At 37.2% G+C, this 62549-nt stretch overlaps 1 protein-coding gene across 2 annotated transcripts; it reads left to right on the top strand.

Annotated features, from left to right (window-relative positions):
- The first annotated feature begins 7014 nt into the window (after positions 1-7014).
- On the top strand, positions 7015-52071 carry abcg1 (ATP-binding cassette, sub-family G (WHITE), member 1). 2 transcript variants are annotated; one of them, XR_013817119.1, is made up of 16 exons: positions 7032-7363; positions 9516-9759; positions 28207-28324; positions 28739-28871; positions 31510-31560; positions 32596-32741; positions 40330-40453; positions 40561-40675; positions 42398-42546; positions 42686-42787; positions 43591-43759; positions 43888-43988; positions 45923-46081; positions 46254-46372; positions 48429-50163; positions 51078-52071. XR_013817119.1 is itself a non-coding variant. In XM_079824446.1 (15 exons), exons 1-15 carry the CDS (start codon positions 7301-7303, stop codon positions 48655-48657), a joined length of 2022 nt encoding a protein of 673 aa, XP_079680572.1. In that variant the 5' UTR covers positions 7015-7300; the 3' UTR covers positions 48658-52067. The 2 variants fall into 2 exon arrangements, 1 of the variants encoding a protein (XP_079680572.1); XM_079824446.1 differs by having other exon boundaries at positions 7015-7363; positions 48429-52067.
- Positions 52072-62549: the final 10478 nt, after the last annotated feature.

Genomic DNA, 62549 nt, shown 5'->3' with positions numbered 1-62549 from the left:
AATATGTTATACCTACTTCAATTAAAATATTACATAACAAGGTGCACTGTTGTAAAATGTATGTTTTTAAGAATTTATGCAATATATGATTATGTTTAAATGTTTTTTTTTAGGTATTGATGGCTCTGTATAATTTGGTAGAATGCTTTTAAGTATTAAGTATTAAAATAAGTATTATTTTTATTGTATGTTTATTGATGTTTTACTTCGCAATTCAAAATCAATGTTCTTTCTTTCTATTCTACTTTTAATACATTTTGCATTATAGTTATGGGTAATTTCCCCTTTACTGTACACTAAGGGGGCATTTACACCAAAGATATGTATACATAGAAGCCACATTCGACCACTCAGACATGTTGGCGCGCCCGCCATCTTGGAACAGTCAGCATGTCGTCATTTAAATTCACAAAGAAATGGGATAACCTTTCACAGGTGAGAATGTGTTGGTTTGTATTTGTGTATGTATTAACTCAACAAACGTTTTTCGTCATGTCATGTCAGCTGACGCCTTCATCTTGTTGTATTGTGTTAGTTTAGCAAAATCATCTGCTGAAGTCTATTTAGATATTCATGCATAACTAACGGTTGCAGACACTCAGTCAACTTGCTCTCGAGTGAACACGGACCGCTTTGACCATTCCAAAATGGCGGACGGCTTATGTATAGCAGCCCATTGAAACGGGCGCTAATGAGGCATCTATGTATGTTTCTATGGTTTACATGACACCGATGTCAACTCATGGTATGTTTACATGACAGCGATGTACGTAAAGCAGTATCAAGTTTTTAATCTGCAGTCTGCACTTTTCGCATACAGGCGACAATGTTGTCGAAACAATCCCCGTTCACACGGATCAGCGAAAAACAACTAAAAGCGTCATATTATCGTCATATGTCACTTTGTGAAGAAACACCACATGCATGAAGTAATTTACATGGAGACGATAGCGGTATCGTTTTCAAAAACTTGCAAGTTCGTTTTTTCAAGCCCTCAAAAGGCCAGAGCGCATATAAAGTTTTCCTTTTTTTAGGGCTTGTTTATGCAGCGGTTTTCAACTAAAAACATTGTTTCTTTAAAAAGTGACATCGCCAACTACTGGCCTGGAATGCACAATACAGCACTTTTAGTCTTTTTCTAAGATCCATGTTTTTAGTACATCGTTGTCATGTAAATCTTCCCTAAGACCTGATCAGAATCACTGCTGATAGAAATATCATTGTTAATCTAAAAAAAAAAAGACCACTTCCTGCTGCATGTTTATGTTCAATGACCTCATTTATATGTGTGTGTTTCTGCAGTGGAAACTCATTGATAAACAAGTAGTTGGAAAAACAGGTAGTTGTGCTGCAACTGTGAACGGCCAGGGACGTTGTCAGCAAAAATCAACTATTCAGGACCCACATCAGCGGCAATAGCAGTTCACATGCAAGACCTTGTGACCAGGACCCTTTCTCTCTCTACACACACACACACACACACACACACACACACACACACACACACACACACACACACACACACACACACACACACACACACACACACACACACAACCCATTCACACTCGCTCGCACACTGGTTTCAAAACTGTTGGGTAAAGAACCCCACCTAACTAAATAGCTTTTGTGTGTGTGTGTGTGTGTGTGTGTGTGTGTGTGTGTGTGTGTGTGTGTGTGTGTGTGTGTGTGTGTGTGTGTGTGTGTGTGTGTGTGTGTGTGTGTGTGTGTGTGTGTGTGTGTGTGTGTGTGTGTGTGTGTGTGTGTGTGTGTGTGTGTGTGTGTGTGTGTGTGTGTGTGTGTGTGATTCAAAATACACTTACATTCTGCACTGAAATGGGCATAAAATGATGATGATGTCTGTGTTCTATTCACTCCTAATAAAAAAGTAATTTTTAGTGAGAAGCCACCAGAGGGTGTGCATGTGCCTTAAACCTGTTCCATTCTGCATCAGTAGAATTGTAAGTTGAACAATTCATAGGCTATATTGCATGGGCTTGAATTGATACACTCATTTATTTATATAGTATTAGCTCTATACACCGATCAGGCATAACATTATGACCTCTGAAAGGTGAAGTGAATAACACTGATTATCTCTTCATCACGGCACCTGTTAGTGTGTGGGATATATTAGGCAGCAAATGAACATTTTGTCCTCAAAATTGATGTGTTAGAAGCCGGAAAAATGGGCAAGCGTAAGGATTTGAGCGAGTTTGACAAGGACCAAATTGTGATGGCTAGACGACTGGGTCAGAGCATCTCCAAAACTGCAGCTCTTGTGGGCTGTTCCCGGTCTGCAGAGTTCAGTCTCTGAGTCATTCCACGAAACCGGTACGATTTGGACTTACACATTTTGAAATTTTTTACCAAAATGTATTACTTTTCTGAACACCCCACAATATAATGACATGTTTAACTTGCAGAAAAATATATTTTCCCATCTCAGGCATCAAATCCCTATTATTATTGGTTACTTTTTCAAGATATGGGCGCTATTAATCCTCAACCCCGTTATGGACACTATGGGAGCTCTCTGAATGCAATTATAAAATGTATTTGTAATGAAATCAACATTTTCCTATTAATCAAATGTCCCTCACACTAATTCAGTAATTGAAAATATAAAAGTTGCATAAAATGTCATACTTTTGCTATACTAAAGCCTGAAATGGGCCCTTTTTGTGACAGGAACCTCATCATTTTTTATCAAAATGCATCTTAACTTCAGAATTTTAACTAAAATCAGTATTTTTATGATTACTCTGAACATTTCCGATTGAGTTCAACAAAAATGTATTTACTTTTTTATACACTTAAAGAAAAAAAGAAAGAAAATGTAGGTGTGACGGGGTTGAGACTGGGGTAACGGGGTTGAATATGGTAACGGAGTTGAAGAGACAAATATAGTTTGACATATAAATAGTTACTCAGTTACTCAAATTCAATTAGATATTTTCTTCAAACACTATTTCATTATGTAACCAAGAAAGATAACACAACAGATATAAACTGCAATTAAACTGAGTTTTATTAACCCAACTGCAGGAAAACAATAAATGTACACAATAACATAGAATAAAATCACAATGAATGATTTTTTTAACTATTTATTTGTATGATACAGCTGCAAATAAGTATTTGAACACCTGAGAAAATCAATGTTAATATTTGGTACAGTAACCTTTGTTTGCGATTCCAGAGGTCAAATGTCTCCTGTAGTTGTTCAGCAGGTTTGCACTGCAGGAGGGATTTTAGCCCACTCCTCCACACAGATCTTCTCTAGATCAGTCAGGTTTCTGGCCTGTCACTGAGAAACACAGAGTTTGAGCTCCTCCAAAGATTCTCTATTGGGTTTAGGTCTGGAGACTGGCTAGGCCATGCCAGAACCTTGATATGCTTCTTACAGAGCCACTCCTTGGTTCTCCTGGCTGTGTGCTACGGGTCATTGACCCAGTCTCGACCCATCTTCAATGCTCTAACTGAGGGAAGGAGGTTGTTCCCCAAAATCTGGCAATACATGGCCCCGGTCATCCTCTCCTTAATACAGTGCAGTCGCCCTGTCCCATGTGCAGAAAAACACCCCCAAAGCATGATGCTGCCACCCCCATGCTTCACAGTAGGGATGGTGTTCTTGGGATGGTACTCATCATTCTTCTTACTCCAAACACGTTTAGTGGAATTATGACCAAAAAGTTCTATTTTGGTCTCCTCTGACCACATGACTTTCTCCCATGAATCCTCTGGATCATCCAAATGGTCATTGGCAAACTTAAGACGGGCCTGGACATGTGCTGGTTTAAGCAGGGGAACCTTCCGTGCCATGCATGATTTCAAACCATGACGTCTTAGTGTATTACCAACAGTAACCTTGGAAACGGTAGTCCCAGCTCTTTTCAGGTCATTGACCAGCTCCTCCCGTGTAGTTCTGGGCTGATTTCTCACCTTTCTTAGGATCATTGAGACCCCACGAGGTGAGATCTTGCATGGAGCCCCAGTCTGAGGGAGATTGACAGTCATGTTTAGCTTCTTCCATTTTCTAATGATTGCTCCAACAGTGGACCTTTTTTCACCAAGCTGCTTGGCAATTTCCCCGGAGCCCTTTCCAGCCTTGTGGAGGTGTACAATTTTGTCTCTAGTGTCTTTGGACAGCTCTTTGGTCTTGGCCATGTTAGTAGTTGGATTCTTACTGATTGTATGGGGTGGACAGGTGTCTTTATGCAGCTAATGACCTCAAACAGGTGCATCTAATTTAGGATAATAAATGGAGTGGAGGTGGACATTTTAAAGGCAGACTAACAGGTCTTTGAGGGGCAGAATTCTAGTTGATAGACAGGTGTTCAAATACTTATTTGCGGCTGTATCATACAAATAAATAGTTAAAAAATCATATTGTGATTTCTGGATTTTTTTTTTTAGATTATGTCTCTCACAGTGGACATGCACCTACGATGACAATTTCAGACCCCTCCATGATTTCTAAGTGGGAGAACTTGCAAAATAGCAGGGCGTTCAAATACTTATTTTCCTCACTGTATGCATGTGGTAAAATACTTTTGATCAAATATAATAATTAATATAAATTACTGGATAACTTCAGAACCAAAGTGTTAAACACAACCCCATCACAATCTCACAACCTCGTTATTATCGAAGAAGTAACGGGGTTGAGTGTAACAGGGTTGTGATTTTTTGCTCAAAATTGCCACTGCTCTACATGTAGTGAATATCAGGAGAGCACATGGCATGCATGATATTAAGAAATCATGTATATTGTTAAAATAACAAAGTTCATTTTCACAAGTAATAGTTTTCCATCTTTATTTGATGTAACGGGGTTGAGTCGTTAAGCTTGACAACCACAATATCACAATATAAATAAGTTATAATTATAAGAGAAGGTGGTAATTTACCTGTGTCTGCACACAGTGTTGTTCAGAAGACTTCTATGATGTCACTTCCAGTTGTTGATGTCACGTAAGGATCAATTCATTATTTTTATGGGGGGAGAATGATGTGTGTAACGGGGTTGAGGGGTTACTGAGGTACGGAACTAAAAAATGTAATTTTAATGAATAATCATATATTTGCTTAGAAAAAAAACCTTACCAGCTAAAAAGCTAAGATAGATATTTATGGCACTGGCAAAATGTATGGACTTTTTTCTAATTTTATTATTCATATCCCAAGTACACTTTCATAGAAGGCCATGAGGGACGTGACAAAATAGGTGGTGTCAACTGAAAAAACAAGATAATTTCTTATATAAAGATAAAATTTATGTCATGTTTTTTAAACTTTATTAAAGGAGAAATTTCAATTTATACAAAAAGCTTTTAAAAATAGATTTTGGTGACCCAATAGATAAAATACACTTAAAAAGGTCAGAGGGACTCAAATTCTACTGGTTTCGTGGAATGACTCCTCTATCAAAAGTGCTCCAAGGAAGGAACAGCGGAGAACCGGCGATCAAACAGACGAGCTACTGTAGCTCAAATTTCTCAAGAAGTTAATGCTGGTTCTGATAGAAAGGTGTCAGAAAACACAGAGCATCCCAGTTTGTTGTGTATGTGGTGGCATAGCCGCAGACCAGTCAGGGTGCCCATGTGCAGGAGGTGGCTAGCCTGAACACTAACCCCTACATTTCAACTTCAAATGTCTGAAAATCTGTGTGTAACTTTAAGGAATGCAAATAAACACACTTTTTTTTGGTTGTTATTCCATAGAATTTAGTTTGTATGTGTGTACAACGGTTCAGAACTGTGCTAGCTAACCATGTACATGCTAGCTGATTAGCATCTTTGAGCCAGGCTCAAAAGTATCTAAACATTTTCACTACCAAAACAGTCACGACCGAAACGTGGTGAAATTTCGGCTGTGATATCATTGTTTTGGTATTGACCATAGATTGGTATTGACAAAAGGGAACACATGATCCTTTATTTGGGGGAAATAAACAACATTTTAGTACAGTTATGCAAAACTTATTATTTTTAGTATGTTTTAGTAGTGTTTTATTATGTGTGTTAAAATTCTGTAATGTGATGTGGTCGATATCAAAACATCACTACCAAAAATGTGCAGTCACGACCGAAACATGGGATGTTTGTCAAAAATAAAGTATATTAAATGATCAACTGATGCTATGATATTTAAACTAATGAATCCTTAACTTTGAAATCAGTTTGATTAATATGCCTTTTACAAAGAAAGATTGGATTCAAAATACAACAAATCTCACAAATGACGGTTGAAATATTGTTAAAAATTGTATTTGTTATTGATTTACCTGTGAAAGCTTTTTAATAAGATAGCAAAAAAATATATATTTACAACAAGGTAGATGTAAACAAAATCTAAAAAATGTCAATAAACCCCTTCATTACACTCATTTTAAGGTGTCATTGTTACAGTGTAATATATTTAAGTACTGCAGTAATATGAAATAATAATATAGGCTACTTGGTTAGGATTCGTCCCCTTGGAATCATAAGGTTCTGTCAGACATTTTTGACAAAATTGAGTTATTCACATATTCTTATTCTGTGACAACTTCTTTACATTATGTGATGTTGTTGTTTAAGTTTTTTTCTTTAATAAAAAGATTCTTTCTACACAGTCAAATGGAATGCACAAAACTTTAATATCTCCAAACCAGTCAGAATGCAGATAGAACTCCAAGGTGGCGGTTTGGCTGAGGGTAGTTGCATGTAATTGTGCATAATTTACTGTTATTACTATGGTAAGTAGGCTACATGCAACGTGTAACAAGGACACTGTAAAATAAAGTGTTACCAACCCTTCTTATTAAGTTATATATTATTGTGCCATTTCATACAATATGAGAATTAACTGCACAATTACTAGAAATGTGTAGGCTATTATACCTATGCATATGCTAGGCTACATAAAAATTGTGGAAAAATATATATTTTTTAATGTTTCCAACTCTGACTTTGAACCAATGATGCATTTTTTTTATATATATTTAGCGTGCGTCGCGTATCGCGCAACAAGCGTCGACGTCTTATGAAAACAGTTCAGCTTTTCAAAACGCACACCGAGACCTCTCTGGTCTGTTCCGTTTCACCGCGAAAACGCGTCCCGTGTACGTCCCGGTCATCAGCCGCTGCCTGCCCTGCACGGTGACAGTGACGTCACCCTCCAAACACCGAGCGCAGGTAAACAATAACACCGCGAGGAGAGCCTGGACGAGCCGGAGGAGCGCTGAGGAGGACCAAACGAATGCTACTCACTGCACTGGCCAACATAGGATTTAGTCGCAGCACATTTTAAAGGAATGGCATGTCTTATGGCAGCCTTTTCAGTCAACAATACCACAGTGACCAACTCCATCATAATGGTAAGATTGTTTTATCTCATTGATATAGATAGATAGATAGATAGATAGATAGATAGATAGATAGATAGATAGATAGATAGATAGATAGATAGATAGATAGATAGATAGATAGATAGATAGATAGATAGATAGATAGATAGATAGATAGATAGATAGATAGATAGAGCAATGCATTTAACCATTTAATATTTACCACATTCAGCTGCATAAAATAAGCTGTATGTTTAAAACACGCTTGAAGGATGTGTGTATTCCGAATGAACCAGAGTAACCCTGCACAGATCTGTGTGTGTGTAGGCTACTTCACCTGACTGTCCTGTTGCCATAGACTGCACAACTTTACTGTTGCAAAGATATTCCTAATTCATGATCAATTGCAAAAAAAAAAATTCTCTTTAAAATGTAGTGTCAGCTCAGCACTAATGGAATAAATTATTAAAATGTTATATGTGATGGCGATGTTTTAATAGCTCTCTGTAGGCTATTACATCATCATACAATTTACAACACATTACTGCATTAAACTGACATTTGGCCATTACTGTTTTCCCTGAGCTTAGAATAAGCTTTGTCCGATAGTAACCTCATGTGCCTTGTGTGGTTAGAGGGAGAGAGAGATTAGGTTGTCTCTATATTTAGCATGCATTTCACAGATGAACTTGTATTATGCTATATATATATACAGCTCGTGAAAAAATTAAGAGACCACTTAACATTGATTCCTTAATGTTAAGTGGTTTCTTAATTTTTTCCAGAGCTGTATATATGTATACTGTACATGTATGTATATATATATATATATATATATATATATATATATATATATATATATATATATATATATATATATATATATATATATATACAGTATATATATAGTTATATGATTGTTTATTCTTGTTAATACAATAAAAAATAAAAAATACTGTCAGTAGTACAGTGATGTACAGAGAGCAATAACATGGTCCTTTGATATACCATGGAGCTCTTTCTGATGTACTTACTTTGAAATATATATGAAATATCGCTGTATACAAGAGACATTGCTACTTACATTGCTACTTTTTTTGTTGGTATTTTGCTGTAGAGCAAGCAACAAATCTAGGATGCGTGTGTGTGTGTGTGTGTGTGTGTGTTTTTGTGATTTTCGAGGACACAAATTTGTATAATGACATGGGTATTACACTGGTATTAAGAAGTAAACATGAAATATGAGGACATTTCATGTCGTCATATTTAAAATAACTTTAAAAACATACTAAACAATGTTTTATTAAAAAATTAAAAATGCACAATGTTTCCTGTGATGGGGAGGTTTAGGGGTAGTGTAGGGGGATAGAATGTACAGTTTGTACAAGTATGAAAACCATTACGCCTATGGAATGTCCTCCTTTAGATAGCAAAACAAACCTGTGTGTGTGTGTGTGTGTGTGTGTGTGTGTGTGTGTGTGTGTGTGTGTGTGTGTGTGTGTGTGTGTGTGTGTGTGTGTGTGTGTGTGTGTGTGTGTGTGTGTTCATGTTTTTCTATCCCGGTGGGGCTTCAACCTGAATGTGCACTGACTCATGAGGACTTGTGTCAGGAAACAAGCTTATAAATCAAACAGAATGAGGCTTTATGAAAATGTGACAAAAGTGATGGGTAGGTGTAGGGGTCGGGTTAGGGTAAGGGGAGAGAAAACCATTACTATGGAGAGTCCCCATAAAGATAGTGAACCAAACGTTTACCTGAACAATATCCAAAATCCTTGTCCTTGTGGGGACATTTTGATCGCCATGAGGAATACAGCTTATCAATCATCATAAATTATGTTTTTTTTTTTTTAAATGTAAAAATTAAAATAAAATAAAAATTTGTGTGATGGGTAGGGTTAGTGTAGGGGGATATAATATACAATTTGTACAGTATAAAAAAAATCATTATGTCTATGGAATAAAACTCTCTCTCTCTCTCTCTCTCTCTCTCTCTCTCTGTGTGTGTGTGTGTGTGTGTGTGTTAATAGAGTCTTCATACACGTGTTCATTATATCCTTGATGATTTCTGAGCATTGAAAATGTGTCAGCAGAGATGTTGTTGTCCTCAGGGCAAAACCCTCTGGTCTTTTCCCTCCAGGCTGCAGTGTATTACATAAGCGTTCTCTCTTTCCATCCTCAGAATACAAATGGACCCCCAGATCTCATGTTAGACCCTAGAACCGTGTGCGTGTCCATTGATGAAATGATGTTCAACCCTGTCGGCAGTCAGCAAACCCCACTGTTACACGCACACCTGAAGAAAGTTGAGAACAATCTGACCGAGGCCCAGCGGTTTTCATATCTCCCCCGCAGACCCGCAGTCAACATCCAGTTCAAAGACCTCTCGTACTCAGTTCCTGAAGGGCCGTGGTGGAGGAAAAAAGGTAATGTTTGACCTTCAAGCCTCCAAACACTTTAAATGTCATTTAAAGGTAAATGGCATACATTATAACTAGTTTTGACACAGAATACAGAATCCATTTCAGGGATACATTTGTGAAAAAGAAGTGCACTTAATTTTTCTGAACTTGCACTGGTTGTGTACTTCAAATTATATATATATATATATATATATATATATATATATATATATATATATATATATATATATATATATATATATATATATATATTATACACAGTACACACACACACACACACACACACATATATTATGGCAGCACAAACTTTTATTTTGGATTGGATTCAATTTGAACAATCGTTTGGCAGTCCTACTTGAAATCTTAGTTATATTTCTTAAAAACTGTACTGTACTTAAAGATATATATAATTAATTAAAAAGCCACATAAACATTTGAAACACATCTTTAAAAGAGTACACTTTCATAACTGTTTTTAACACATTTAAGTACAGAAATTTCAAATTAAGTTTAACTTTAAAGTACATTTAAATTTTGTGTTGTTGTTGTGATTTAACGCACACTTTATTGTAAATAATTTTTGTGTTTATTTCTTTTATTTAATTTTTATTGATTTATTTTATTAAATAAATAAGTAAATGTATCACACTTGATTATAATTTTAACTGTAGTGTGTTATTCTAAATTACATTTCATGTAATACATTTTAGTAAGTATAAATTAGCAACTTCATCATTACAAATGTGACACATGGCATACAAGTCTCAAAATAAATATATCTTCATTTACCATAAATGCTTGTCAGTATATTAGGCAGTGCACTTTTAATCATATTTAAGAGACAATACAAGTAATTATGGAATGACACATAAAGATATACTTAAGTGGGCCAAAAGCACTATAATGTTCAGCAAATTGCATTTAATATCAATTTAAATAATACATTTTTATTCAGTTACAATTACCATGCAAAGTGTCTGAAAACATCACATTCAGTTCACACTTAAGTATATTCTTTTAAACTTATATCATTTCTGTAATACGTGCTCAAGTATGCTAAAGTGTACTTCTTTTTCACAAACATGTCTTTGTGCACTCCATTAAATCTTTAATAGTACAAAAACATATTGAAATCCATCTTTTGTAGGATAAGTTAATACTTATTTAATGTGTTTTTAACTGATATATACCCACAGCATTTGTATGTCTATAAAAATGTGTTTTAAAAGCAAACTACAAACTAATTTGAATGAAAAAGTCCATGTCTGGACTAATCAGCTAATCTTGCTGTATGTTTTAACCCTCTATGGTACGCAATACGATTTCAATGAGAAGAAAAAATGTGTGGTGTTTTTCCTGCTTAAAATAGGACACTATAACAATAGCAATACAATTTTTCATAATTTTTTTATTTATTTATATTTTAAAAGTTTGTTGCCTCAAGGCAACATTGTACCACAATGGACAAATTTAAACATTTGACATTTTCATGTAGAAAAAATATATTTATTGAAAACATCGATTTCTTTAACCAGACACCTGAACAAACACATTTATCAAGTTTATAATGTATTACAAATTTCATATTTAATAAAAAGTAACATTTCAAATTCAGCTGTTGCTCTCAGGCAACATTGTACCATCGTGGAACACAAGTATTACCAAACCATCACATCAAGTTATCATGTCAAGTTATCATATCAATATATCGTGTCAAGTTATCATATCAAGTTATCATATCCATCTTCATCCTCATCTCCATCTTCTATGACCTCATCTTCCTCATCACATGACACCTCATCATCTTCCTCATCGGTTGTGTTTTATACCTTTTTTAAGTGCTATAGAAAACGTGCAGATCATAATATATGCAGTTATAGTATGTGAATTGCTAATCTTATACGTGCATTACAAAATCATGCAAAAATGCAAATACATTTTGAGAATTGTAACTCTTTTCCTTACAAATATACTATATTTGTATCCAAACTAGTGTGTCTGGTACAGCCTTATTTGATTCCATTATGGTACAATGTTGCCTTGAGGCAACACACAGTTTTTTGTTATTAACTCTAAAACATTTGATGATATATAATGTAAAGTTCTTGAAAATACTTCTTTACTCACCAGTGAGGGTGACTCTATTTTTTTGTGGGTGATTAACTGGACGGAAATTTGTGAAAAATGCGCTTTTCAGTGGAGAAAATATGGAGCCACGTGACCTGTGCACATGTGCTGAAACAGGACACAAAATGGACCCCTGTGGGTCATGTGACCAATTTTTTGCACTTTCATTGATTAGTATTTGAGTTCTTCTTCCCTAAAATAGGTTTGACCAATAAATCGGTGTTTCATTGTATTAAAAATAAACTAAAATAGACTATGTTGCCTGGAGGCAACACCGTACCATAGAGGGTTTTAATTGAATTTCCTGCAAAGGGATTTGTTGCTTTCTATTGTAAATATTCTGGGAATTGGATTGATTTCAAGGGGAATGGTTAGTTTTGGCAGTGCGAATGAATTGTCTCGTGATATGGAGAGTATGGCATGAGGAATGGATTAGCCAAGAGTGCTTTTAGGCTTTGGTTCCAAAAATGTCCATTTTCAGTGGATGTTGTCCTGAGAATGTCTGAGGATGTTATCCTCAGAAGTGAATTCATTAATTAAGCAGTACGGATGACATAACAGCCCAGCTGTCTGCTTTGCCTTGGCTTTGCTCTTCTTTTTTTTAAACGTTTACCTTAATGGATCTGGGTTTTACTGATAGGCAGTGATGTCTTCATTAGGCTCACCATCTGGACTGTGTTCAGCAGCAGCAGTTTTGTCACTGGCAGTCAATCCTGAACGTGATTCACCAACATGTTCCTGGATAAACACCTTTATTGATCCTGGAACAACATTCCAATCAACCAATCAGATTTGAGGGAGCAGTTTACAGTTTATTATTGTGTACTTTATGGCGGCGGTTAAGGGTCAATGCTGAATCATGCCTAGATGTCTTGGCTACAATTAGCTACAATAAGGCCGCATTTACATTACAAGGTTCAAGTGTCCCAATTCCATGTGGCACAGTCTGGATATAAGCAGGAAAAAAGCACATGGATTCAGATATTCTCAGATCGGTTTCAGGCCTTATTCATATGTGGATCATTCACAAACTTGTGAATGACACTTGGTGCAAATAACCGCTGCCATAAATAATAATTTAGCAAATTCTATATAAATCTCATGATGTTTTTTTTTAACACTTTAGTCACCCTCTGAAGGGTCCTTAGGCCCCAGTTTGAAAACCACTGAAAATTGTATTAATATTTCATTTATTTACATACATTTCAAGTCAACTGACAACAACTGACCTGCCGCTTAATAGGGCTTTTGTTAATTCAAAAAATATTCATCCAAAAATTAAAATTCTGCTATTTTGCCATTATATAGACTTCTTTCATATGGCACGTTTATGGTGGCTACTATACATTATGGGACATGGTGAAGGGAAAAAAAGAGATGGGAGGAAAAATTATTTGGCAATTTTTTTGCGTTCTAAAGGAAATGTTTTGGGGGAGCGCAAACATTTGAAAGCGAATGCAACGTTTCTTGTGGGAACTCAAACATTTGCAAGAGAACGCTCTTTTTTTTCTCTCCCATCTCATTTTTTTTTCTCCACCATGTCCTGTCAGGGGCTCCATAATAAATGACCTTTTTCTGGGCGGAAAAATTATTACACAACAGTATAGGCTACAGTTTATGTATGATATGAGGGTAATAATGACAGAAATTTAATTTCTTTAATAATGAAATCAGTTTGAACTAGTTTATTCAAATTGTAATTTATTATGAATAATTTGAAATGTGGAAACTTTTACCTGAAATTGAAGCAAGTTTCCACGAAACTTCAATGTCACACTCCAGTGTCTCTTCTTCCATCAGCCTTGCCATAAAATATACACAAGTCCTAGACCCATAGCCAACTGGCTCATCGCACTGGTGACTTCACTCAGTGTCTTTGGTTCGATCCTCTTAGATTGCCTCAGCTTTTTGAAATGGTCAGGAATAGCACCATGATGTCACAGAGTGGAAGTATGGACCAGATGTGGACAGGGCCAATTTGATCCTGGTTTGTGCATTTGCAGATCAAAGCTTTCAGAGCCTCAGGATGAACAGATTTAGCATCCTCTGGCATCTGCAGCTGATGTGTTATTGTCAATAAGAGGTGGCATTTGATGTAGCTCATTTATTGAATAATTTGTGCAATAAAATATAATTATGCATATAAAACATAAGCTCTTATATGTGATGATGATTCCAACTGCTATAAGGGCATCCCTGCAAATTGTAATATTCATGAAGGCTAATTTTAAGTAGCGTTTCTTTTTTAAAATATTCAAAAACCATGGCCAGAACATTATTTTATCTTTTGAGAATCGTTCGAGTTGGAAGTAATAAGTTGTTTGAGGTTAGGAGTTGAAAAATAAACAATAAATGTGCTTAATTGAATTGAATGTGCACTTCAAAAAAATTTAAATAAATAAAATAAAAAGCCACTTAAATGTGCTTAAAGAAAGTACACTTTCATGACTATGTTACTGAACACACTTAAGTGCACTTAAAAAAAATTGCACTTTGAAATGTCAAATTAAACGTTTTGGTTGCTCTTTTTTTAAATAATAATAATAACTACATGTACTTATTATAGGGTTAGGATTAGGGTTTGGATAACATGTAATTATATATAATTTATAATTATTACTACAGTGATAACAAGGATGTGTATCAAGGACACTGTAAAATAAAGTGTTACCAAACATTTTATTTTAAATTTGCTGTGAAGTACACATATTTTGATGTGTTGACTAACGTCCTAAAGCACTTTATTGTAATATATTTAAAGTTAATGTATTTATGTTATACATACATGTAAAGTTAATATATTTTAAATGCAACTTTATCTTTACATATGTGTAACCAGAAATATATTTAAATACATGACATACAAATTTCAATAGAAATGAAAAAGTATATTTTAGTTTATCATAAATGCTTGTCAGTACATTCGGCAGTGCACTTACCGTATATGAAAGACAATAGAAGTTATTATGAAATTACAGAGATGTCCTTAAGTACTACTTAAGTTGTTCAAAAAAGCAAGTTCAACTAATTGCATTAATTATAAATTACTACGTTTTTCATTTAAAAATTAATAACATGCAATTAAGAGCCCGAAAACATTACATTCAATTTATACTTAAGTATATTATTTCCGTAATGAGTACTCCTTTTAAAATGATGCTTAAGTGTAGGGTAGTGATGTCATCCAAAGAGGACAGTTGGTTCCGAGGTGGAAGTTATTACATTTTGGCAAAATATAATGAGACAGATATACATTTGGAATTGAGTAGTAGCACTATTGAACAATATACTGTGCACTAAATACCATAAAATAAAAAAATAAACATTTCATAGTTGTCACATGACCGTATTACTTTTGTCACATGACTTTATGTGCACATTATCATCTTGGAAATCAAAACTAATATGTTTTCACAAATTTTTCATTAAAGTCTGTGAAGTTTAACCAGACTCGCTTGTTGTCAGAATAAGCTAAATGGAAATATTCAAGGGACTTTCTAACATTTACAGATAAGGATGTGACCATAAGTTATGACCTGGGGAAAACATGTGTCAGAGGCATTAAACAGCACACTCATCTGTCAAAGCACGAGGTAAAAGATTAAATGCTTTTGTCTGAAGTGCTTATAAATATAAAGCATTCTCATGTTTCGGACAACCTGGATCATGTTCCTTTCCCGCAACAGCTCACCTCCGCTATCTTCCATATGCGTTTTGTCCATAGAAATATAGTTATTCACTACTGTAAAGTTACAAAACTGGCTGATGGTTTCTGAGTCAAATTTGTTGTCGATTATTTTAATTATAGGTAATAATCAATTTTATTGATTAGTTGTTGCAGCCCTAGTGCACTTTGCTTTGCACTGCACATTAGGGCAAATTTAGTTGCTCATTCAGGTAGGCTATTTAATGCATACAGTATATGCTGCGTACAGCAGAAATAGTTGTATTAGTAATAGACTGTTTTTCGAACATAGTACTTTTTTGTTGCTGTGGAATAATTGTGCACCAATGAATCATTCACACCTTAAACAAGTCCATAGGGACGATTTTGATTTCATGTCGACTTTAAGCAAGTCCATCTGACATGTTAACAGCTTTCAGCTTTTAAAGCGATGGGCACCTTCGGCTGTTTATTATCAATTGATTGCAATCGGAACCGGGCCTTTGAACTGTCTAACAAATCTTTGTAATCCATACTTAGAGGAAAGAGAGAGCGAGCAAAGGCAATGCCAGCAGCCCAGCTCCGCTCTCACAGGCAGCCGGTTACTATCGGTCAATAAACTCCAGTAACCTCTCTGCTTTGAGCCGGGGGCGGGTGCTGAAGCAGGAGGGAACCATCAGCTGTGCACTTGTGAAGATAAGGCTGCTGATGAGCGATGCTTGTGGAGGAGGCTTATCGTTCTGCCGCTAGGTAACTTGGCAGAATATCTTGGCTGTAGATTGTTCACTCATTTTCCATAAGTTATCAACTCAAAGGGGTCATGAACTGGCTTTTTAATTTTTTTATAATGTTGTCTGAGGTCAACTTATGACGTTCACGTGGTTTTTACATTCAAAAACATCATAATGAGTAAGTAATAGGCTATTTTCTACCCTGGTTTTGAGCCTCTCTCTTGGAACGCTCTGTTTTTATGGGCGTGCCGCAATGAAGACTTGGAAGTAAACGCCCACTGCTATGATTGGATAAGCTTTGCATATTATAATGAGCTCTGGCTCCCTCGTGAGTACAAGTGAGGGATTGTTTTGAAAGCGTGTGGAGAAACGGAAACCGGAATGATTCATCCCACAGGGCTCGCAAAATGTCTTTATCAAACAAACACAATGATTTTCTCTCATCCACCCACGATTAATTGGAATGTTATTTTTTATTACTTGGCCCACCCGATCGGTGGATATAACCACAAACCGTGCATCACTAACACACACATGCAAGCCTCATTGCAGAGTCAGACAAATCAGCATGATCAAAACTTCCGCAATTGTATTTTTCCTTCAAATATCAAGTCAAGAGTGTGAACAACGCACATCAAGAAAGGAATGTTATTTCACTATTTAAGATTCACTGACCTGCCGGCGGGCTTATGTTTTGGTAGCCCGTCTGTAAAACACATAGACCCGGGACGTTGGGCTTTGCGAGCCCTGGCCCATACATGTCGAGTCTGATCACGAATCGCAGCACAATGAACCAACAGCACCTCAAATAAAGGATTCTCCAGCCTGTGACAGTGTGCTAAGTTATGTTCAGTTGTACACATAATCAATAGATATCAAACAATCTGTAACAATGCAATACTATTACATATAAAAAACATTTTTTTACTCTCATTAGTCTTGCTTCATTCATCCATGTAATCTCATCCTGTCTGCAACCCCAGTCTCTTGTTTACAAACGAATCCGTGGTGAAAATAAGGAACAAACGCGCAATGTCTTCTCCATGTGAGCTTGAGCTTCATTAAAAATAAATGTCAACCATGCAATCATAATATTAGAATCCGAAGGAAGCTTATGCAGCGACTGTGTTCTTCCACAACCAGGCACAGCGCAATATCTTGCTATCTTCAGCATGTTTATTGCTCGGTAGCGCGATCTGTTTAGCTCTACGAAGGCCCATGTTATTTATGTTACATTTCTTGCACGAGCTGGTGGGCGGGGCTACAGAATCAGAGGTACTTCTTCTTCTGTTGAGGCGGTGTTTCACCACACTCTGACGTCATAGCCTGGCACATTCTGAGATTGAGCGTTTGCTGGGCCTGGTGCAATAAAAGCTTTTCTTTGACTAACAAGGAAGTTTTCAGCTCCGAAACTTATAGGATATTCTTATATCACAATTAACTTTTATATATCAAAGGCTGAATGAAAAGTTGATTTCTCAATTCATGACCCCTTTAAACGCACAAGCAACCTACATGCCTCTGTACTGCTGCATTAGTGGATTATTCCCGACTTTCCTCTCGTCATAACATATCATAATATTTCATATATTCTGATGCACTTACTATTAAAATGTAAAAATTTTTTGGATGTTCGCATACCTCGGGTCTTTAGTGACCCGGGACGTCATTCACTACCCTCCTCCTCATTCATTTTTTTAAAAGTGACACATTCCTCAATCAATTCATTATAAACAATATAACCCATTCCCATTCCTTTCTTCAAAAAATTGTATAGGGTCACTAATGACCTGAGGTGTATAATACTTTTACACCTCACGTCTGGCGCGAGTGATTTCCATGTTAAGTCAATGGAAAGGCGTGTTTACGCGCATCTGGAGGTCCTGCGACGTGATAGACGCATTTTTGTGCGGCGCGATGGACACGATTCCGCCTCATTCGCGAATTGAGTGTCTTGCGTGATACGTGCGTTGTGCGCGAGTGGTGCTTTTTGTGCATTCACGCGTTTGAAGCGAATTTGCGTCCGACGCCCGAGTTGGAAAATTTGAACTTTGGCGTCAATTCGCGCCGTGCTAACCAATCAGGAGCCTGCTTGCTGTGGTCATGTGGTAAAGTGACGTGATGAGAAACCCTGCTTACTTTAAAAATACTACTATTGTGTCACAAAATGTAGTTTTGACTTTTTCAGGTGAGAATGTAGTTGTTTAAAGCTCAAATATGTCATTTATTTATAAAGAGAGCACCTATTCTTTTAAAAATAATCTTGTGTTTTTGGAGTTGTGAGCTCCAGTAGATCAGTGGCGTTCAGTGCTCATTAACCCCGGCGAGAGCAGCCTTTCCTCGGCCATGAATCTATAATTTGTTGTCTGCCAAATCATTTTGACTGACTGCAAAGACAAGTTTCATAACTTTATTTTTTTGGGATATTTAAATACACATGCAGTGAAGATAATGTAGGAGTTGCCTGGACCACATTTGTGTGGCTATTAATGCTTAATATATATTTTTAATGAAAATGAAAAGAGGCAGTGGTGTTTTATGACATATTTCTCCTGGAGCGCCTTGAACGTGCGTCTATTTCGCTTCAAACGCTCAATTTTTACGCACGTCCAATTCGCGCGTCCTATCTTAAAACTACAAAAGCGAATGGATTCAAAATGTTCACGTGTCAAACTAGATGCGGTAGACGCGATTTAGACGCTCTATTCACGTTTGGTGTGAACGCAGCATAACAGTATAAGTAAATTTTTTCTGCACAACAATAATTGAATCTTTGATGACTGAATGAGTGCAATTCACCTTAATTCCACGTCTGATACACTGATGAAGTGACGTTTCACTCATAGTCACCGCAGGCAGAAAACAAAAGAATAGGAAGAATCATCAGCAACACTTGAAATGGCTCCGTGATTTACAGCAGAGCAAGAACTGAACACAATCAAATATTACTGTCACTGTCACTGATGGTGGATCTGGTGAAGAAGCTGTCAGTGATCATAATATTCATTTTGAAGATGTTGAAAATGATAGTTTTGAGAATATTTTTGAGATATTGTGAATACGAGGCAGATGCTGAATATACTGGGAAATGAGCTCTGATGAGGACAGTGATGATGGTATAAAACATCTGCTCAAACTGAACCCTTACAAGCTCCAAAAGATAACAAAATATGCTTTATCTTCTGTAATTGTTATTCTAATATCAGGAGAGTTTTATATTATCGCGATCCATCCATGTTAGATATAGATGCGGGTCGCTAAAGACCTGAATATGTAATAATGTTTGGCGAAACATTCATGCATTTAAGGGTTATTATGAAATTGTCTTGATCTCCAGTCACCTCGGTCACTTGCACACATTATACCACCACCCATACCTGCCACAAATCACCTTCATCAGTCAGCACCACATATACTGTAAGCCTGTTCTCCTCGCCTCCGCTCCTGTTTGATCTCTTTTCCTGGCTCCTGTTCCCCAAGTGTTCTAACTTCCTAAGAAACATGTAAGAGAAAGAGATATCCTTAATTCAAGTATTCAGCGACATTCTGGCGTTTGTGTGTGTGTGTGTGGTGCAACGTACCTGCATTGGACTGATCCTTTCCCATCTTCTTCATTGTTGTTGGTTTGCAAATATGGCTTTTAATATCCTGCTCACAATAAACTGTTGTTGTTACCATCACTGGCTGTCTGTTTCCTGACAGAAATATTTTAAATGTTATATATTTATTTAAATGTTTTAAACAAAGCTTGCTAATAATGTTTATAGATTAGTGTTTCTGGCTGTATTTATGAGAAAGAACGGAAGGCTATATTAATATTGATCATTATCTGCAAACTTTTCCCATATATGTTGTATATATTGATAATATAACACTGGAGGACCTGGCAAGGGTTGGTGTGCAGTGACATTCTGTTTAGCTCATTTATTATTTACTTTATTGTACCTGTTCCGCAAAATAAAGAAGGCTGTTAACATACTTAGATGTATGACCCTGGCAGTAGAAGTACATCAGATTTTACATAAAAGTGAATATCTTTTTTTATTTATTGATGTTGCCATCAGATTTCTAATACTGATACTTTCTCCCAAATATTGTGCCTCTTTGGAAACATTGGTATAATTTGGACATTATGGATTCATTGCCAATGATTGTGTAATAAATATTTAATAGTGCAATCTGTAGGAGTGATCAGTCTGTTTCAGGTGTCGTCTCTGTGACCTGAAAACTCATCTGTCAAGGTCACATATCCACAATTTTATTGCTGTTTGAAGGTCATTTGGTCAGCACAAAGAAAAGGTTATTGCTCATTACTCAAACCCAAAGTGTCCCTGGTGAAAAAGAAGTGCACTTCTTCACAAAGTATATTTTTAACTTAAACTCCTTGCAGATAATATAATATTAATGAAATAAGAGGTACAAACAGAGTAGACTTCCATGACTGTTTCTTAACACACCACGTCCGCATACTAAAGTATACACATATAAAGTGATTATAATTTTAAATGTACTGTTTTATTCAGTATTACATTTAAGATTAATATATTTTATTTAATATAAGTTCATCCTTACAAATGTTTAATCACAATTTAAATACAAATGTACAATTTTCAATAGAAATTACATTAAAATATATTTTTTAGTACATTTGGCAGACAACCATATTTAAGACAATATAAGTAATAAATTACATATAAAGATGTATTTAAGTTCTACTTAAGTGGGTCAAAACACTATAAAGTTCAGCTAATTTCTTGCATTTAATATCAATTTATATCAAATGGTAAATAAAATGGTAAATGGACTGCATTTATATAGCGCTTTTAACAGACCTACGGCCATCCAAAGCGCTTTACATTTTGCCTCACATTCACCCATTCACCCATTCACACACTCATGGCGGTGTCAGCCATGCAAGGCGCCATCCAGCTCGTCGGGAGCAGCTGGGGTTAGGTGTCTTGCTCATGGACACCTCGACACTTGGTCAGGTGGAACCGGGGATCGAACCACCAACCTTCCGGTTTGTAGACAACCTACATGAACCACTGAGCCACTGCCGCCCCAGTCAAGTTGTAATATCAAGTTGTAATACATTTTTGTTTAATTGCAATTAACAATCAATTTAGTGTCAAAAACATTACAGCCATTTCACACTTAAGTATAAAGAATATTCTTTTAGAGTTTATTATTTTCATATAAGTACTCTTTTTAAAAGAATGCTAAAGTGTACTTCATTTTCAAAGGTTCTCTTCTCTTTGTATGTGGGCTATAATAATCATAATACTCATGATTATTTTGTGTCAGTATTGAAATCAGGATTATTGGTGGTGGGAGATAATCAAAGTCTTATTTCATGATAATGTGTAATTTTAGATATCAGTGGAATTTCACAATTATCGATTCTTCAGCAAAAACGAAAACTAGGTTAACTAATAAGTAAGAGGTCCTCAAAACAGTTACAGAAGTTACAGTTTATTTTTTTTAGGATCTTTAGGTTTTTCAGGACTAATACAGTGTTATTCAGATAAGTGATGGCCTACAACAGAATTTATACACTGCTGTATACATTAAAATAGATTAATCCTTATGACAACTACAAAAGTTATTATTTAAGAGCAGTGAGTGAATTTCTCTTTGTCTTTTGTTGTTTGATTAACATTAATGACAGACTGCACCAGGTTTATTAGGCTGCTGTCACTTTAAGAACTGCACGGATCCAATATAGCCTACTGTTACATATGCGTTTTCTTTCTCAGTGTTTACATTCACTTAAGACATAACCGACTGTGTTTACGAGGATATTCGCCAAAATGGTGTTTCTGCATTTTTGTGTGTAGGCTATTTGACCGTTTAAGCATATCTAAAGACCACTGTATACTTTGCTTATGCAGACAGAAATCCGGCTAGGGAACTGTATCTCCTTCATGGCTTACTGCGCTTTTAATAAAACTGTTTAATATTAAGCACGATGTTAAGTCCCACGGTAGGCTGCATTTTACAACACTCACTTATGCAGCTGATTTAGATGTTGGCTTAGGAAGGAACGAAATCCAAAATCAATTACGATTAATCACACAGCTCTACCATATATAAAAAGGAGAATGCATATGCAGTTAGTGTGGTATGCATGTAAACTGGGTCAATGTACTCATCCTCACAAAAGGCAGTAAACAGCATTTGTTTAAAAAAGGTGTATGGATGCTTTCTGTGTCGATTTGAGTACTTGTAATGTACATATGTAAGTATGTTGTAGCTTGAAACTTGTATGCTGTGTACTTTGCCATGCCTTAAAATCACTTTTTTTTTACAATGTCTGTGTGGGTCGTGCTTTTAATAGCATTTAAAAGCCTTTAAAGAACCTCTCACAGCTTTGAGTAACCTCCGTTAGGGGTGAAAATGTCACAGAAAATAACGTCTATGCCTCGCCTACTGAAGCATGTAAAAGACCAACGTGAACTCTGTGGTGTCTCTCCTCCTCCTCCTTTGGTATTTTTACCTCATGCTGTAGAAGTATCTCCTAGATTTCACGCCGAAAGACCCGCCGGAGCTGCATGAGCAGACCTGCCTTAGAGAAAGTGAGGTGTTTGGCAAAGAGGCCTAATTGCTTTGGCTCAATTACCCAATGAGATATCCCCACAAAGAAATCAAAAATGGCCAAAAATAGTTGCCTGTAACATTGAAATGGAATCAGTGTCGTTTTGAAATGCACTTTTGGTCAGTATTGCACTAAAGTAGCTCATGTATAGGCAATGGCGCAGTAATAAGCATGTACCAAGCTCTTTCTCACCCAGCCCCAACCAAAGCTTTTTTCACTGGGCTGTAACGAATAGATAAGGAGGCATTGAACCTGGACTGTATCAAATAGATAGGGAGTTACTTTCAAATAACTGTACGATAAACAGCATGATTCAGCATTGGTCACATGAGAAGACAACACACCAGATGCATCATTATGTACTCAATGTTCAAGACGTTTCTCTATATGAAGCGTAGACTTAATTCAAGCCACATTAATGAGAAATGCACATTGTGCAATCTTCCAACCTGGGGTGAAGTACATTAACAACACATTGGGACGAATATGATTGGTATGATGGTAATTTAGTGGACAAATATGTGAGTGGTGCTCACGGCAGGATTTTGAGCACAGAAAACTTGCATAATTGAAATTCTTAATTTGTCAGGTTTTGTCAGATCAGTGTGTTACCCCTGTCAATGTCTTTTGGTGTTGGTTGGCGCTTGTTTTCGCCAATTGAACATGTTCAAGTAGGGTTGCCAATCGTTCCGTGTAATACACAATCGTCTCGTGTTTAATACATCAAAGTAGCAATCCATATATAAACCCATACAAAATGCAGTTTGTCCCGTATAGACAGTAGGGTAGTATGGGGTGTATGTAAGCATTTTGCCTACGCCCAACCTGAATATGAGAGACCAAAACCATATGTATCAATAGCCACTCATGGAAGTCTTTCCATACTAATTTGCTAAGTTCTCTGCAAATATGCATTTTCCCACATACATGGTTGCGACAACATTTTAGTTCTCACCGTCTCAAGTTTCCCATGCTGAAGTTGGCAACCCTACACTCTAAGAAATGCTGGGTTAAAAACAACCCAAGTTGGGTTGAAAATGGACAAACCCAGTGATTGGGTTGATTTAACCCAGTGGTTGGGTTAAATGTTTGCTTAAAACAACCCAATCGCTGGGTTTGTCCATTTTCAACCCAACTTGGGTTGTTTTTAACTCAGCATTTTTTAGAGTGTATGTTTAAGCTTGAGTTTGTTGTGTTGGGTCGTGGAATGTCTGAGAAGTGACTACATCTGGTGACTGTCCATGTTGGTTGCGTGTGGCGTCGCAGTGTGAATTGGCCTTAACAGGTGCCAACAGGGCCGGACTGGGACAACATTTCTGGCCGGGAAATGTCACACCAATCCAGGGAATCCCATATTTTTTTGATATGGTAGGTTTTGATATAGTCATAAACAGAATAAACCGCAATGCAGAAGTAAGCTATTTCCTGTGAATGTGCCATACTTCCAATAGATTAGCCGCATAGGTAAAAAAGTCAATTTAATGGTAAAACTCTTTGTGCTACAAACCAGTGTGTTTATGATTATGATGAATTCAAATAATTTGATGATACCAGTTTGCCATATCAAGCAGCACAACTGACTGTTTTTGAACAGCTGAAATAACTGGAAGCAGCTATGCAAGTTAAAAATGACTGTTCCTGCTCTTTTGTTTAAAAGAAGGTGGATAAGACAAAGTCATATAGAGCTGAAAGTTACAGTCATAGAGCCGTCATACATTAGATAATTGTGAGGGGATAAAAAGGGGTTCTATGTAATGGGAGCCCATCCGGTGCTTCTAGTGGCTGAAATCATAATGACTCGATTTTATTCGCTGTGGTTCTTTTGCTACCATAATCATGGATCAGTGGAAGACTATATGCAAAATGAACATCAATGTTAAGTATTGATGATGCTCCAAATTATTTGGTTACGTAGGATGTGAATGTTTGTTGGCACTTCATTTGACTACTGGTCAAACTTACATCTAACCCCACAGGTCATGGGAATTTGTGTTTGCCAAGCGATTTGAATGTTTTTTTTTCGGAGAGCTCACTTTGGCAAGTTGTTTTAGGGTGTGTTCACACTTGTAGTTCTGGCTAAACGCAACTTTAGCTGGGCTAAATGCACTCGTTGTATGTGCGTAGCCTACATTTTGACCAGCTGAGAACTTGTGAAGAGCTTAAAAAATGTGTAAAGGACGCATAACAGTGGCAGGAATATCTCCGTCACACACAAACCAAGATCTGCTGCTGCGGTTCTGATGCCTATGACGAGAAAAAAACCGTTATGCCTGAGCATTCTGTCCTTTTTAGGGTTCAGATGGCAAACACAACAGGGTTTGTTTTAATCAAACCAAACATGCCAAGTGTGAACACCCTTTAACTCCCGAAACGAACTCCAAACGAACCTCACTTTGGCCTGATTTTGTTCAAAAGGACGTCACACTTGTAATATATCAGGGCCTACAGTACTACCATATTGGATGTTATCAGATAGCAATACCACGCACTAATTCTTGTTTCGATTTGCACACTTGATCCTTGACTCAAAGTAACCCTTGAGTCCCTCGTGGCCAGGAACAGCTCTCTCCTCTGTTGACATGCAGCACATCAGGTGCACCACGCTAAATCATTCTGCCGTCATTTGCTAACCAGCTGGCTTCACCTAGAGACCACACCTTTCCATTTCAGAAATAGTGTGATGATTTCTATGTTGGTGGGGTTACTATAGTGCACAATCAGTGGGAGAAGCCCTGGGATCCTGCACTAAAAGAGGACAGAGAAGGTCAGAGGTATTTGTGTATTGCTCTGACGGATTGTAAGCACAATCCAATTAAGCTAGCAGCCACTGCAATCAACTGGATTAGCATCTCAGCTACTGGATAAATAACAGGTTACAATCGGTCATCCTGTAGATGTTCTCTTTTCAGTACATAAAACATGAGTTATCATTTAAGTGCGAACTGAATAATTTTTTCCAAGGACACCTTATTGCATGTTAATTGCAATTAAATAAAAATGTATTGTAGTTTTAATAGTATTGTACTTTAGAGCAAGCAAGTAAGCCAAAATGTCAGAAATAACCAGTTGTGGAGTTCAGCCTTACATGTTTGAACCAGAGTCGGACACAAATGGAGAGAACTTTTAGTCGTCTGCACCTGTACATTTCTGAATGGTTAGTGGATACATTTATGTAAATGTTAGTTGTTGTGGACTTATGTTGATTCAACTCATGGACTAGCATGTACCTTTATGTTAATCTATAAATTGTTGTATAGGTGCTCGTGTGGGAACGTAACATATCCGTCACCCGACTATACAATGCATAATAAATGTACGTTTATGAACTACACAGACGGTGCGCGCTTTCGGGATAAAACTAACGACATAGCTCTAGTCTCTGTGAATGCAGTCAGAGACTATGGTAACTTTAGCCATATTAGCTGTACATTCTAGAAGGATCAGTCAGAAAGGAAATTTGCAAACGTCCACAAAATATGAAGTGCCACCCCTACTTGTTCTGGGTATGAAGTTAGAGCACAAAGTGTTGGCATTGACCCATCCATCAGAAACAACTTTTTAGAGAATCCAGCGTTGTACTGACCACATTTCCTTCAAAAATGAAATCCAACCAAGGTGTTCTCAGTGGCTCAGATGCCGGGAGTCTATGGAGACTCATATGTTTGTTGGTACATCCAACAACAGAACATTTGTAATGTTTTTTTTTAGGCAGACATTGTAATACCGGTACTCTATAGCTGATACAGCGAGTAAACAGAAATGGCGGCCTTTGTGCTTCTGTCTGTCTATGCTAAACGGGCAGATCATCAACAGTCAATGGATGCGGTTTCCCTACTCTTACGTAGGAGTAGGGGGAAATCTGGAACACCGTGTTATGAGAGATTGATAATTATTGATGGCGATTATAAAAAAAGTATTGGGTGGATTTTTACCATTATAGGCTGGTTGTTAACACACATCTGTGTTTGAACACCTTATAAAAGTGAATTTTGCCTACCCATACAACCAAATCTGTCCCTAACCTTACCCATATCCCACTTCAATAGCAGCAAAAGTGTTTGGCAAAACAATATGAGCACAATAAGTATATTGTTCTTTTTTTTATGGAAGTACATAGTAGTTAATGACACCTAATATGAAGTGTGACCTTATTTACAGTATGGTAAACTAAAATATATTTTAATATAATTTATTTTATGTCATGTTCAAATATTAAACGTTTAATGATGAAGTTGCAATTTCGTATGTTTAAAATATATTAATTTAAAATGTAACACTGAATAACAATATTTGCTCTACACTTCGTATATGCATTGGATTGACCAAAAATATACAAACAATGCTACTATTCACTGACAGAATTGTATAGTAACTAACAGATCCGATGTGTGCGCACAAAGATGTCTCAGACAGCGCACAATCCCGATATGCGCACAGAATTACAGTACTTCCAGATATCTGTCTTGGCGATCATAAATCATTTTGAAGGTTTTTTAATAGAGAATGTTAAAAATTTTTGATAATGTATCATTGGAACTTGCCAGCACGGGTCACAAATGCTTGTTTTCTAGTAATTTTGCATTCTGGTTTCAAACATCCAAACCCGTATTATCATTCTCAATTTCAGGTCATCACATTTTTGTTGAAATTTCAGTTTTGTGTTTTAAATGTCAATAAAATGTGACAACATAACCTGCTGGTGGGTCAAAAATTATGACAAGATGCGTTTGGACACTTATTAACTCAATGGGACATGTCCATCTTGTTGTCTAATGCAACCAAAAATTGTAATAAACTAATAAAATTCATATTCATGAATTCATAAAATGCATACATTTCGTTAAAAGTAAACGTTCAAATACTATTTGGGGCTAGTGTATATTAGGCAAGAACCTACAGAGCAATGTTTACAAATCTGCACGCATGGCGTAATATGGTGAAGAATGCATTATATACCTTGACAAAGGAAAGTTGATAGGTATTGGAGAAAGGTAATAGCATCAGCCTATTGTTCTTTTAAAGTCATAGACAAAAAGGGACTGAGAGGAACAGGTCAGAATGAGGTAAGAACAGGGTTTATCCAAAGATACTTACACCAGCAAACAGGTTCATTCACCTGGAAAATTTCAGAAACCCAACGGTGTACAAACAAATGACCCTTTTCACCTGCAATCACAAACTGGCCATTATGTAAGCAGGAGAATTTCAATGGGATTTTGGCAGGTTCATTACATGATTGGGAGGAACAGCTCAGGTTGTTCATTGTGTTTATTGTCCAGACTTTTGAAGGTTTCTCACAGGGCCGCCTCTTTCTCTGTTCCACCCTGTGTTAGGTTACAAAACCCTTCTGAAAGGGATCTCTGGGAACTTCACCAGTGGAGCTTTGGTGGCCATCATGGGACCCTCAGGGGCTGGGAAGTCAACGTTAATGAACATTCTAGCAGGTTATAGGTTAGTATGACCACTATTTTATATGTGGGTAAATTGGTAACCCGTTAAACATGATAGTATTGTCAATAATGTCAAGACATTTCTCCTCGTATAGAACCTTTTTGGCATTAGGGTTCTTTAAAATTGAGTCAAGAACTAAAATAGTTACGAATTGCCATGAAAGTGTGTCGATACATCCAGCATCATACATTTAATTTCTTTTTGTATGGAAGCTGTTCATTTATTTAAATGTATTCTTTTTGCGGACACTTTTATGCAAAGCAATTTACAAATGAAGAATGCCTGAAGCAATCTCTCTCAGTGTTGATGTTGAATGAATACAGCAATTACTTTAAATGTGGGGAACATCATGATCATTTATCAGGAAATGGTGGTTGTAAATTTGTATATGTGAAGATGTGCTTTATCACGCAGGGAAACAGGCATGAAGGGGGAGATCTTGATAAATGGGCAGCCCAGAGATCTGCGATCTTTCAGGAAAGTGTCCTGCTACATCATGCAGGATGACATGTTACTGCCACACCTCACCGTACAGGAAGCCATGATGGTGCGTGTCTGCTGAAATCATATCATTCAACATGTATATATTACTGGATGTTGTAATCCCCATTCAATTTAAAGTCTTGAGTATCTATAGCTAAAAGTACTTGAGTAAAGTTACATATACAGTTTCTAAATGTAAAATTAATATTAATCAAATAATGTAATTTGTCATGACTGTCTATGGGCCCTATCATACACCCGGCACAATGCGACGGCAGTGTTTTTTGCTAGTTTCAACCCGACGCAGTTATCATTTTCACGTCCAGCGCCATGTTTAAATAGCAAATGCACTCTCGCCCATCTGTTCACCCATGGGCATGCTGGTCTGAAAACCAGGTGTGTTCAGGCGCATTGTTGGTGCTATTTTGAGGAACTGAAAACGACTGCGCCATTGACCAAAAAGTCAATTAGTAAAAAAATTGCAGTATTTTTTGTGTTATTTAAAGGGCGTGTTAGTAATATGAGCCTATAGGTGGGTACACAACGCGCGTACACTCACACACAGGGATGCGCAGCAGCACACAAACATTTTTAAATATTAAAAATAAAAGGATTCCTCTCTGGAGAAGCGCTCAGTCTTTCCGCTCGCAAATTTCGCCTTGTAAATAGTGAATCCGCCATGGTGCAAGCAAAACTGGCTTTTAAAGGGAATGGGAGATGAGACTCTGATTGGTTTATTGCATGTTACGCCCAAAACACAACCATGACTCATTAAGAGACTAGGTACAACCCTTTTGAGCCATGCTCCTGGCGCGCCGACCATTTTTCCGTCGTTAAACTAGCAAACGTGGATTCGGACATGCTCTAAGTGCACCTGCGCCGTGCGCTTCAGACCATGCGCTCTGATAAACAAAATATGGCCCTATGTCTCTGACAGCAGATACTAAACTGATCTCAATTTCCTAAAATCTTTTATGTAAAAGTTACATTCATTGTCAGACATGGTGACCAGTAAACGAAGTGTATTGCCAAATGTACTTACAAGCATTTATGGTAAACTAAAACAAACGTTTATGTATGTCATGTATTTAAACATATCTGTAATTACACATAACGATGAAGTTGAAATTTAGTATGTTTAAAATATACACTCTAAAAAAAAAAGGTTCTATATGGCACTAAAATTGGTTCTTGGCTCGTAATCATAGGGGAACCTTTTTAAGAACTGTATAGCACCAATTTTGGTGCTTCAGTGGTTCTTCAGCGGTTCTTTTGCTAATGTGCTATATAGCACCACTGACTAAGGTGCTATATAGCACCGCTACCATATACAGAACATGTTAAGATATGGTGCTATATAGCACCAAAAGGGGTTCCCCTATGATTACGACGAAGAACCACTAATAGTGCCATATAGAACCTTTTTTACCTTTTTAGAGTGTATTAACTTAAAATGTAACATTGAACAACAAACTACAGTTAAAATTATAAATCAAGGTCTTTGCATGTGCTTTCTATTTTAGTCAACATATCAAAATAACAAAAGTTTGTTAAAATATAAGGATTTAAAATGTATTTTAAAGTAAAACTTGATATGGTTACAAATTAAGACCTCATGTGGTTCCAAACCCGTAAGACCTTCGTTCATCTTCGGAACACATATGAAGCTTTTTTTTGATGAAATCCGAGAGCTCTCTGACCCCTCCATAGACAGCAATTGAATTAACACTTTCAAGGCCCAGAAAGGTAGTAAAGACATCGATAAAATTGTCCATGTGACTCCAGTGGTTCAACCTTAATTTTATGAAGTGACGAGAATACTTTTTGTGCGCAAAAGACAACAACTTTTATTCAACAATTTCGTCACGTCTGTGTCAGTCTCCAACGCTGAGAACAAATTGTTGAATAAAGTCGTTATTTTTGTTTTTTTATACACAAAACGTATTCTCGTCACTTCATAAAATTGAGGTTGAAACACTGGAGTCAAATGGACTATTTTATCAAGGTTTTTACTGCCTTTCTGGGCCTTGAAAGTGTTAATTAAATTGCTGTCTATGGAGAGTTCAGAGAGCTGAAGATGAACGAAGGTCTTACGGGTTTGGAACGACATGGTCCAAATGGAATTAATGACAGAATTTTTGGGTGAACTAACCCTTTAAGAAACATAGTCATATGAAAGTTTACTCTTTTTAAGTGCCTTTTATTTCATTAGTATTGTATACTAGAGAGTTTAAAATATATACTTTTAAGATTTGAAGTACACTATAAGTGCACATTCAATAGAGCACACTTCTTTTTCGCAAAGGGTAGATTAAATTATAAAGAGTAAAAAAAAATTAACTTGCAAATATCATAGGATTCGTTTTAGTAGTACTCAAATAAAGTACAAATGACTAATACTTAAAAGTAATAAGTAATACCTAAAATTAGTTTTACACCATGTATTGCATGTAAACTGTTACTATTTGTTTAATATTTAGTTAAGAAAAAAAACATTATAGCAAGCACATTACCTCATGGTAAATGTAACGTACACAGACAAGCTAAAAAACATGAAATCATCTGTCACAGCTAGTTTCACTGGAATACGTCTCATGTAATTGCAGTTGTTGTGTTGTTGAGTTCATGCAAATCCCTCTGTTAGCTTTAGTTGTTCTGGCTAATGCTCATCATGATCTAAATTGCTCACTCTCCCTGCTCAGGTATCAGCTAATCTCAAACTCCAGGAAAAGGAGGAAGGCAGACGTGAAATGGTAAGTGAGAGGCGTGTGAAGTTTCCCACCCAGTTATGTATGCACAGCCTAGTCTTTGTGGTAAAGGTCAGCCATAGATGCCTTCAACATTCATTGATTGGCTAATAATAGTGATGTTGCATGACTGACAAGGATGTTGTTCCAGGAATATGTGCTAAATGGTACTGAGTTTTTTGGAATAAATGAATACTTTTATTCAGCAAGGATACATTCAATTGAGCAAAAGTGACAGTAAAGACTTGTACATTATCACAAAATAATAATAAACAAATAAATGCTATTCATCATTCTATTCATCAAAGTATCATAGAAAAATGTATCACAGTTTCCACAAAAATATTAAGCTGCACATTTTTTTACATTCAACTTTGATAATAATCAGAAATGTTTCTTGAGCAGCAGATCATCATATTAGAAGGATTTCTGAAGAATCATGTGACACTGACGAATGGTGTAATGATGCTGAAAATACAGCTTTGCATTACTTTGCATTGCATTACATTTTTAAATACACTGAAATAGGAAACAGCTAATAATTCACTATATACAGTTTTACTGCATTTTTGATCAAATAAATCTAACCTTGGTGAGCATAATATTCAAAAACATTAAAAAATCTTACCGACTGCAAACTTTTGACCAGTAGTGTAGATGTATGTTCATGCGCTTTCCTAATTCAGTGCATGATCATGCAGCCTAACCTGATTTCACCAAGTACAACATGTTGCTGGTTCAGCATCTTTGTCAGCATTCCAATCAACCAATCGGATTTACACGTTTACAGTTTACGTCAAGTTTAGGCTTACAACCAGGGTTAGGTGCTTCTACATCAGTGTTATTCACCATCATTTCCCTCTGATCTGAGGGAGAAGTTATGGGTAGGGTTAGTTTTAGTGGTAGGAGTAGTGTTAGGACCACCATTTCGTACAGGAATGTTGTTCCAGGATCAACAAAATATGTTGACCCAGGAACGTGTATATAACTTGGCAAAATCAGGACGTGGAATGATGCACACATGATTTGCTGTTGTTCTAGGTACGGGAAATCCTGACTGCACTCGGCTTGTTGGAATGTGCCAAGACACGCACATCCAACCTGTCCGGAGGCCAGAGGAAGCGCTTGGCCATCGCCCTAGAGCTCGTCAACAACCCGCCAGTCATGTTTTTTGATGAGCCCACTAGGTGAGCCCCCTCCATATGCACACATTACACTGTAAATAAACCCATAAAATTTGTGGGGGGAAAAATAGCAGCTGTGGTTGCCAGAACTTTACCGTAAAGAAAAATGGCAGCAACATTTTAGATTTTACGTCATTGAACTTAACCCTCTGGTGCTCTTCGTTTAGGGGTTGCATTGGTTGTCGTCCCGGTCATAAGTGACTGGACACCTAAAAACTGAACTTCCTCCACCCAATAATCCCAATGCAATTGATTTTTCTTCAATAATATTTCTATTTTGTATTTTGTGATGATTTGATGGTACTTCTTAATATTTTGTATTAAACATGCAACCATGTGCGTAACCACTAGAGGTCTCAATGGAGAGGCTTGTGAATTCACTAGGTCTCTTGAACACATTTAATGATTTTTTTTTTTTAGATGGATTTGAATATGTATTTAAAAAATCTCAAAGACTATTTATTATAAAGTTTTAGATTTTTTTTTTGTCAGAAATAGTGATTTAAAATGTTATTTTATGCATGATGATTATAATAATAATGTATACAGTGTGTGAGTGGATGTGTCAATGTCACACCCTTGATTACTTTTTTTCAGCATTGTGGCCGATTTGTAGATTGTACACACAAAAATCCAATTAATTTTTATATTTTTGCAGATTTCCCATTCATTTCCTATAGTGGTCATTTTTGACCGAAGAGCACAAGTGGGAGTATTTTTTTTTTATGACCACTTGCATGCTCGAATCATGCCCTCACATGTTCACAGTCCTAATGCCATAAAAGTCACCAAGTTTCATATCATTCTGATGAAGCTTTGATTTTTAAAAATTCTAAATGTGGCTCATAGGTTCTGTGTGTGTGTGTGTGTGTGTGTGTGTGTGTGTGTGTGTGTGTGTGTGTGTGTGTGTGTGTGTGTGTGTGTGTGTGTGTGTGTGTGTGTGTGTGTGTGTGTGTGTGTGTGTGTGTGTGTGTGTGTGTGTGTGTGTGTGTGTGTGTGTGTGTGTGTGTGTGTGTGTGTGTGTGTGTGTGTGTGTGTGTGTAATATCAGGACACAAATGTGTATAATGACATGGGTATGACACAGGTATTACAAAAAGAGGGTGAAATATGAGGACGTTCCCCATGTCCTCACTTTTCAAAATGCTTATAAATCATACAGAACAAGTTTTTTTTCACAGAAAGTGAACTGCACAGTCTCCTGTGAGGGCTAGGTTTATGGAATGTCCTCACATTTCACAAAAAAAAACATGAGTGTGTGTGTGTGTGTGTGCGTGTGCGTGTGCGTGTGCGTGTGCGCGTGTGCGTGTGTGTGTGTGTGTGTGTGTGTGTGTGTGTGTGTAATATCAGGACACAAATGTGTATAATGACATGGGTATGACACAGGTATTACAAAAAGAGGGTGAAATATGAGGACGTTCCCCATGTCCTCACTTTTCAAAATGCTTATAAATCATACAGAACAAGTTTTTTTTCACAGAAAGTGAACTGCACAGTCTCCTGTGAGGGCTAGGTTTATGGAATGTCCTCACATTTCACAAAAACAAACATGAGTGTGTGTGTGTGTGTGTGTGTGTGCGTGTGTGTGTGTGTGTGTGTGTGTGTGTGTGTGTGTGTCAATATCACACTCTTGATGTTTTAGAGTGTCACCCCTTTACTGCTGTGTACTTTTTTTCAGCATTGTGGCTTTTTTGTATATTGTACACACAAATATTCTGTGAATTTTTGTATTTTTGCAGATTTCCCATTTGTTTTCTATGGTCGGTCATTTATGACTGAAGACAATAAACGTCTCTATTTTTTTTACGATCACTTAGCATGCTCGGATCATGACCTCAATTTTTTTGTGTGTTTACATACCTAATGCTAGAAAAGTCACCAAGTTTCATATCATTCTGATGAAGCTGTGATTTTTAAAATTTTAAAACAGAACATTCACCGGTCACAAATGACCGAAGAGCACCAGAGGGTTAAATGTGCATTTTAAAAAAACTATATAGGGTACAATGGGACTGAAGGCGCCCCGGGGCAAAAACCACTAGATGGCACCAAAACGTGCCACGACACTTTCCAAAACATCCGCTTTTCAAGATGCACGTGGAAATTTGTCTGATCCTTGACACGATCACGGGCAGCAGCGCAAAGCTGATTATGTGCTAATTTGATCTAATATTTGATATTTTTTTTAAATGTTGTAGATTTAAGTAGCAAATGAGAATCGCTAAAATTATTGAATATATTTTGAGGCAAAGATCTTGTTAATGATTTTCAGAGGTAATTAAAGTAACAGTGTTTCAATAACGGAAGAATATGTAAAAGTATGGTATTTGTGGTAAAAAGCGTCCCTGCTGTTGATAATTAACATGATAATAAATATCAGGCTGACTTTCCATTTGTTGACATGACATGGTTAGATTCAGATGGGAAATATCATATATTCAGTGGGTGTCCACCTTAGAGATAATCACCATATTAATAATGATTTTATTATATTTAAAAATATGATAGGCCTATTAATCATACCATATAATAAAATATAATTATTCTTACTACTGTAAATCATGCAATTCAATTATTATGGGATCTCCTTCAGTGCTTTCAGAATCTTTACTTTTTTAAATAATATTAAAAAAAGGCCCCCCTTGTCACCTCATATGTTTATAAGATTTTTTAACCAAAATAAACCACTTTTATTATTTATTTTTATGATTTAAAATCAGTTGCTCCATAAATGTTCAATACAAACATCAGAATTTTTTTCTGCAACTATACACTATGGGTAATAATGAGTAATGAAAACCTATGTTACTCAAGTGTGGAGCAGAAACAACGCAACCTCGCCGTTTGTTTTCAGGCCTTCCTGTGTAGGTCTCTTAAGCACTGGAACGCTTTTCTAATATTAACACAGGTCCTACAGCTCTTGCCTGATCATAGCCCTTCTCTTTCCAGTGATATTCCTCTGAGCTTTTCTCTTTTTTAATGTCTCTCAGCTTCTCTTTCTACAGTCCCTCTTGCTCCCTCTCTCTCCTCCCCCATTATGAGTGGACACGCCCCCTACTGCTGATTGGCTACAAGAGTGTTGTGGTGCTCTGTCCATTTCAACAGCGTTTCTCAGAAATCAATTACTGCACATTTAACTGATACAATGTTACAATTCCATCTAAAGTTATAAAATCTGTTGTGTACCTGTATGATATGCTGATATCCACCATAATGATACAGGTGGTAAAAGAGACACACAATAAATTAGGGATCATCACAAGTAGCTTTTCCACAAGCTGAATTAAATACTGATATATAAAAGTGTCATGCGCACAAACACAAAACACCATCATGGTAACACACATGACAATAAAATATTTCAATAAACATTGATTTAACAATTATGTACCAATATATAGCCAAAATGTACATAATTTATAACAAAATACAAGAAACAAATAACTAGTTAAATGAAATACCATCAAATGTAAAGTGTCATACAGGGAATTGTGAGAATATCAGTTTATGGTTTTTCAGTTAATTTTTTTTATGAAATGTCCTATTGGATCTATTACAGTTTTTCCACTGTACTGTATATAATAAGGCAACTTTCCACTAACCAATTAACACTCTTTTACCTCTAAAATTTTAAACTTTTTTTTTTACAGTGTATGAAAAGCATGGCCATGACTCCTCTAAGTGATGTTCCTGAGCCAAATATATCTCTTGTGAAAAGCTGTTACCCATGAGGTTTCTCTGTTATGTCCTTGTAATATGCGAATGCAATTGCATATTCACTTACAGGCTTTGCCCAGATGGGATATTGTTGGACAGTTGAGACCTGGTCTCTACGGACTCTATTAAGCTTTCCCTCCTCTCCCGGGATTTTACCCTCTAAGAACAAAAACGACTCGCTGATTCTCTGGAGAGCGCAAACTAAAGTCATTTTGGCATAAAGCGTTTCTTCGTAACTCGCATTTATACGATTACCATGCTTATCCAAGGATAAACAGATCCTCCTTCATGGCAATCAAAACCACGTGGCACCAGCTTCTGTAGGTTGCATAAGAGCAAGACTATGATCATTAATATGATGTCGCAGAGTTGTGTTTGGTTAAATAGGACACTTTAATGGCTCAAATGAATACTATTTCCCTGTGCATTAGAGAAATATCCAATCAGCAAATTGTGTGCAGCATGTGCTATGATATCATTTAAATGCAGTGCTATTTTGAAGGCTACTACAGCATTATCCTGTCCTTTAAAATGGACAATTAATCTTCCACTTCATCCAGCGTCTCTGCCATCTGTGATAATAAATATGGCTTTGATAGAGCGAGGTCAAGATTATGATCTAATCTCACCTCTTTAACCTTGTCTGACCACTGACATGAGCACTTGAGTGATATTGCAAGGATATATTGTAGAAGTATTGTTATTTTCTTGTGTTTTTGTAATTTTTATTACTTGAGGAATATGTATTTCTATTTAAGTTTTTGTTATTTTCTTTTAGTTTGTTTTAAAAACATTTTCATTTAGTGTAAATTTAGTGTAGTGACTTGGCATCTAGCTGAAATAAAATTAGGGTTAGGTTACATTTTATTTTATATATTTTTATTTATTAAGGAAGTAAAAATATACAGACTTTCAGTGCTCACAAGTAACTTTTTTTGTGTGTGCTTATGCGTTACAATTTCCGTTTTGTATACTGTCTATAACATATTTCCTTTATGCATCACTGCCATTTTACGAAAATGAGAGTATGGATGCACATAAATTAATAAAGATCTTTCGTTAGGGCAGTATACCTCTAATATCACAGTCTTATGTCCGCTTTCAAGAATTCTCTGTGACAGCCGAGAAACCACGCCAAGTTCAAGGGTCTATAAAAAAATGCTGATACAGTAACAAGGAAATATGTTATTGACAATATAGATAAAACAGAAATGTAACAGACTGCTCCAAGGCTTGAATGGTTGAGGATCCAAACGCAGCCTTATTGAAGGGTAGTCCACAATCGTAGACAAAAATAGGCAAAAGGTCATACACAGTCAAGCAGTCCAAACAGGCAAACCAGGCAGGAGAGACAGGCAAAGGGGTAATCCAAGACTAAGAAACAAGAGAGAATGCTCAGAAATGCAGTATTACACTTAACAAAACTTTGCAGTGAATGACATTTACATTTACATTTAGTCATTTAGCAGACGCTTTTATCCAAAGCGACTTACAAATGAGAGCAATAGAAGCAACTACAACAGTCAGAGGCTACAGTATGCAAGTGCTGTAACAAGTCTCAGTTAATCTAACACAGGATTTTTTTTTTTTTTTTTTTTTTTTTTTTTTTTAAATAAATTAGACAGACAGAAAAATGAATAGAATGTTAAGTGCTATTCTTGATTGGTCAGGTGCTGCTGGAAGAGATGCGTCTTTAGATGTTTTTTGAAAATGGCTACAGACTCGGCTGCTCGAATTGAGATAGGCAGGTCATTCCACCAGGTGGGGGCAGTCCAGGAAAAGGTCCGTGACAGTGATTTCATGCCTCTCTGGTATGGCACCACAAGGCGTCGTTCACTGGTAGAACGCAAACTCCTGGAGGGTGTGTATGTCTGAACAAGCGAGTTAAGGTAAATTGGTGCAGAGCCAGTGGTTGCTTTGAAGGCGAGTACCAGTGCCTTGAATTTGATGCGAGCGGCTATTGGTAGCCAGTGGAGTCTGATGAAGAGAGGCGTGACGTGCGCTCTCTTCGGCTCGTTAAAGATCACCCTCGCCGCTGCATTCTGGATCAGTTGCAAGGGTTTGATAGTGCATGCCGGAAGGCCTGCTAGAAGAGCATTACAGTAGTCCAGTCTGGAGAGAACAAGAGCTTGGACCAAGAGTTGTGTGGTCTGCTCTGATAGGAAGGCTCTAATCTTCCTAATGTTGTATAATGCAAATCTGCAGGACCGGGTTGTTGCAGTAATGTGGTCAGTGAATTTTAGCTGATCATCGATCACAACTCCAAGATTCCTGGCTGTCCTGGACGGAGTTATGGTTGATGATCCTAGCTGAATGGAGAGATTGTGATGAAGTGCTGGGTTGGCTGAGACCACAAGCAGTTCAGTCTTTGCAAGGTTGAGTTGCAGGTGATGCTCCTTCATCCAGGCAGAAATGTCTGTTAGGCAGGCAGCAATACGAACACCAACCGTGGGATCATCTGGTTGAAATGAGAAGTAGAGTTGAGTGTCGTCTGCATAGCAGTGATAGGAAAAGCCATGTTTCTGAATGACCGATCCCAGTGATGACATGTAGATGGAGAAGAGAAGTGGTCCAAGCACTGAGCCCTGTGGAACTCCAGTGACTAGATGATGTGACTTAGACACTTCACCTCTCCATGACACCCTGAAGGACCTACCTGAGAGGTAAGACTTGAGCCACTGGAGAGCAGTTCCTGAGATGCCCATCTTCATGAGAGTTGACAGGAGGATCTGGTGGTTAACTGTGTCAAAAGCAGCAGACAAATCCAGTAAGATAAGTACTGTGGATCTGGAAGCCGCTCTTGCCTGCCTCAGTGCCTCCGTAACCGAGAGCAGGGCAGTCTCAGTTGAGTGGCCGCTTTTGAAGCCTGATTGGTTGATATCCAGGAGGTTGTTCTGTTCTGAATGACAAGGTGAACATGGTTTATATAGGCAGAGGAAATTAGGTAAATGAGACACAGGTGTAAACAATGAGTGATGATGAGTCCGGGCAAAGGATTATGGGAAATGCAGTCCTTGATGGAGTGACAGTCTGAGGTGGAGTGGCCTTAGGTGGTTATCATGGGAACTCTAACTGGTGAATCGTGACAGGAAGCATGCGTGAAAATGCAAAACTAATAATATAATATAAAATAATAGTTATAATATAATAATGATTAATAATTAGTTACATTTATATAGCGCTTTTCTAGGCACTCAAAGTGCTTTACATAGAAGGGGGAATCTCCTTAACCACCACCAATGTGCAGCACCACCTGGAGGATGCTACGGCAGCCATATTGCTCCAGAACGCCCACCACACACCAGCTGATTGGTGGAGAGGAGACCAAGTGATGAAGCCAATATTGGGATATGGATATGGGGATGATTAGGAGGCCATTATAGGCAGGTGCCAATAGGCAAATTTGACTAGGATGCCGGGGTTACACCCCTACTCTTTGGGATTTTTAATGACCACAGAGAGTCAGGACCTCGGTTTAACGTCTCATCTGAAGGACGGGGCTTGTTACAGTATAGTGTCCCCATCACTATACTGGGGTGTTAGGACCCACACAGACCACAGGGTGAGCGCCCCCTGCTGGCCTCACTAACACCTCTACCAGCAGCAACCTAGTTTTCCCAGTTGGTCTCCCGTCCAGGTACTGGCCAGGCTCATCCCTGCTTAGCTTCAGTACGAAAACCAGTCTTTGGCTACAGGGTGATATGGCTGCTGGTGATATAATTTAATTAATATAATAAATATAATATAATGGAAAGTATTGATGAACAGGAATTTTGAGAAGAATAAGGAGGAAAGACTTAAACCTTGCATCGGAGCACCACAGCGTGGAACCACGGCTCCTGCTGACTGTTATTTTTCCCTCTTTCCCTCTTCAGTGGACTGGACAGCTCCTCCTGCTTCCAGGTGGTCTCTCTGATGAAGGCTCTTGCTCAGGGTGGACGAACAGTCATATGCACAATTCACCAGCCCAGCGCAAAAGTCTTTGAACTCTTCGATAAGGTGATCATTCTTTTATACTCTGTTTTTGAAGGTTTTTTTAATGCATGCTCTTATGCAAAATACTGCCTCTCACACCTCATTCATATATTGTGTTTTCTTTTCCCCAGCTGTATGTCCTCAGTCAAGGCCAGTGTATTTACAGAGGAAGAGTATCAAGCTTGATCCCGCATCTCAGAGAACTGGGACTCAACTGTCCCACCTATCACAACCCTGCAGACTTCGGTAAGAAAATGACACTCTCAGTACGCAGAGGTCCAAAATTAACAAACAAACAAATAAATAACACAACTTTTTTGGGGGAATTGCTGGACCCTTGCTTTCATTAGTTACACGAGTGAATCAAATCTGACATATAAAAAGTTCACATAAAAAAGCTCAGGGACTGTTGCACATCTTCTCATTTCAAATTTGACTTAAAGGGTTAGTTCACCCAAAAATTAAAATTCTGTCATTAATTACTTACCCTCATGTCGTTCGACACCCGTCAGACCTCCGTTCATCTTCAGAACACAAATGAAGATATTTTAGTTGAAATCTGATGGCTCTGAAAGGCCATTGGCAAGTTTGCACTTTACACTCTCAAGACCCTTAAAAGGTACTAAAGACGTCGTTACAAAGTCCATCTCACTACAGTGGTTCTACAATAACTTTATGTATCGGCGAGAATAGTTTTTGTGCGCAAAAAAACCCTAAATAACAACCTATATAGTGATGACGATTTCAAAACAAGGCATCATGAAGCTTTGAAGCGTTATGAATCAGTGAGTCGAACCATGATTCGGATCGCGTGTCAAACCACCAAACTGCTGAAATTTGGTGATCCAAACAGCTGATTCGACTCACTGATTCATAACGCTTCGAAGCTTCATGATGCCTTGTTTTGAAATCGTCATCACTATGTAAGTTGTTATTTAGGGTTTTTTTGCGCACAAAAACTATTCTCGCCGATTCATAAAGTTATTTTAGAACCACTGTAGTGAGATGGACTTTCTTTAGTACCTTTTAAGGGTCTTGAGAGTGTAAAGTGCATTGTGCCAATGGAGGTCTTTCAGAGCCATCAGATTTCAACTAAAATATCTTCATTTCTTTTCCGAAGATGAACGGAGGTCTGACGGGTGTCGAAAGACATGAGGGTAAGTAATTAATGACCGAATTTTCATTTTTGGGTGAACTAACCCTTTAAGTGAAAAAAAATTACCGTCAGAAAAAGTTTAAATATATATAATTATTTAAGTAATAAAGACTTTGGGGTTGGTACCATTTTTTTATGTTATTGAAAAAGTCTCTTCTGCTGACCAAGGCTGCATTTATTTTATAAAAAACTGTAAAATTGTGAAATATTATCACAATTCGAAATAACTGTTTTCTATTTGAATATATTTTAAAATGCCTTTTCCTGTGATGGTAAAGCTGAATTTTCAGCATCATTACTTCAGTCTTCAGTGTCACATGATCTTTCAGAAATCATTCTAATATGATGATTTGATACTCAAGAGACATTTCTCATTATTAACACTGTTTAATGTTTTCATAGGAACTGTTATACATTTGTCCAAGATTCTTTGATGAATAGAAAGTTCAAAAGAACAGAATGGAGATGCTCTGACCCAGTCGTCTAGCCGTCACAATTTGGCCCTTGTCAAACTCGCTCAAATCCTTACGCCCATTTGTCCTGCTTCTAACAAAACAACTTTGAGGACAAAATGTTCACTTGCAAAGATGCGTTTAATTATATATATATATAGTTTAATGTCTGTTGCAGTTTTTTTTGTTCCAGACAGATGCAAAATGTTATTTTTGGACGCTATCTATACATGAATAAATAATTTACTGGGCATAATCCAGAGAATAAAAATAATGCACATCTGCATTCTCAATACATGATGCATCAGTGTATTTTGAGCTACTCAACAGAGCCTGAGAGTATTTTCTTCTTTTCTCCAGTAATGGAGGTGGCCTCTGGTGAATACGGTGACCAGACAGCTCGGCTGGTGATGGCTGTTCAGGAGCGGAAGTGTGAGAAAGACTACAGAAGTGAAATGAATGGTAATGGGGTCCATAACCCCTTCCTCTGGCACAGACCAGCTGATGAGGTATGTACAGAAAAATATTAAGCCTTTATGTAACATGATGCAGTGGGTGTTACGTCATATGACAGATATGCATCTCTGTAGTTTTGGCTCAAATAATTTAGCACACAATAGATGTCATAATTTAACCGATTGTCTTTAGGACTCTTCATCGTCGGAGGGTTGTCATAGTTTTTCTGCCAGCTGCTTGACGCAGTTTCGCATCCTTTTCAAGAGAACTTTTCTGAGCATCCTGAGAGACTCGGTAAGCAGCACTGCCACCTAGTGGGTATGTTTAGTAACACACACACACAGCAGAGTCAAATATGTCATAATAAAGAGCATCAGGTGTCACAGAAGTTAGTGTTATCATTTAGTGATGTGAATAAAAACTACCTTTAATCACAATTACTTTTTAATAATACTAGCAAGGTCATGGATTTAAATGACTTTTCACTGGAATACACTGAATTGCAATTCAACGATTTTAACAGTCCAACAACAATTTCATTAGGCCAAATTGTGGCATTCTAGGAAATAAAGTGTTTTCTATCATTATCAATAAAATTCTAAGCATGAAAATAATGAAAATTGCTGGGTTATTTCAACCCATGTTTGGGTCAAATATGGACAAACCCAACCGTAGTAATGTAATTTTTAATTACATTTTTAAACTCAATGGTTGACTATATATGTAAAATGAAATATGTGTAAATGAAGCACAACTTACCATTTCATACATTGATTATTTATATAATCCTCTTTTTTTCTTCTTTTGGAAATACCTCAAATCGTGTACATAATTTCTTATTGGATGTTGATGATTAAGAATCTGAAATATTAGAATATACACTTACAGTGATTTTTCATTCGAATTTTATTATATATTAATTCTACTTAATAACATTTAAATTAGATTCAAAATAAATGGATCCTGTTTGCTCCCTAAATTCAAATTATTTTCAAATTCAGTAATTGCAATTCAAAAACCATTGTCTATTCAGCACGGCTTGTACATAAGTGTTATCAGAAGGAACATAAGCTTGATTTTGATTTTTCTCTGTTTAGGTGTTGACTCACTTGCGCATCATGTCTCATCTTGGGATTGGAGTTCTGATTGGTCTCTTGTACCTGGGCATTGGCAATGAGGCCAAGAAAGTTCTTAGCAACTCTGGTTTCCTGTTCTTCTCCATGTTGTTCCTCATGTTCGCAGCTTTGATGCCCACCGTTCTCACCTGTGAGTCTGTAAAATGGTCCATTATACTCTTCATACAAGAAAGACTTTGATGCACATTTAATGAGAACAAATCTGATCATTGACTTGATATTAACATGCTCATCTGTTCTTTCTGACTGTTATTGTAGTTCCACTTGAGATGGGCGTCTTTTTGAGAGAACATCTAAACTACTGGTACAGTCTAAAGGCATACTACTTGGCCAAAACAATGGCGGACATCCCGTTTCAGGTAAAATGGAACAAATAAAACATGGTTTTCTCCTGAAAAGTAGCTTGCTCTGTTGTGGTGTTAAGCTATGATTCACAAAGTGGTTTAGATTAGGGTTTCCTCAGAGAACAGATACAATAAGATGGTTATGGCATAAACATGTTATTGGAGCTTGTAGATGATTTGTTTTTAGGTCAAATCACTGTTTGCCCAACATAGACAAATCCTGCTGCAATATTACATAAGCGGGCTTTGCTTTTCCCAATCAGAAAAATTCTGTAATGCTTCTACAAGAAATATTCTCCAGTTAGAATGTTGAAAAAGATGTTGAACATTTGGGATTTTTTTCTTCTTCTTTTGGACTTTGAGAAAAAAAATTAAAGGGATCCTATTATGCTTTTTTACATGTTCAACTTTTTTTCAGTGTGTAATGTTGCTACTTGAGCATGAAAAAGCTCTGCAAAGTTACAAAGCACAAAGTCACTCCAAATGGAGTTATTCTCTATATCAGTAAACACTTGCTGCGTTCATGTCGTAATTACAGTAAATACATTTCGGTATGCTTTCTAAACTCTCTTGCGGTACTTAGATGTCATACACTGATAGGTCTGAGCAATGCTTCTTCAAGTCCAACACACCATAAACCTGCAGTGGTCAGGTGATACAATGACCATGTGGTACACATTTTAGCTCATTTTAGCTCTCTGAAAAATACGAGTTTACACGTTGTAATTACAAGTTCTACCAGCACGTGAAGGCTTTTTACAGTTCAGAATCGTTACGTAATTACGACATGGTGTGGACGCACCTACTGCTTCTGAATTCTCTGAAACGCCTCATTTGAAGGTCACACAATATTCCTCATTTAAATAATTCCCGCCCAAGGAATACGCAAAAAAGGGGCGTAGACTGGTTGAGTTGCGTTAGTAGTGTGTTGAAACTTGCGGTTATGATAAGTGGCGTGACATTTCCCAAACACTCTCCAAGCAGCTGACCAATCACAACACCAATCCAACCAATCACAGCACATTGAGCTTTTCGGACGGAGGGACTTCATTGAGACAGGAACTAAACTGAGCGTTTCTGACAGACCAACGCTATCTCACGACCAAATTATATGTATTTTACGAATTATACATTAAAATATGTACGAATTGCCGTGAGATCGGGTTGGACAGACTGGGAAGAGAGGAGCTGCACCTATGTCAAATACAGTGGTGGCCAAAATTATTAAAATATAAGGCATCTGGGAGTCGTCTTAATGGGCCTGGATTTATTTTCCAAGAGGACAATGACCCAAAACATTCTTCTAACTATTGCCAGAACTACCTGCGATGGAAGGAATCTGCTGGAACATTGAAAATGATGGACTGGCCCCCTCAAAGTCCGGGGGCGAGTTGGAAAATAAACTCGACAGATCTATTGTACATTCTAAGGAAAGCCTTTGGCTTCAGTTGCAGTCATGGGATAGTGTTGGAGTTCTCTGAGGAAATATATTGACACTATGCCAGAGAGATGCTGTGCTGCTTTAATTGCTGCAAAAGGTGGACATACCAAATATTAAAGTTAAAAGTGGATAAAAACAGTACGACTCACTTCATCTGATATGGTTGATGGTCAGAGCAACCATCTGCATGTTTCAGGAAATTAAATCATGAAACATGTCAATATTTTCAGATCTGTCAGGTGTTCTAATAATTTTGGCCACCACTGTATGTGAATAATAATAATAATGTATATTTTTTTGGAACATTCAAGCATGAAAACCTAAAACCTAGACCCCGAAAACAAAATCAAGACTTTGGAAAAGGGCATAATAGATCCCCTTTTGAAACAAAGAAAAGTTATGAAGTAAAATTAAGAAAAAATATTTCAAGTTCACTAATCAAATAAGCAGATTGTCAGTTTTCTCTTTGAAGGAAAAACTTCAAAAACACTTCTTTTCTGCCTCACAGATTGTGTTCCCAGTGGCCTACTGCAGTATAGTGTACTGGATGACATCTCAGCCTTCAGATGCAGTCCGTTTCATTCTTTTCCTGGCTTTAGGGACACTCACGTCACTGGTTGCACAGTCGTTGGGACTACTGATAGGAGCAGCATCCACATCATTACAAGTACATACCTCTACTTTTGCCTTGTACTGTCATGTTCTGCCATATACTTGATATTATGTAAAGAATTTATCGCACTATCATGCAATCTATCAATCAATCATTAAAGTCATTTACAGAAAATGCACACTTTTGTCTAGTGGTATAATGATGCAGTATTGTGTTTCCTTGACAGGTAGCAACTTTTGTTGGTCCTGTGACAGCCATCCCCGTGCTGCTATTTTCCGGCTTCTTTGTCAGTTTTGACACCATCCCAAAATACCTCCAATGGATCTCATACATTTCCTATGTCAGGTAAGGGAACCTCAGGAAATGCTCATTATAGCTTAAGTTCATTATTGAGATATAATAGATACTGTATGTTACAAACCATGCATCTGGATAATTTAACATTAGGGAAAGGAACAACAGGAACAGAAATTCTTAGTACTTTAATTATTTATTTCTAAAGACAAAATATAGCTGCTTTTCCACTGTTGGTCCAGTGCGAGCCATGGCTTTCAACAGGCCGGGCTAGGCTAACAATCTCAGACCTGTAGCACAGAGCCCAAAACCATGCTGCGTTTCCACCGTCGGACTAGAAGCTCCGCAGCGCTTCACTAAAACCCGCCCGTAGCACGCCTCTCAGGAACAACGTCACACAAACCATCATTTCACCAACAAATGGAGGTTTTATCTGTAAATTAATCCGAAAGAAATCACTGGAAACTAGCGAGATCACAAAACCAACATGATAAAAGTGGCCGTTTGTTGCCATTTTTTTCATAAAAATGTAAAACCTAACCATTGATGTTTTACCAACTGTTATACAATAAGTGATACATTCATCATAATGCATTATTTGTGTCTAGATTGCACATTCGTACCACAGAAAAAGTGGCATTTACCGTTATTTCTCAAAAGAAAGAGGACACACATACTTATTCAGTCACGTCTCTTTTTGATTATTTGTAGTCACAGGACAGTATGTTTACATCACATTTAGATTTCCACCAAATATTTAACCTGATTTAGTGATGGTTCCAATACAGTTAGGCTATATTATCAGTCAGAGAAACAGAGGAAACTCCCAAAAAAACAGAGTTGCTTTATTTAATGACATATGCAGAATATGCTAAATATGGATATCAGACAGTCCAGTATTAGGAGACGAGGCGTGCTGACAGATAAAATAAACACAGGATGCGATAGCCTATATGACTTGTCTGGTTTCTTCAAGCGGTCATATTTACCATGTTTACTATAGTGTTAACGCTCATAGACTTTTGCATTGCATACAAATATTTCTGCCTTATACAGTGATCAGAATCCACATCGGATCACAAACAGAAATTATTTCAAACACTCACTCCTGTCTGAAAGTGAGATTTGAGCAAACATTTTTTGGAAAAGTTAATGCTGATGTTCTGGTATATGAAATCCAGACTCAGATGAACTCCTCCTTTGTTCATAACTGTAAACTCCTCCTTTGTTTGTAGGAGGAGGCTTTCACAATTCCTACTCATTACCAAATAAGTAAATAAATGATCATGATTTATCGAATCGAGTATAAAGTCACAATATGTATTTTTTTTTGGTGTTAGAGGTCGCTTATTCAAAACAAAGGCGTAGCTTGATGACGCCTGTATTTTGCAGAGCTTTTTCTGGTCATGTGTACTCACGATGTTTTATCATATTAGATACATTATTTGACTGTGTTGAAAGTTATGTTATAATTATTTGCTACTATGAGACACTTGCACACTGCAGTAAGCTAGATAGAAATTAGGCATGGTAAAAGTATGGTACTCGCGGTAAACAAGATAAGACTAACTGTGTTGAGCTGTATAACAATGATAAGTTTTCTGTCGATTAATGTATCCAAACAGTTGCTCACCTGTCCAATAAAACACATAATATATTAAAGCGTCTCTGGTGCTTCCATGGTTACTACTAAATAAAACCAGAAATTGAGGGTAACACGGGTATGATGTCATTGATAGGCGACGCACGTGTCCTGGTTAAATTAGCTTATTTCTCTGGAACATTCTTGGAAACATTTGGAATCATGTAAGTACACAAGTCCACAAAATATATAACACTGTTCTAGTGGTTTTTGTATATCTTAATCCAAAAATCTTACATATTGTGCCTTTAAATTAAGGACAAAGAGGAGTGATATGAAAGACATGCAACTATATAGGAACAATGAATTAGACTTAGTTTAGCGGCCAAAATACAAAATATTTGACAACAGAATCCTGCATTTGACCAATCAGAAATAAGTATTCCAGAGAGCTGAGTAATAAAACAAGAGTATACCAACACACAAAAAAAATCTCTTCTAAATCAATTGTCCTCTGACTTTCAGATATGGTTTTGAAGGAGTCATTCTGTCCATTTATGGGCTTGACCGTGAGGACCTGCACTGCGACAAAGACGAGACATGCCACTTCCAGAAGTCAGAAGCCATTTTGAAGGAGCTGGATGTTGAGGATGCAAAGCTCTACTTGGACTTTATTGTGCTGGGCATTTTCTTTGTGTCGCTCCGTCTGATCGCCTACTTCATCCTCCGTTACAAGATCAGTGCTGAGAGGTAGACTCGTAGAAGACGTGATGGAGAGAGTACTGTCGAGACTTTCTTACCCAGGGAGGGCTAGGCTGGAAAAGCCGAAGCAGAGAGGGTTTGTTCCCTCTAAACCAACCATCAACATGTTTCCACTGGACAGAAACATGGGCTGAACCGGAAGTCACAGTATGTAAATGCCCAGCTTTTGCGTGCTTTTATAAGAAAACAAAGTGCTTAGAACGCAACAGTTTCGGGACTCAACCAAACATCTGCTAGATAGACAAAGAAACATGCAGTGAAGAAAAGTCACAGGAGCAGACATTCAGCAGTTGACTGAAAAAGCTAATTTGTGGGGTAATATTGGAAAGCTGGAATCTTTTCTCTTGCCCTTGTGAAAAAGAATTGTGCTTAATTTTATTGAATGTGCACATAGTAAAAAAACAACTGTATTTGCAGATAACATAATAATAATAATGAAATAAAAGCCACGTGTAGTTAATAAGAGCACATTTTCATGACTGCTTCATAATTTAAGTACACGTTTAAAAAGGGCACTTTGTCATAATTTAAAATTAAAGTTTAAAGTACATTATAAATCCAGAACTACACTTATTTTCTATGTTTGTACTAGCATAGGCTACTAAATCACATGTAAAGCACTTAATTATAAGTTTACCTGTGGTCTCTTATTTGATACTATAGTTAATATATTTAAAATGCACTAAATTGTATGATTACAAATATTTTTAAATATACAGCATTAATGTCACAATATTCGTTTACCACAAATGTCTGTCAGTGTATTCCATTTTTCAAAGACGATATAGAAGTAATTATGAAATTGCATATAAAAATGTACTTCAGTCCTACTTAAGTGGGTCACAAAACTCTAAAGTTCAGCTAATCGCGTTTAAGTCACAATCAATTTTATTTAATTGCAATTAACATGCAATTAAGTGTCCGTAAACATTCAGTTTAGACTTAAGTAGGCCTACTCCCTTCAAAAGTATGCTAAAGTGCACTTTTTTTCACAAGGGTGCCCATGTTGAGCACATTTTTTATGTAAAAGACAATCATTAATTGCTGGTCTACCATGCATTCCTTATACTCTATTAAAAAGCTCTCATTCTGTTGGTAATGGCTGCCTGCTGCTCTTGTAGAAGAATGATAACTTCAAAACTTGTGTGTAGGGTGTAACTGCCTATCAGAGGAACAAATCCGAAAGAGAACTAAAGGCCCAAGATGACTGGATCTCATTAGAATGAAAAAGGGAAAAATGCATCAAATCTTAATAGCATGTCATTTCTGTGCCACTTGTGTCACCAAACAGAACTGCAAAAATAATGACTCCCTTCTCCCCCTTCTGTCATTGGTCAAACAAATAGATCCCACCCCCATCACAAATGTTGTAAAAGCAACTGTTTAAAAAAATCTGGGTTAATATGGGAAGGGAATTTCTTTTATCATTTGTAATGCTCCATACAGCATGTTTTGAAAACTGTTCAACACATCTTTATGACTTTAGTAATAATGCAAAGTACACTATACTGCCAAAAGTTTTGTGAGGCCTGCCTTTATATGCACATGAACTTTAGTGACATCCCATTCTTAATCTGTAGGGTTTATGGAGTTGGCCCACCCTTTGCAGCTCTAACAGCTTCAACTCTTCTGGGAAGGCTTTCCACAAGGTTTAGGAGTGTGTTTATGGGAATTTTTTAACATTCTTCTAGAGGCGCATTTGTGAGCTCAGGCACTGATGTTGGACGAGAAGGCCTGGCTCTCAGTCTCCGCTCTAATTCATCCCAAAGGTGTTCTATCGGGTTGGGGTCAGGACTCTGTGCAGGCCAGTCAAGTTCCTCCACACCAAACTCGCTCATCCATGTCTTTATGGATCTTTATATGCTTTGTGCAATTGTGCGCAGTCAAGTTGGAACAGGAAGGGGCCATCCCCAAACTGTTACCACAAAAATGGGAGCATAAAATTGTCCAAAATGTCTTGGTATGCTGAAGCAGTAAGAGTTCCTTTCACTGGAACTAAGGGGCCAAGCCCAACCCCTGAAAAACAACCACACACCATAAGCCCCCTCCACCAAACTTTACACTTGGCACAATGCAGTCAGGCAAGTACCGTTCTCCTGGCAATCACCAAACCCAGACTCGTCCATTGGATTGCCAGACAGAGAAGCGTGATTGGTCACTCCAGAGAACACGTCTCCACTGCTCTAGAGTCCAGTGGCGGCGTGCTTTACCCCACTGCATCCCACGCTTTGCGTTGCACTTGGTGATGTAAGGCTTGGATGAGCTGCTCGGCCATGGAAACCCATCCCATGAAGCTCTACACAAGCGTCTGCATGCCTAGTGCTTGATTCTATACACCTGCGGCCATGAAAGTGATTGGAACACCTGAATTCAATGATTTGGAGGCGTGTCCCAATACTTTTGGCAATATAGTGTACATCTGATAAACCATCTTCAAATGCAAATATGAATTTTGTCAACTTTTGAAAAATGCTGGGCTTCTCTTTGTTCACTGAGTTATATTTTAAATGTTTGCAAAGCAAATTATTGGACTTCTTCACCAAGTTATCAATCCTAAAGTTGGCAAACCCAAAAATGTTTCTCCTACATTCAGAAATGTCTTTTCTGAAAGGTTTACAAGTTCATGTTTACTGTTCTAAATGCCTTTGATTTTCCTGAATTATAGATTTGAAATTCATGCAAGTAATCTTAGAGGATCTCACACACTTCCATGCGGCATTTATCATCCAGCATCCAACATGTTTTATTCACATCAAAGGGTCATTGTCATTGATTAATGCTATATTCTTTGTTGACATCTATGCACAGTTTGCATGCTTTCTGGTTACGGGATGTAATTGCAAAGTCAATGCAAAAATGAAAATGTGACAAAAAAATGAAGAATGTTATTTATTATCTGTGTTCTTTGTATTGAATGTCCATTCTGCAGATGTTTAGTGACCTAAACATTCCGAGCATCATTCACTAAACATTGCAGGCACAATGTGAATGCTGAGCTTAACTCAAGTGTTATGACCACTATAATCATACCAAACATTTGCTGATGTGGACCTTGGTGTGGAAATTGATGCAAAATAGATTTTAAACCATCTTAGTTATATTACCTCTATTCTGTTGGAAGAGTATTTCTACTTAGAATGTAGAGCATATTTATGTTTTTTAATTAAATGTATATGTTAATTGTATATTATTTTTCTTATTTAGCACTTTTTCTTGCAATTACAGTATGTACTGTATAATCAAAATGCTAGGGATCATTATATATAGACATTCAATGGCTCTATTTTAAAAGTTATTTCATTTTCCATATCTGAAAGGGTCTAGTTACAATATGTTTCTGTTACATAAATCTAATGTAACAATAGTTACATATTAGATATGATAATAAAGATTTGTTTTCAAACTGCTTGATTTTTTTTATTTATTTTTTTATCTGAGTATCTGTGTCTCAAAGTGTTGGGACAATGTACATGCACAAAAAAAAATCTGAATAAATGGTATGGATTCAAATGTTAAACATGTTACTAATCCTGTTAATGACCCGTAAACGCATACCTCGGGTCTTTAGAGACCCAGGATGTCATTCACTACCCTCTTCCTCATTCATTTTTTTTAAGTTTCTTAGTATTTCTCAAAACAATATACCAAGAAAACAAATGGTAAAAGAATGCCTGGTTTTCCATTCATTTTTTTAAAAATATATATATAAAAAAAATAATTATAGGGTCTCTAACGACCCGAGGTCTGTAAAAGTGTAAGTATATATTTTTTCTGCACAACAATCATTCAATCTTTGATGACTGAATGAGTGCAATTCGCCTTTATTTTATAAGGTGGGAATGTCTGATACACACTGATGAAGTGACGTTTCACTCATAGTCACCGCAGGCAGAAAACAAAAGAATAGGAAGAATCATCAGCAAACCTTGAAATGGCTCAGTGATTTACAGCAGAGCAAGACCTGAACGCAATCCAATATTACTGTCACTGTCACTGATGGTGGATCTGGTTAAGAAGCCAGTGATCATAATATTATATTTGTTGAAAATTATAGTTTTGAGAATATGTTTGAGATGGTGAATATGAGCCAGATGCTGAATGTACTGGGAAATGAGCTCTGATGAGGACAGTGATGGTGGTATAAAACATCTGCTTAAACTGAACCCTTCCAAGCTCCAAAAGATAACAAAATATGCTTTTATTTATTCTTCTGTAAATGTTACTCTAAAGACACAAATATGTATTAACAATTGGCGAAACATGCATTTACGGGTTTCATTTGCAAAAATACAACCCCAAATCAGAAAAAGTTGGGACAGTATGGAAAACGCAAAAAAAACAAAAACAAAAAAAGTGATTTCTAAATTTACTTTGACTTGTATTTCATTACAGACAATATGAACAAAAAATATTTCATGTTTTGTCTGGTCAACTTCATGTCATTTGTAAATATGCATCCTTTCCTGTCATTCAGACCTGCAACACATTTCAATAAAAGTTGGGACAGTAAAGCATTTACCACTTTGTAATGTTGCCATTCCTTTTCACAACACTTAAAAGACGTTTAGGGACTGAAGACAAGAAGTGATGAAGTGTTTCAGGTGTAATTTTGTCCCATTCTTCCTGCAAACAAGTCTTAAAGGGGGCAACAGTATGGGGTCTTCATTGTCGCATTTTGCGCTTCAAAATGCGCCACACATTCTCTATTGGAGACAGGTCGGGACTGCAGGCAGGCCAGTCAAGTACCCGTACCCTCTTCCTCCGCAGCCAGGACTTTGTAATGTGTGCAGAATGTGGTTTTGCATTGTCTTGTTGAAATATGCATGGACGTCCCTGGAAAAGATGTCTTCTTGAAGGCAGCATATTATGCTCCAAAATCTCTATGTACTTTTCAGCATTAATGGTGCCTTCACAGAAGTGCAAGTTACCTTTGCCAAGGGCACTGACACAACCCCATACCATGACAGACCCTGGCTTTTGGACTTGTTGCTGGTAACAGTCTGGATGATCCTTTTCTTCTTTGGTCTGGAACACACAGCGTCCATTCCTCCCAAAAAATTCCTCAAATACTGATTCATCTGACCACAGTACACGTTTCCACTGTGTGATGGTCCATCTCAGATGCCTCCGAGCCCAGAGAAGTCGACGGCGCTTCTGGACACTGTTAACATAGGGCTTCCTTTTGGCACAGTACAGTTTTAACTGGCATTTGTGGATGGAACAACATATTATGGTACTTGACAAAGGTTTGCCAAAGTAGTCCTGAGCCCATGTGGTGATATCGCTTATAGATGAATGACGATTCTTGATGCAGTGCCGCCTGAGGGATCGGAGATCACGGTTGTTCAGCTTAGGCTTGCGCCCTTGTCCTTTATGCACTGAAATTCCTCCAGATTCCTTGAATCTTTTAATTATGTTATGCACTGTTGAATGTGAAATATCCAAATCTCTTCCTATCTTTCTTTGAGGAACATTGTTTTCAAACATTTCAATAATTTTCTCATGTATTTGTTGGCAAACTGGCGATCCTCGGCCCATCTTTGCTCCTAAAGGATTAGACCTTTCTTGGATGCTGCTTTTGTACCAAATCATAATTACAATCACCTGTTGACATCACCTGTTTCAAATCACATCATTATTTAACCATTTTACCTCATTACTAGCCCTAAATTGCTCCTGTCCCAACTTTTTTTGAAATGTGTTGCAGGTCTGAATGACAGGAAAGGATGCATATTTACAAATTACATGAAGTTGACCAGACAAAACATTAAATATTCTGTGTTCATATTGTCTGCAATGAAATACAAGTCAAAGTAAATTTAGAAATCACTTCTTTTTTTTCTTTTTTTTTTGCGTTTTCCATACTGTCCCAACTTTTTCTGATTTGGGGTTGTAGATAAGTCTGTTTTTAATAAATTTTCATAAATCATGTTTTTTTTTTGTGCATTCTAGGTAATATCAATCAAACTGCAGTTGGGTTGTTTTGATTAAGTAATAATAACTAGGTAACTTAAAAAATTAAAGTTAATTGAAAGTATGATTTTTTTATATATTAAACGTTAGCTTTTAGCAAAATCAAATAACTCCAACAATCGTATTTTTGGCAAAGCAGATAACTTCACATTTCATGTTTCAGAGTAAAAAAACAAACAAGTAATATCTGTACATCTCTCAATATTCATTGCATTGTATTTTTTGCCCCCCACAATAAAAACTACAGAGCTTTGATCATAAAACTAAGCATTTAAATATCAACTTAAGACACTGGGAGATATAGAGTGACAACTATATTTATATTCATTTTATGTAAGTAGTCTGGATCTCATTGATTTACAGTACTTACCTGTTCCCGAGGACGAGGTGTTTGATCCATCATATCATCCCTCCACGATCTCCAATCCACCTGTAAAACAAAGACTGGCAGTATATTCCATTATTCATCCATGAACTTTGATATCTGTCTGTCAAATACTCACCGGCATTACTGTTCACTCACCTCTGTGCAATAAATCAACAACTCTTCATTTTATCCTTGTCTTGAATCAATAATCCGTAACAGCCTGCCCCAAAACGCATATTTTTTGCTAATTTTGGGCTGCTGAATTTTTCCCGCCTCTCTTTATAGGGTTAACTACACAATCATGTAACATTAATAGTATACTGATATCATAGGATAATATGCATAGTAAAGTAAAAAAATAAAAAGGAAGTAGAACCAAAATAAAAAAAAATTGGTTTATTGACAGTCATTCTACTAAAGTAGGGCAGTTTGGAAAAGTGTGTTTCAGCATTTATGATATTTAGGACAATATAATCTGTTACAATGCAGCTAAGAAATACTGTTTCCAAAACAGCCTGACAGCAGTTTATGCCACTGAACTATAGGTCACAAGACCAAATTCATAACCATGGTGTTTCTAGAACAATGCTGAATTAGATGTAGGAGGTGGCCTGGTCTGATGAATCACGTTTTCTTTTACATCATGTGGATGGCCGGGTGCATGTGCGTGGCTTACCTTTGGAACACATGGCACCAGGATGCACTATGGGAAGAAGGCAAGCCGGCGGAGGCAGTGTGATACTTTGGGCAATGTTCTGCTGGGAAACCTTGCCCTGCCATCCATGTGGATGTTACTTTGACACGTACCACCTACCTAAGCATTGTTGCAGACCATGTACAGCCTTTCATGGAAACGGTATTCCCTGGTGGCTGTGGCTCTTTCAGCAGATAATGTGTCCTGCCACAAAGCAAAAATGGTTCAGGAATGTTTTGAGGAGCACAATAATGAGTTTGAGGGGTTGACTTGGCCTCCAAATTCCCCAGATCTCAATCCAATCGAGCATCTGTGGGATGTACTGAACAAACAAGTCCGATCATGGAGGCCCCACCTCGCAACTTACAGGACTTAAATTATCTGCTGCTAACATCTTGGTGCCAGATACCACAGCACACCTTCAGGGGTCTAGTGGAGTCCATGCCTCGATGGATCAGGGCTGTTTTGGCAGCAAAAGGGGGACCAACACAATATTACACTCTCAAAAAAAAAAAAGGTACAGTGGAGGTACAATTTTGTTCCTTGAAGAACAAAACGTATAACTGTACCTTTAAAGGTACACATTTGGTCCTTAGGGTACAATTAAACCATTGACAGGCAAGTTCGGTCCTAGTGAGTCCCTGTCCAACAGAGTTTGGCTCCAACCCTGAAAGACATCTATAGAAGCTCTTATTGAGAATCAACAGAGGTTGGTTGTATTGAAAATATATGGTCAACATTATGGTGATCAGTGTTTCATTTAGTTGGGCAGTTTGACTCTTGGCTATTTATGCGAGTTTGTGGCTTTTGTTACAGTGTTAACAAAACACAAAATCTGTTCAAATCAAAAGAAGCCATGAACAAAAATTTGTCATGAAGAAAAATGTTTGACTAAACTCATCACTGACTAAAAATATTAATAAATAATATTCACCAACAATACTTTCTTGCCGCAGATCAAACATTCTGAATTTTCATGTTTAAATACATTCTAGGGAGAAAAAAGTTTAGACGCACACAGATATCAAGAATCAGCATATGAATCTCAACAATGGTGACATACTTAATGCTGCAATGCATGCTGGGAGCCATGAGTTTTATACTATGGTGGCGTAGTAGGGTTGGAGCTAAACTCTCCAGGACATCAGCTCTCTAGGACCGAACTTGCCCCTGACTTAGAGGTACAAAAATGTACCCTTAAGGGCAGAGCCGGCCCAGCCACTAAGCGAACCTTGCAATTGCAAAGGGCCCCGTGGCCAGCAGAGGGCCCCCTAGAGTCATTGCTGAAAAAAAAAATCATACATCAAAAGTAACATAAAATAAATAAATAAAAAGAAAGAAAGAAATTGGCCTACAGTGCTCTTTATCAGGCATCATGATAAGCACAGTTGTTATTTATTTAGTTCTTTATTATGGCGAGTTCCCCGCTAATCTTGACCACTGACTGACCCTGTGATGTCAGTCACTCGTCACCTGTCAGTCAGTGACTCCGACGTCGACGATGTCTGACAACAAGAAACGAAAATATCTTTCTGGCCATGAAAAACGACAAAAGAAGAGGCTAGAAGAAGAAAAGAAGCAAGAAGATAAAGGTACGTAAACCTGTAGGCTTAATTTTCCGATACCTATGTATGTATGGATAATCTGCAGTCTAAATATAAGTTAGTCTCTCTCGCTCGCAATATAGCGAGGCGGTTGTTATAGCGAATAAAAACCGCCTCGCAGCTCGCTATAGATTATCCCTCTTATTACATGGATACCTACCAAATCAATAAATAATTTGACACAAAATATTGATTGAAAAAGGAGTTTATTGATTTAAAAACGATTGTATTGCTTCCGCTAAAGAAAATAGTCCGTTCCGCGTCCATAGCAACGCTCTGCTCAACGGTGTGTTATAGCTACTTCACAGCGGTCTGTTATCAAGACGTAACAGACCCGCATTCTACATTGGAATTCAACCAAGCCATGTAATAAATGCTAATAACATGCTGCAAAAAATTAGTTTAGTATTATACCATTTGTTGTGATGTTAAAGCATTTAACAGAACAATACAACCCCAGTTTGGCTTCTTCACTAAAGGGCTAACATTCATTTACTCCTTATGTCCCCTTTCCAGGGGCACTATTAAAGTATATGCTGCCAGTTAGCAAAGCTCCAGCTGTTGGTGAGTATAAAGGTACTGTAAAATGATAACCTTCTGCATTTTAAAAAATTAAGTCTAACTTTATGTATAATTATTTTCTTTATTGCAGCTCCATCAACCACTTCTTTTCCTGGTTCACAACACAGTCATGTCACCCAAGAAGACACAAATACACAAGTTTGGATTTTAATAGTTCTATTGAAATGTTACCTAATTCTTATTATTGTTACTTTTAATCTTGTTTGTGGTGTTTTAGATATTGTTAATTTTGTTTATTTGAAAAGTTAAAATATTTAAATGTTCTATTTATTATTTTATATAATAGTTTATTTAAATGTATTAAATATTACTCTATTTGCTCTATTTCATTTCAATTATATATAGGCTGTTGTTTGTGCCTCTTAAACTCTTGTGTCAATTAAAAATGTTTCTTTGATTGTCAGTGAAAATCACTTTATCAGTCTTTTTATTCAGCAAGTTCATCAGTGTGTTCATTGCACTGCACTGCCATTCAGCTCAGTGGTATCATAATTATACTGTTAGACATCAAACATGGAACTCAACTCAAGAACTCAAGGTCTTTTATTGTCATTCTGTACATGTTGCCACATAAGAACGAAATACGTACTCAGGACCAGCAGCGTAAAAAAGAAAATTAGCATACAGTATACATAGAATAATTAAAACATAATTTAATAGACTAAAAAATAAAATAAAAACATAGTAGATATAATATGTACAGTATAGTTATAAGGTAGTCATTGCTTTTCTTTAGGCCTTACTTAAAACGGTCAAAGGGGCCTCCAACCAAATTTTGCTTGGGGCCCCCAAAGGTCTAGGGCCGGCTCTGCTTAAGGGTACCACCCCAGTGACGGCCACTTGTACCTTAAAAGGTAACATTTTGTACTCTTTTTTTTTTGAGAGTGTAGGTCATAATGTTATGCCTCATTGGTATATATCGGTACTTTTTTATTTTTATAAAAGTGTAAAAGATATTTGATTTTGATGTATTAAAAAGTTATTAGGCAAAAAAGTATTTTTGTTACTGGAGTAAGTACAGATTCCTACAGAAGTTGCCAGATGACTCTCTGTCAGGGAAGCACACACTTTATTAAAGCACAGCAGAACAGGTGACTAATGACGGCTCAATGACAGAGAGAACAACGGCAGAGAAAATGCAGTCCATATAACACAGCAGTAGATGAACTTAGATGAGCTCATATTAATCTTAAATCTATATGAATCTGCATCTGTCTCCAGTGCTTCCGGACATATGATCGGTAATTCAATCATCTCATATAACTCACATGAGTTTTATGGCTGTTTATTCTGTTAATAAATGTTGAAAATTGTGTGAAAGACAGCCTATATAAACTTTGGGGATTTTGAACTTTTAAACTACATCCAACACAACCATAAGGTAGACAACGTTTTCGATTTTTACCATTACTTTCACTTAAAAAAGAAATTTGCATAGTAAAATACAAACTTGTATGTGCTTTTTGTTAACAGTAAATATGTTACTAACAAAGCACATCTCAGTTTAGAATTTCTTTATTCATTTTCAGACAAATTATGGATGATCAGGCCAGACCTACGGACTACGATTCCAAAGACGTAAAGAGGTATAGTATTCAGATGCTTCTGGTGTTTGACTTTTTCATTACTACAATATGGTTGCTGTTTTTTCTTTTCTCTTTCTTTTTTTCCTTTTGTCCTTGTGCCAGACCCAGACTTTCAAAATCTGTATTATTAATTAGAATTATTGTATTATCAACATTATGGTAATCTAAACAATGATTCAAACAAAAATAAATCATTTGAATATCTATTGTATAAACATTGTTCAGAATATGAGTATGTCATTAGCTTACTTGTTTAACAAGAAAACATCAGTGTCAGTGAAGAAATACGCTTTAGATGAAATATGAAACAATGAATATATTTTGATGTGAAAATTGTATTGTGTGTAATTCTGTCAAATTATGCAAATTAAGCATGATAGTATAACGTTATTTTCTGTGTTTAGGATATGTAAAATGCTAGCTTTGAAACTAGCCTTAGAAAATCAAAAGATACTACAAAAAGATATTTTACGTCAGATATTTTTTAAATTACATTTTCATCACTGTCATTTCCACCATAATGCTGTTAAACTATACTCGAGATATACTTATATATTATATATACACAGTATATATACTATACTTGAGATGTGGTGGTGAAAAATGTCAGCTCAACACACAGTACAACTCTACTAGATACTAAAATATTTAAAACTTTAATATTAACATTGCCTCATAACTATTATGATTTAGATCAATAACATGCTGTTAATTTTTTAGCATCTCTGCAGTGAAATGTGTTGTTTTCTGCCACTGCAGAACCACCAACTGATGATCTAAATCATCTCTCCTCTCTCTCTCTCTCTCTCTCTCTCTCTCTCTCTCTCTCTCTCTCTCTCTCTCTCTCTCTCTCTCTCAATCTCGATCTATGCTTTTATTATAAAGCTTGTCTTTAGACTCACAAACCCATGGAGCATTCCACAATCACTTCATTGAGTCTGTTCAGCCTTTGATTGAGTTGATTGACACTCTGAGGTTGATCGGCATTGATAAGGATATAGATCTACCATCCATTGCAGTGGTGGGAGATCAGAGTTCTGGAAAGAGTTCTGTTTTGGAGGCTCTCTCTGGGGTGGCTTTACCTCGAGGAAGTGGTAAGACTCTAAAATTGCTTTTATTTCAGAACCTTGTGACTAAATGAAACTATACTATATTTTTCAATAATTTGCCTATTGTAGTAGCACCGCATTACATGCCATAACTTCCTTATAAAATAAAAAAACCCTTTGTACCCCCTACTTCCAGAATCATCTGGTGCCATATTTGCACACTTAATATTGTCAAATTTATATATATATATATACATACACCTAAAAGGATTATTAGGAACACCTTACTAATACTGTGTTTGACCCCCTTTCGCCTTCAGAACTGCCTTAATTCTACGTGGCATTGATTCAACAAGGTGCTGAAAGCATTCTTTAGAAGCTTTCGTGTAGCTCAAACAGTAGAGCATAGCGCTAGCAATGCTAAGGTCATGGGTTCGATTCCCAGGGAAAGCAAGAATTGACAAAATGTAAGATGTGTAACTTGAATGCAATGTAAGTCGCTTTGGATAAAAGCGTCTGCCAAATGCATAAATGTAAATGTAGAAATGTTGGCCCATGTTGATAGGATAGCATCTTGCAGTTGATGGAGATTTGTGGGATGCACATCCAGGGCACGAAGCTCCCGTTCCACCACATCCCAAAGATGCTCTATTGGGTTGAGATCTGGTGACTGTGGGGGCCATTTTAGTACAGTGAACTCATTGTCATGTTCAAGAAACCAATTTGAAATGATTGGAGCTTTGTGACATTGTGCATTATCCTGCTGGAAGTAGCCATCAGAGGATGGGTACATGGTGGTCATAATGGGATGGACATGGTCAGAAACAATGCTCAGGTAGGCCGTGGCATTTAAACGATGCCCAATTGGCACTAAGGGGCCTAAAGTGTGCCAAGAAAACATCCCCCACACCATTACACCACCACCACCAGCCTGCACAGTGGTAACAAGGCATGATGGATCCATGTTCTCATTCTGTTTACGCCAAATTCTGACTCTACCATCTGAATGTCTCAACAGAAATCGAGACTCATCAGACCAGGCAACATTTTCCCAGTCTTCAACTGTCCAATTTTGGTGAGCTCGTGCAAATTGTAGCCTCTTTTTCCTATTTGTAGTTGAGATGAGTGGTACCCGGTGGGGTCTTCTGCTGTTGTAGCCCATCCACCTCAAGGTTGTGCGTGTTGTGGCTTCACAAATGCTTTGCTGCATACCTCGGTTGTAACGAGTGGTAATTTCAGTCAAAGTTGCTCTTCTATCAGCTTGAATCAGTCGCCCATTCTCCTCTGACCTCTAGCATCAACAAGGCATTTTCGCCCACAGGACTGCCACATACTGGATGTTTTCCCCTTTTCACACCATTCTTTGTAAACCCTAGAAATGGTTGTGTGTGAAAATCCCAGTAACTGAGCAGATTGTGAAATACTCAGACCGGCCCGTCTGGCACCAACAACCATGCCACGCTCAAAATTGCTTAAATCACCTTTCTTTCCCATTCTGACATTCAGTTTGGAGTTCAGGAGATTGTCTTGACCAGGACCACACCCCTAAATGCATTGAAGCAACTGCCATGTGATTGGTTGATTAGATAATTGCATTAATGAGAAATTGAACAGGTGTTCCTAATAATCCTTTAGGTGAGTATATATATATATATATATATATATATATATATATATATATATATATATATTGTAGTAAAGGTTGTTTGTACGGGAAGAAGGAGGCGGGAACCGGCGGACAATCAAAAGATTTAATAAAAAACCAACACAAAATAAAATGGCGGCGGCAGCCCCTCGCGGTCGACTGCCGCCTACACACAAACACAAAATGAAAATAATAAGCTGCAGCCCCTCACGGTCGACTGCAGCAACACATAACAAAACGTAAATAAAACATAACGCAAATTCCAGGCCTGGTCCTCTCTCGTCCCTCACTGTCGTCGCTCCTCCTTTATAGTCCCTCACTCCTCCGCGAGGGCCGAGATCCCGCGTCCCTCACGGTCCCTCGGCCTCGGTGCTCGCCACATAT

This window comes from Gobio gobio (genome assembly GCF_949357685.1).
Source record: "Gobio gobio genome assembly, chromosome: 8".
NCBI lineage: Eukaryota > Metazoa > Chordata > Actinopteri > Cypriniformes > Gobionidae > Gobio > Gobio gobio.
This window is presented reverse-complemented; position numbering and strand designations above follow the sequence as displayed.

Coding starts and splice junctions, on each gene's coding strand:
- abcg1 (XM_079824446.1), top strand. CDS start 7,301: ATGGCATGTCTTATGGCAGCCTTTTCAGTCAACAATACCACAGTGACC. Junction 31,561..32,595: donor AGGAAGGCAGACGTGAAATG/GTAAGTGAGAGG, acceptor CTGTTGTTCTAG/GTACGGGAAATCCTGACTGC. Junction 32,742..40,329: donor TTTTTTGATGAGCCCACTAG/GTGAGCCCCCTC, acceptor TTCCCTCTTCAG/TGGACTGGACAGCTCCTCCT.